The following is a 72,089-nucleotide window of genomic DNA, read 5'->3' as shown; positions in this document are numbered from 1 at the left end:
AAATGTTCTGAACAACCTTTACCAATTTACCTGCCTCCCCTTTTTTTGTTGGCAACAGCACCAAGAACATGGTCATATCTGAATGATCTAATTTCTGTAAAATCCAAGAAAATAGTGCAGGTATTTCCTTTTTTCAGTGTCTGTAAAAGTCCACTCAGCAGTTAGTCAAGCCTAGTACAAGTGCAGCCAAGAATTCAGCTCAGGACAGGCTTTGTCAACTGTGGGCAAAATGAGAAAACTACAGTGAAATATTTTGTCCTAGAACAGCCACATACACAAAAAAATTATTTGGTCTTCCTATTTCATCCATCTGGGGGATGCCATTACTTCTGAGTTATGCATAGTGGGGTGTAGAGTCTGACACTATTTAATTAAAACTGTCTCCCATCTATATAACACCTCCCCCAGAACATTAGTCTTTTTTTTTTTTTTTTTTTAGTGCCTTAGAGCAAGGCATTAGCTAGGTCCTAGCTTTTAGTTAGGTTTAATTTCTTTATTTTGAGATTTGATTGGGTGCTTAGTTCCTGGCAACAGACAAGCACTAGTGGGGTGGGAGTTAGAGGTTTTTGTGAACCCTGTATCCCATTTTAAAGATGGCCCCCTGGGAGAGTCAGTAAACTACATCGTCCCTGGGTCTCTCTCCATACCAGACACACATCTGAGGGGGCTGCTGGGAAAAGGTAAGCTTTATACATTTTATGTAAAAGACCTTGGGCCTGATTCAGACCCACTCGCGAGCGGCTGTCCGCTCGCAAGTGGGTCGATGTTATGGACTGAGCATGCGCACGACGGAGGGAGCTCCGTCGTGCGCATGCGCCAGACGTGACGAGCGAAGGAAAGTCCTTCGCTCGTTGTGTCTGATCAAAGGGGGCGTGCTGTCGATGTTGATTGACAGCACGCCCCCTTTGGTAGGCGTGCCGGGGGCGTGCCTCCCTGACGAGGGCGTTCCCACGGGAACGCCTCCCGTCAGAAGCCGGCCCACTGACATCACTAGTGATGTCAGTGGGAGTGATTTTGGCTCTGATAGAGCCAAAATCACTCCGGAGCTTGTGGTTGAAAACCTCAACCGCAGGCTCCGGCTCGCAATTTCGATGGTCGCGATGGTCTCAACCATCGCGGCCATCAAAATGCACGCTCGTATAGCCTGTGGGTGGTGACCCACAGCTATACGAGCGTCCAGAAGGACGCTCCATTTTCATGGAGGCCGGCCCTCATTCAGAGCGTGCGCTCTGCTCACAGCGTACGGCTCTGAATGAGGGCCCTTGTTGCCATATATACTGCTTCCTGGCACGCCACTTTTAAGCAGAGCGGCCAGGCATGTTATTACTGACGTGGCGCAGCGGTAGGGTCAGCTTGTCCCAAACCTCCCCAGGCTTCCACAGCACCCACCACTTTCAAAGACACCGACTGTTACTTCTGGAGGACTGCCGGCTGGGATTACAGAGCAGCAACATGCTGCTGGCTTTGTGGGAGACAGAGACTTAGTGAACGACCCCAGGATGTGGCGCTAGATGGCTAGGATAGTCAGGCATCCTGAATGAAGTAGGACGCTGACTGTGATCCTGGCCACACCTCCCACAAGTATTTGAGTATCAGCACCTCACGTAGCATCGGAGGCTCGCACAAACAGAGCTGCTGCAGTTCTGCTTGGAGTCAGATTACAGGGATGGCTGTATATTAACAGAAGAGCAGTTAGCTGGGATTATTACTTTTGGATATAAACCTGGTGATATATGTTGATCTTATAATATGGTTGTGTGTGTGTGTGTGTGTATATATATATATATATATATATATATATATATATGTATATAAACTATAAATATATATATATATATATATATATATATATATATATATAATATATTCACATGTACTGTTTCTCAGGAAACTAGGCAGTAACATACAGGGGTATACTAAAGATTTGTTTGCCCTTGGTTTATTTTTTTGCATGTAACAGGTGAATAAGGGTTTTATTTAGCCCCTTCCTTGTTTTGCTTTTTTCTATTCAAACAGTGTTACACTTTTTCCAGAGGAATTTAGGTAGCTATCTGTTGGTTAGACTTGTCTTTCTCTCTCATGATGAACAAGCCAGACAAGGGTTCCAAAAAAACATGGATCAGTCACGGTTTACACTTGTACAAAATGTGAGAAAAAAATGCCAAAAGTTATGACCCAGGGTCGTTCTGTGCTGGTTGTTCACAGAGAAATTCATTACCGGGAGGTTTGGCTGAATAGTAGGTGATGCCTGATTGGGCCAGGTCTATGATGATACCCTGTTCTCAATCTCCTACTTTGTCTGATCCCTCTGTAGAGCCCAGATGGGCCCAGGATATGGGACAATGTCTCGCTCAGATGGCAAAGCCCCTAAATAAAATGGTAACATCAGCAGGGGCCACAGCCGCTAACAGTTCGTCAGGCCATTCCTCAGTGGAGTTCATTGGGGAAGAGGCTTCAGCTACCTCTTCCCAGGAAGAAGGGGATTTGGATTATGACTGGGAAGATGCCTCAAACTGGGAGGGTGACTCCCATTCTGATTAAGGCGTTTCAATGTTGATAGATGCAGCCAGGGAGACTTTGCATCTACAGGAAACCGCTATTCCAGTAACTATTTCAATTTCTTTAAACTTAAGAACAAACGTGTCTGTTTTCCCAAAATTTTCACATTTTGAGGAAATATTAAGCCTGGTTAAAACCTGATCCCAAATTTCATATTCCAAAAAAATTTAAGTATCTTTGTAATTTTTTTGGAAGAGGGTACCAAGCTTTGGGAAATTACACCCGTGGTGGATGCACCTATTGCTAGGTTGGTCAGGAATACTGTTATTCCCACAACAGTCTGTAACTCCTAAAGATCCTGTGGAGAGGAACAATGAGGCTGTACTTAAATCTATATACACATAGTCTCGCTGTGCCCAATTCTGGCCAGCGCCTGGGTGTTAAAGGCTATCAACCCCTGGACCTGAACCAGACGATTACTGGTTTTCAATCGGGATTTGTTTGAAGCTAGTTCTTTAGCTGATCAGATTTTAGAAGCTATAACCTATGTGATGCTTTAATAGATACTATTCAGGTGCAGTCTCCTATTTCGGCTTTGGCCATTTCCGCCAGGGATTATGGCTTAAAACATGGAAGGCAGACTTAGTCCAAGCATGCCTTAGAGGCATTGCCTTTTGAAAGAGGTTTTGTGTTTGGTCCATTATTAACTAAAATGATTTCTCTGGTCACAGGAGGAAAAAGTCCTTACCTTCCTGTAACAACACCAAAACCAAAATACCCTAGGTTTCGTTCCTTTTGGACTCTAGGCAGGGGACGCTTTCAGGCATTCCAGGGTATACTGAGGGGTCCCCGTAGAGCAGGGGTGGGCAATAAGCACTCCTCCAGCTGTTGTTGAATTACTAATCACAGCATGCCTTCCAAATAGCAAAACTGTTGGAGGACATACTGGGATGTGTAGTTCTAAATCATCTGGGGGGGAGGGGGCGCTTATTGCCCACCCCTATCAAAGAGGGACTTTCAGGGGATGTGCTGTTCCCAGCACCAGCCGCCCTACTGCTAAGCCAGCAGGTCAATCTACATGACTGTCATGGGACTGGGACCCATCCTCTGGTGGGAGGCTGCTTACTCAAATTCCGGGAAACTTGGATTATTTTGGGTAAGTCAACTAGTAACCAGTTACATTTTTGATTTGGAAGGTCCTGTTCCAGAAATATTCTTTTCCACTCCTCTCCCTGTGGCTATTTGCAGAAAGGAAACTCTCATATAGGCAATTTCTTCTTCAGGGTCCATAGGGATCCACAGGGACAGCATGGGGATATTATGGTTGGAGAGATTCAGGCACCAAACTGTTAAAGCTTCAGCTCCCAGGATGCCTCGGGTCCTCCTCCATATATACCCCCGCCCCTAGCCACAGGTCTTCAGTTGTTTGTTTGGTGCAGCAGGATTAAGATGCACCTTTGAAACGGGCCTGCTCAGGCAGTCCCATGTTTGTTTTGAGTTGGTAGTACTACGCATCTGAATTAAGATGCATGTACAGCAACTCCATCTACCTCAGCTAGGACGCAACACCAGTAACAGTGCTGGTGATTCTGGCGGGTCTTGGCTGAGCTTGCTAGCAGCGATGCTGGGACCCGGACTGTAATCGGATGCATGTCAGGTAAGGCGATTCCTTGGTGCCGGGGAGACACCAGAAGCCGCTGCAATCAGGGCCCAGGAGTGTCCGCATCCTCACTAGACCACCGTGGCCTTATCAACTGATGCAGGGGATCGGCAGCAGATGCATATCTGCTGCAATAAGGCCACCATACCCGGCTGGTTGATGCAGCTTAGGGGAGGTAGGCGCTCCCCTGGCAGCTCCTCCCCCGACCCAGGCGCAGTCCCTACGAAGGATTTCGTGCATCCGGGTTTCTCTGCCTACCCTCCACATGTTTTTGAGATGCTTACGGCCTACCACCAGTATGCTGCTGTAGCTGTTGGTCTCAGGAGGGTTTGGGTCAGTCTCACTGTATACCTCTCCCTTAGTTAAGGTATATAGTGCTCTATATCCTACCATTCCTGGTGTTTGTGTAGTTCATTTAGAGTCGATTGTAATTATATTACATATGCATTGTATGTGACTGTTGCTAGCTGCTCTATTGACACTTTTTTTATTTCTATCTGTCAATTATAACTGTCACTGTTTTTTCTTTTTTCTCGCCATCCTCTTGGGGTGGAGGTTTTTCTTTGAGTACTTCACATTCATTAAGAGTTTGTGAAGACTGTCACATAACATTGCATTTATTACCTTTATTGAACATGTCAAAAGATAAAGGCAAACAAGAAGTGGAGTCCCTTCTGCCAGTTTCATGTAAATCATGTAGAGCCTTTTTTCCCTCAGGACTTAAAGGATGGTTTGTGTGTTGTCTGTTATAAACAGCCACCTCACCAGTCCAGTTTACCTATCCCTGGACAAGAGCCATCTTGGGTATACTTTTTGTCCCAGGTAATAAAGCATTTTGTGGATTGTATGACTGCTCCCACAATACCTCATTGGATGGGTTATCCACAGTATGCTATGTTTGTACCTCCAATGCATCCTTCCTGGAAGGATGTTTATGGCAATTCTAGTCAGAGGATGGCACCATCTAATGTTGAAAGCAGACTGGTAGTTACTGAGGTGCTTAAGCGCAAGTTAGCTTTTTATTAGTCTGCTCAACATATTGATTCAGATGCATCATCAGAGGAATCAGATGATGTGCAGGGTTCCTCTCCAGGGTTTAGCTCAGGGGAGGAGGACCATCCGTCCACAGTGGATATTCCTTCTTTGGTGAGGGCGGTTAAATCAATCCTAGATATTCATGATGATGAACCAGCTCATAGTAAGAAGGCTCCAGTGTTTAATCACCACCGAAAGGTGGCCAAAACGGAGTTTCCTGTATCTGAACAGCTCACTGTGCTTATAGATGAGGCATGGGGTAACCCGGACAAACTGTTTTGTGAATAAAAGAATAACATTGCTGTATCCTTTGTACTAAGTGGGAGGTACCTCCTACTGTGGATGCTCATGTAACGCATTTAATCAGAAATGCTACATTGCCTATTCCGTCAGCATATTCTCTGAAGGATTCCACAGATAGAAAAATGTTAGTATGTCTTAAGGCAATATTTTCATCATCTGGAGCGGTTACTCATCCAGCTATGACTGGAGCCTGTGTAGCCAAAGCTGTTGAAGAATGGATGAGGGCATTTAAGGATTCTCTATCAGATGCTACCAGAGAACAGATGATGTACAGTAGACTCCTGATTCAGACCCGCTCGCGAGCGCTGATGTCAGTGGGAGTGCTTTTAGATAGAGCCAAAAGCACTCCAGGGCTTGCGGCAGTGAGACTCTACCGCAAGGGTCTCGTCGCAAGCCCGATGGTCGCGATGGTCTTGACCATCACGACCATCATTTTGGCCGCTCGCTATAGCTGTGGGTGGTCACCCACAGCTATGCAAGCGGCCAGGAGGCCGTTCCAAAAAGGAGGAGGGATGGCCCTGATTCAGAGCGAGTGCTCTGTCAGAGCGTCCGGTTCTGAATCAGGGCCAATATCTCTCACATATGGGAAGCAGTTTCCTATCTGGGAGGAGCTGCAGTAGATGCTGGAATTGTAGCTTTTAAGGCATCAGCAGCTTCAATAGTGGCACGCAGGGCCCTTTGGTTAAGATCCTGGAAGGCTGATACAGGATCAAAGAAGGCACTGAAAGTCTTACCTTTTTATGGAAAGTTACTTTTTGGAGCAGAGTTGGATAAAATAATAGCTACTCTGGTGGCTTCAAAGTCAGCAGGTCTGCCATCTATGGCAATTATAAAAGTCTAGGCAGGTTTCTTTTCGTGCCTTCCGTCCTCAGGGATGAGCAAGGCAACAGTCTTCCTCTAAGCCGACTAGTTTCTGCAAGCTAAGGCGACAAACTAAGAGGTCTGGCCCGACAAGACATCCAGCTTCTAAACCGGATGACAAACCCTCAGCTTGATGGGGCGGGCCTCCTCCTGGGGGATTCCAGGGTGGGAGGCCAATTTCTTCAGTTTGCAGATTGACGTCAAACAGATGCCTGGGTCTGAGAAGTGGTCTCTCAGAGGTATGCCCTCAATTTCAGGAGGAATCCTCCCCAGAAGCTTTTTTTGCACAGCACCTCATCAGATGCAGTCAATGCCTTGGCCCTTCAGGAAGCCATTCACTCCCTGCTGCAGGCAGGGGTAATAATCCCGGTTCCTGTGTCACAACAGGGCAGGGGTTATTATTCCAATCTAGTACTGGTTCAGAAACCAAATGAGGCTCATCGTCCTACACTAAATCTAAAAACCCTCAACAGGTTTATCCTTGTACCCAAGTTTTGTTTGGAAACTCTTCAGTCAATTATTTTTGCAATGGAGGATGCATATCTTCATGTTCCTATTACACCATCCCACCAACAATTTTTATGGTTTGCTGTACTTCAGCAACATTACAAAATCGAGGCTCTACCTTTTGGCCTATCTATGGCTTCCTGGGTATTTTCCAAAATAATGGCAGTCATGATGGCCTATCTCAGGCGTCAGGGAGTCAGAAAACTGCCATATCTGGATGACCTTCTGATATTGTTGCAGACTCCGGTTGTTTTACAAAACCATCTTCAACTGACCATAGCCTGCCTACAAAAGCATGGCTGGATCATCAGTTGGAAGAAATAATCGCTTTCTCCAACACAGCAGATGGCACATCTGGGAGCTCTTCTGGATTCTCGGGCACAAATGGTGTTTCTGCCAGAGGACAAGAATGTGGCCCTTTCATTGTGAGTATGCAAGTTGCTACACAAGGGTATCCATTCTGTTAGCAATGCAGGTCCTGGGATCCATGGTATCCGCCTTCGACATGGTGGGGTGTGCTCAGCTTCATTCCAGTCCTCTGCAAAAATTGATTTTCTCTAAGTGGAATGGACAGTATCATCTAATAAGGTCCCAGAGGATCATTCTCACTCCAGAGGTTCATCACTCCCTCTTGTGGTGACTGAGAAAGTATCATCTGAACAAAGGGTGCCCATTCTGGATTCCAAATTGGGTGCTTCTCACCACAGACTCCAGTCTTCGTGGACGGGGGGGCGACAGTGACAGATCATCACACCTTTCAGGGAAGATGGACAAATGAGGAAAGTCATCTGCTAATAAACATTTTGGAACTGCGAGCAGTATACAAAGCACCTTTCACAGCACAGGACCTGCTCCAGGGCAAGCCAGTCCAGACCCAGTCTGACAACACGACTAAAGTGGCCTACCTTAATCATCAGGGAGGCATGAGAAGTTACGCAGCCATGAAAGAAGTGGCAAAGGTTCTGATTTGTGCAGAATGTAATCTTCCGGCCATCTCTGCAATATTCATACCAGGAGTACTCAATTGGGAAGTAGACTTCCTCAGTAATCAGGACATACACACCAGAGAGTGGGCTCTCCATCCAGGAGTGTTTCACATCCTGGTAAACAAATAAATCAGAAATAGATCTCATGGCATCACGTCACAACCACAAGGTCCCCAGGTTAAGGGTCCAGAGACCCATCAGCAACCTTTGTGGATGCACTGGCAGTAAAATGGAACTTCAAGCTGGCATATCTTTTTCCTCCGATCTCCCTCCTCCCAAGAGTTCTCAGGAAATTCAAGCAGGGAGGTGGAACAGTAATACTGGTGGCTCCGGCTTGGTGCAGGCACCATTGGTTCACAGACATACAGAATCTATCAGTAGACAGTAGACAGTCTGTATCCTCTTCCTTTATGCAGGGTCCCTGCCAGCATCCAGACTTACCTCATCTGGCTTTGAAGTGGCTCTTGAATCTTCCAACCTAAGAGCGAAAGGTTTTACCAGTTCTGTAATTCAAATGATGCACGAAAGCCTGCCTCTGCCCGCATCTATCACAGAGTTTGGCATTCTTTTGGTCAATGGTGTTCCCATAGGAAGTATTATCCTAAGGTGTTCAGGATTTCTAGGGTATTGGCTTTTCTACGTGTGGGTTTAGACCGTGGTCTCCGCCTGGCCACTTTAAGAGTGCAAGTTTTTGCACTGTCACTCTGGTTCCTAGGAAGATTGTCTCATTACCAGATGTCAGAATTTTTTTTTCAAGTTCTGTAAGTTCAGCCTCCTTTTGTTCCATCGGTAACACCGTGGGATTTGTCTCTGATTCTTAAAGGATACATGCTCCCTCATTTGAACCTCTGGGCCCTGTAGATTTGAAATGGTTGACTGCAAAGACACTTTTTTTTTCTCCTTGCTATCTCTTCTGCACGCAGAGTCTCTGATTTGGCAGCGATTTCTTGTCGCTCCCCATTTTTTATTTTTCACCAGGATAAAGCTGTTCTTCGTACAAGGGAGGGTTACCTTTCTAAGGTAATGTCTCATTTTCATGTGAATGAAGAATTTTGTAGTTCCAGCTTTTCAGGCTTCAGATCTTTCTGTAAGTGAATCCTCCCTGGATGTAGTTCATGCTCTCCGTATTTATGTGGAGTGTACAAACTCTGTTAGAAAATCAGATGCTCTTTTTGTATTATATGGTTTTCACAAACGAGGATGGCCTGCTAATAAGCAGACTCTGGCGAGATGGCTATGCATGACTATCTCTCAGGTGTACACACAGGCTGATCTCCCTGTCCCAACTACGGTGACTGCACATTCTACTTGGTCTGTAGGGCCATCATGGGCATTTAGTCTTGGTGCCTCTGCTGAACAATTGTGTAAGGCAACCATGTGGTCTTCTGTCCACATGCTTCTTAGGTTCTATGCCTTTGATAGTTTTTGCCTCTCGGGATACTTCCTTTGGGTGATGAGTTCTCCTTTCTGCTCAGGAGAATCCTCCATCCTAGCGGCATGGCTTTAGGTCAGGGTCCCTATGAGCTATTCTTATTGTTTCCATCTAGTCTCTCTTCACTTCCTTCCATATATATGGTCCGTTTGTACAATTTAATAATCTTCCATTCAGACTTGATTGTTGGGTAATGTTTAGATCTGCTTTGTGGATTAGCTTTAGTGTATGTGTATATATATATATATATATATATATATATATTTTTTTTTTTTTTTTTTTTTCTATTTTTATGTCTATTTATGTACTTTTATTCACATTATTTAACTAGAACTTTAGTTAGATTATCATTCTATTTTGGTTTCCTTCATATTTTTACATAAATGTGTATGTTATTTTTTATGATATTTTAGCCATCACAAAATATCTTTTAGTCTAGATTTAATCGCTGGGCATTGTCTATATGCACTTATATGTGTATTATAGAAACATATGTTTAACATTAATAGATCTAATCTTGTATCTGTATCTCTCTGCTCTGTATAAATGGCTTGAGAGGAATAAATAATTCCTTGTATTTATTGTCCTTGTGGCTTCCTCACTCTCTTACAAATACACTTTCTATATCATCTTTGCGATAATTTAAATATATATTTGGTTTGTATTAAATGAGTGTATTTGATTGGGTCCTGAATATTAATTCATAATTCTAAACTCTCTCACTATAGTATAACACGTCAAATTATTTAATTTACTATTTATTTTTCATCTGGATATATGCTTTTGGGAATTGACATATGTATACACATATTGTGTATATATATATTTTTATATTCTGTTATGTATTCCCTCTTACTTTAGTTTCTATTATCCATCATTTTTTGAATAATAAAATATAGTATGTGCTTGCTGCTGGAACTATTGATTCTAATGGTGGATTAGGAATTAGCTGCACCTGGTATGCTATTTTAAGCCTGGGAATTAATAAACTACCGACAGGTGTTTGAGCCCAACTACAGGCTATTTAAACCCCATTGTGGACATGGACAAGTTTTCCTGCCTTTTTGATAAAGCCGCTGCTAGCGGTGAAACGCGTTAATGGGAACACGACTGTTCAATTTTTGCACTCCCACATCTCTGGAGCTGTTTGCTGTCCCGTGGAGCCGCTCACACCGGCGCCACTACTCCACATTGTCGGTTAGCTGACACTCCTGATGTGACCCACTCGCCCTGTGCGGTGTAGGACTTCCTCTCTACAACACAGCATACTTTGGCTGTGAGGATGCAGCTCACACTGGTGCGGCACGGACATATCCACAGGAGGGGATGGGTCCTAGCATTGACCGCAGGGCTATTATAGAGCTGGTAGGAACAGTGTGCTGCCGGAGGATATATCCATTGCGGCAGGGACCGATCTGTCTACCTGAGGAAACGCTGTGGGTATGTGCAATATATGTGGACATTTCGTCACCTAACAATAGCCATCATTTGTCCTGCCTCATTCATCTAGCAAAGCCACCACTGCTTTAGTCAGAGTGTGGCTCATAAGCATTTAACAAATATCTTCTTTCTATGGACAAACATTATGGTCCTACTAGTGACTTTATTTTTATGTAGGAGGGACTATTCAGTCATTTTTATCCACGACATATTTGATATCTTTAATTGTATCCATTGGTATTGTTACATTGTTTATTTATGTTAGCAGTGTACCATGCTATTCCAGGCATTAACCTTTTAGTAATAGTATACTGGAGGTATATTATTGTGTATTACTGTTTATTAAATAGTGATTTATTAAACTTCTTTTGATTCCTTGAGTGTCTGTGCAGCGCTTTCCACCTATATTTATTCTAGGGTCCCTATGGACCCTGAAGAAGAAAATTAGAGATATGGTAGACTTACCTAGATAACTTTCTTTTGAGGTCCATAAGGTACACAGGGCACCCACCCTGATGCACCTGGCTGTATGGTTAATTTTTCTTTTGGTCACAGATTCCCTCATCTTGTATAGTGGTGTTTCTGGTGTCTGATTGCTCTTCCTTCTGCTCTTTCCTTCTCCTGCCTTGAGGCTTGTTAACAAAACTGAAGGCCTGTGGCTAGGGACGGGGTATATGTGAAAGAGACCCGAGGCATCCTGGGAGCTCAAGCTTTAACGGTTTGCTGCCTGGATCTCTTCAACCATAATATCCCCATGGTATCCCTGTAGATCCCTGTGGACCTTGAAGAAAAGGAGTTATCTAGATAAGTCTACCATAACTGTAATTTTCTGTGCTTTTCGATTCCAGAGTAATTATTCTGGTTCCGGAACTACAGCAAGGTCTGGGGTTCTACATCCCATTCTCAACCTCAGAGGGTTAAATGCTTATCTCCATTTGGAAAAATTCAAGATGGAGTCCATAAGGTCAGTTATTTGTTCCATGGAGGAAGAGGAGTTTATGGCCTCCATAGATATCAAGGTTGCCTTCCTTCATATTCCTATATGAAGAAGTTATCAACCTCTTCTGCAGTTTGCAGTGGGGCATCTGCATTTTCAGTTCCAGGCTCTGCCATTCGGTTTAGCCACCGCTCCAAGAGATATATTTACTAAAGAGAGAGTTTTTAGAAGTGGAGATGTTGCCCATAGCAACCAATCAGATTCTACTTAACATTTAACTAGAACCTTCTAGAAGATAATAGCTAGAATCTGATTGGTTGCTATGGGCAGCATCACCACTTCTAAAAACTCTCACTTTAGTAAATTTACCCCCAAGAGTCTTTACAAAGGTTATGGCAAACATGATCTCCGTACTCCAGAGTGGGGGGATAAATGTGTTGGCTTATCTGGATGATTTGTTGCTAAGGGCACCCTCAATTGTCCTATTGCAAAAACATCTTCAGATTAACTTTAGGCATGCTCCAGAGATTCGGCTGGATTATCAATTTTCCCAAATCAAATCTCAGAGGATGGTATTTTTGGGTCTTCTCTTCGACAGCTAGTGTCAATGTTTCTTCCTCAGGCAAAAATTTAGGATCTTTAATCCAAGATGAGGACCATTTTACAGATGTCTCATATCTTAGTCCTCTGGGCTATGCAGCTACTGGGACAAATGGTGGCTTCATTCAAAGTCATTCCTTTCACCAGATTTCATGCCCATCCACTGCAAAACCAATTGCTTTATTGATGGATGACGCCAGACCCTTGCTTAAACAGGCATATGTTCAGATTATCTCTGCAGACCAAACAGTCACTTCTTTGGTGGCAGCAGGCTGCAAAGCTAAACAGGGGTTGCCAATTGTCAGTAATAAACTGGATAATTGTCACCACAGAGGCCGGCCTAACAGAGTGAGGGGGGCGGTGGTTCTAGACTGGCACATACAGGGTCTTTGGTCCATCTAGCAAGCTTCTCTTTCCATAATTATACACTGGAATTAAGGGTGATTTGGTATACATTGGTTCAGGCTCAATTCCATCTAAGGAGCATACCAGTGCGAATCCAGTCAGACAATGCCACAGCAGTTGCATATATAAACAAGCAGGGTGGCACACGCAGCTGGCAAGCAACGAGGGAGGTTTCTTACATCCAGAGCAATTGTGATAGTATTAGGGGACCTGTGACCCCTGTGTGCATTTACAATGGGTGGTGTCAGGAGAGACGTGTATGGGAAAAGTAATATAATAATCGTTGTGAGTAGGGGTGTGCACCGGCCAATTTTCGTGTTTTGGATCTGGATTGGTTTTGCCAAAACCACCCTTCTGTGTTTTGGGTTCTGGGTTTTGAGTTTTGGATCTGTATTTTTATTAAAAAAAGCATAAAAACAACTAAAATCACAGAATTTGTTGGTTTTTCTGTTCCTATGCTATTATTAACCTCAATAACATTAATTTCCACTCATTTCCAGTCTGTTCTGAACACCTCACAATATTGTTTTTGGTCCACAAGGTTGCACCGAGGTAGCTGGATGACTATGCTAAGCGACACGAGTGGGTGGCACAAACACTTGGCCCATCTAGGAGTAACACTGCAGTGGCAGACAGGATGGCAGTTTGAAAAACTAGGCCCTAAACAGTACATAATGCAAAGGAAAAAAAAAGAGGTGCAAGATGGAATTGTCCTTGGGCCCTCCCACCCACCCTTATGTTGTATAAACAGGACATGCACACTTTAACAAACAAATCATTTCAGCACCAGGGTCTGCCACGTGACTGTGGCTGAAATGATTAGTTCATTTGGGCCCCCACAAAAGAAGCTGGCTATTAATCTGTCCCTATACAAACTGGCTCTATGGAGGCAAGATGTCGTCCTCATCCTCCTCATCCACCGATTCCTCACCCTCTTCAGTGTTGTGTACATCCTCATCCTCACAGAGTATTAATTTGTCCCCGCTGGAATCCACCACCACAGGTCCCTCTATATATTCTGGATGCTGGTCTCCCTGAAAGAGTTGATAAATCATTTTTATGAACATCATCTTCTCCACATTTTGTGGAAGCAACCTCCTACGCCTTTCGCTGACAAGGTTCCCGGCTGCACTCAACACTCTTTCGGAGTACACACTGGAGGGGGGGCAACTCAGTTAAAATAGAGCCAGTTTGTACAGGGTCCTCCAAATTGCCTCTTTTTCCTGCCAGTACAGGTACGGACTGTCTGACATCCCTACTTGGATGCTGTCACCAATGTTATCCTCCACCATTCTGTCGGTGACAGTATCATATGCAGTGACAGTAGACCTGTCAGAAATTGTTGGCACGTCCTTCAGTCAGGACCAGATGTCCAAACCGGCCCTTGACTTATGACACAGGCGCACGCTTGGCGCTGCTACTGTGTTGATGGACGTGCGGCTACAGCGCACACAAGTCACAAACACAGAAAAATTTTTTTTTTTTTTTTTGGAGCACTTTGGGGTTACACCACCCTTCAACAGATGAGACAGCTGGCCCTTGATTTATGACACAGGCGCATGCTTGACACTGCTACTTAGTTGATGCACGTGCGGCTACAGCGCACACAATTCACAACACAGAAAAGAAGAATTTTTTATTTTTGTTGGAGCGCACTTTAGGGGTTACACCACCCTTTAACAGTCTTATGGGACACAGGCGCATGCTTGGCGCTGCTCCTTTGTTGATGCACGTGCGGCTACTGCGCATACATTTCACACACAAACACAGAAAAAAAATTGTTTATTTTTTGTGGAGCGCACTTTGGGGGTTACACCACCCTTTAACGGACAGACACACACTTGGCGCTGCTACTTTGAGGATGCACGTACAGTGCACACAATTCACAAACACAGAAAAAAAATATTTTTTTGGAGTGCAGTTTGGGGGTTACATCACCCTTTAATGGACAAGCCAGCCGGCCCTTTATTTATGACACAGGCACATGCTTGGCGCTACTTTGTTGATGCACGTGCGGCTACTGCGCATACATTTCACAAACACCGAAAAAAAAATATATTTTTTGCACTTGGGGGGAGCACCCCTGATGGACAGAGCACCCCCCAGACAACACTACAGCACCCCTTTAGGACTGGGACACTGCACAACACAGCCCAGCCAACCCCTATGGACAACAAACTGCACAACACAGCCCAGCCAGCCCCTAAGGACAACAAATTGCACAACACAGCCCAGCCAGCCCCTATGGACTTTGGAGGAGTGGACACAGCCCCTATGGACAACAGCAGCACAGCACAACATAGCCAGCCCCTATGGACTTTGGAGGAGTGGAAACAGCCCCTATGGACAACAGCAGCACAGCACAGCACAAAACTACACTACACAGCCCAGCCAGCCCTAATACCTACATGGGTTCCTGACAGGCAAAGAAAAACTTGTGCTCACTTTGAACTCTCCATGTTGCAAAGATTTCCTGCCGATTTCCTCAGCTGATGTAGATTCTGTAAGCAGAGTAAAAGCTTGACTAAGACGCGTTCCAGTTGTTAATAAGAATTTGCATGCCCACAGGTGGATTTGATGGCACCAAACTGGAATGTAGTTAATTCACCGGCGCCCGGGATGCCAGCCGTCAAAATCCCAACCCGGGACTAAAGATAGGCATCGAAATCCTGACACCTATCTTTAGCCAGACAACAAAATCCTGACAGCCGTCATCCCGAACAAAGGTAAGTAATAAACGCTTAAAGCAGGAAAGCATGTCTTTTCTGTGGCTTATATAGAATTTGGAACAAGTTTATATCCTGGGTTGGAGATAAATTCAGTATAGATAATACATAGGTTAAAACATTACTAGAATTTCTGAATGATGGATTGGCCCTTGCAAAACTAAAAGTTCAAGTCTCCGCATGAACTACTTGCCTGGCATGGTCACTTCAGATGTGAACACACCAGGCTGGGCTTTCCCTGACATGGTTGCATCTGATGTGACCAGTCAGAAACGCCCATTAGGCAGCTGTCAGAAGATAAACTTCCAGCAGCTGTCATTCTTATAGGGACCTTCTTGCTCCTCTGCACCCATGGCTCAACCACTAGTGTGTCCCAATCACTACTGGCCACAATTCTCGGGCATTATATTTTTGGAATAAATATTAGCCCTTGTTTTACCAAGGTGCAAAGTTACTGTACTTCTTGTTTTGTGCATTACTCCCACTGCAGAATCAGGCCCAAAGTAAAAAAAAAAGAAAAAAATGGATTCAATATTAGATTATTTTAGGTGGTTAAGAGTCCGTCCTCAATTGAAATTGTTCAAAGCACTGTGTGACCTGCATTTGAATCTAGATGAACTGATGTCCTCCCTATTTGAAACATTGAAGGTTTCCCTTAAGTTTTTGACACTCAGTTGTGTTTCTTGTAACAATTACATTTGCCAAGAAAGTAAGCCAGCTGCAGGCAAAGGAACCTTTTCATAGCCTTTTTCCTGATGCATTGGAATTGAGGACTTGCCGCTTTCCTAGCCAATTTAGTTTCTTCGTTCCATGTTTACTTACAAATAACACTTTTTAGCTGCCATCCAAAGATTATAAAGAAAATCAATTACACATTTTGGAGCTTGGAAGGGTAAATAGCATCTTCTTGTCAAGAAGAGTGGAAATCACGATAGAATATCTTTTTGTCCTTACTACAGGGTGCAGAATGGGTCAAGTCCCAACTACTGTAAGCAGAATTCCCTCTTTGATCTATGTTTTAGGTTCAATAATAAGACACTTGAAAGACACATCGATGGGAGCAGCTACTAAATATGCTGCTCTGGATAGTGGGTGTGAAAGTTTAATGTTAACCCTGTCTCTACCTAGTGAGAATGAGGCTGCCATGGAGTACCTCAAAGAAATGGAATTACTGATCAGAAAAGTCTGATTTTTTTTTTCCCCAGGATTTTAAAATGGACAGCATTTGTCATATGAAAAGCCTGATTCAACTGTATACATGTTGTATATGATATATATATATATATATATATATATATATATATATATATATATTTTATTGAAACAAAGCCTTTAGCTTTTCCAAAGGACTTCTTGAACCAGTAGAATGTTTTATATAAAATACCTTGTTACAACTCCAGAAGAAAAGTATTCCTATATGGGGCACTCACAAACATGATATTAACAATTTGACACATCATTGTCAACTGATTGCATATACCACATGAAAATCAAATTAAAACATAACATTTATTGATTTATTAAACTTGTTGCCAGCGAAATATTTTTTTTCAAAATTTGTGACTGCGTAGAAGTGAAATAATTAGTTATGGTAGACTTACCTAGATAACTCCTTTTCTTTAAGGTCCATAGGGTCCACGGGGAATATTATGGTTGGGGACCAGATACCAAACAGTTAAAGCTTCAGCTCCCAAGATTCCTCAGGTCCTACTCCATATATACCCCGCCCCTAGCCATAGGACTTCAGTTTAGTTAATAAGTCTCAAGGCAGGAGAAGGAAGAGCAATCGTACACCAGAAACACACGCACAAAATTAGGGAATCTGTGACTGAAAGAAAAAATTACACATGCAGCAAGGGGCGACAGGGTGGGTGCCCTGTGGATCCTATGGACCTCGAAGAAAATGAGTTATCTAGGTAAGTCTACCATAACTTTAATTTTCTTCTTCAGAGTCCATAGGGATCCACAGGGATACCATGGGGATGTCTGAAAGCAGTTCTCCTAGGGTGGGGAATGCTCCTGAGCAGAAAGGCGAACTCGTCACCCAAAAGAAGCAAAAGTATCAAAGGCATAAAACCTAAAAAGTGTGGACAGAAGACCACATGGCTGCCTTACACAATTTTTCAGCAGAAGCACCACAACTAAATGCCCATGATGGCCCTACAGACCAAGTAGAATGTGCTGTCACCGTGGTTGGGACAGGGAGATCAGCCTGTGTGTACACCTGAGAGATAGTCATGCGTAGCCATCTCACCAGAGTCTGCTTATTAGCTGACCATCCTAGTTTGTGAAAACCATATAATACAAAAAGAGCATATGATTTTCTAACAGAGTTTGTGCACTCGACATAGATACAGAGAGCATGAACTACATTCAGTGAGGCTTCACCTACAGAAAGATCTGGAGCCTGAAAAGCTATAACTACAATTTCTTCACTTACATGAAAATGGGACTCTACCTTAGGAAGGTAACCCTCCCTTGTAAGAGGAAGAACAGCTTTATCCTGGTGAAAGATAAAAAATGGGGAGCGAAAAGCCAGTATCCTGGAAATCCTAATCACCTTAGGATCATACTTTCTGCGGGAAACACCACTGACCAAAAGAATGCCAAACTCTGCAATATATGTGGGCAGAGGCAGGATTCCATGCCCTAAGCATTGTTTGAATTACAAAATTGGAATAAACCTTTTGCTCTTAGGATGGAAGATTCAAGAGCCACACCATCAAACCAGACAAGGTAAGTCCAGATGCTGGCAGGGTCCCTGCATTTGCAGATCCTACCATAGAGGAAGAGGATACAGACTGCCTATTGATAGATTCTGTATGTCTGTGAACCAATGACATCTGGGCCAAGCCGGAGCCACCAGTACTACTTCCTGCTTGAATTTCCTGAGAACTCTTGGGAGGAGGGAGATCGGAGGAAAGGAATACGCCAGCTTAAAGTCCCATCTTCCTGCCAGTGCATCCGTGAAGGTTCTCTGGACCTGTACCTGGTGACCTTGTAATTGTGATGTGACATGAAATCTGATTTGTCCATCTTCCCTGCAAGGTGTGATAACCTGTCACTCCTCCCCATCCGCGAAGACTGGCTTCAGTGGTGAGCAGCACCCAATTTGGAATCCAGAATGGGTGCACTTTGTTCAGATGCTCCTTTCTCAGCCACCATAGGAGGGAGTGACGAACCTCTGGAGTAAGAAGGATCTTCTGGGACTTTATTCGATGATGCTATCCATTCAACTTGGAGAGAATCAATCTTTGCAGAGGCCTGGAATGGAATTGAGCATACCCCACCATGTTCAAGGTGTATACCATTGATCCTAGGACCTGCATTGCAAACAGAATGGATACCCTTCGCTTTTGAAACAGCTTGCATATTTGCAATGACAGGGCCACAATCTTGTCCTGTGGCAGAAACACAGTCTGTGCCAGAGAATTCAAAAGAGCTCCAAGATGTACCATCTGCTGTGTTGGAGAAAGTGATAATTTCTTCCAACTGATGATCCAGCTGTGCTTTTGTAAGCCGGCTATGGTCAAATGAAGATAGTTACAGTATGTAAAACCACCGGAGTCTGTGCCATTATCGGATGGTAGTCCAGATATGGCAGAGTTCTGACTCCTTGATGCCTGGGAGGCCGTCATGACTGCCATTATTTTGGTAAATACCTGGGGAGCCGTATATCAGTCAAAGGGTAGAGCCTGAAATTGGTAATGTTGCTTAAGGACAGCAAACCATAAAAATTGCTGGTGGAATGGTATAATAAGAACATGCAGATATGCATCTTCAATGTCCAGGGAAACCATGTAATCCCCTGGCTCCATTGCCAAAATAATTGATCAGAGAGTTTTCATATGAAAGGACAAAAAGGAGAGAAAGAAACTCTATTTTGTGAGCACTCTTAATAAATAAAGTAATGGAAATAATTAAAACATAACTTTTATTACGTTCAAAATAAAATATCTATGGCAAAGGACAAAAAACAAGACAAATAACATAAAACATGAATACACCCTCAATATAATCGATTAGAGAGATCTCTAGGAACAATGTAGTGACGAGTCATATCGCATAATAGGACCCCTATAAATCGATGAATAAGGGGATTGATTATTAGAAGTCAATGCTTCATAAGTGAAACGTAATCACATAGTTCAACACAAATATTGTATCATTTAACACATCATTCGATACAATCAATGTATCATTAAACAACGGCGAACATCTTAGGCATCAAAATTGTCACATAACAACTGAATAGCTCTGTTTGAATTCTCACCAGTCTGTCTGTTGGGCTACCTGGTTAGAATGAAATAACAGGACGGTAAGGGTAAAGATTGATCCACCTGTAATACTACTGCCCCTCACTTAGCAGAAGGCCATCAATGAGGGGTGAGGGATCATCTAGTGGCTGTTTGACCCTTAGAAACAACAGTGTAACCGTAACGTTACTCACTATTTCGCTTCTGCTGTTAAGGATCTTACAAAATGCATTGGACCCTTAATGAGAGAGTTACTCTAAATGAGATTGTCATCAGTTAATAGAGTAGATAGGAAGGAAGTGAGTAACTATTCATAGATATTTGTCACAAATATTAGACAGAAATATAAACTGGAGGTTTAGTCCTATGATATAATGTGTAAATGACTTAACTATAGTATTACGGATCATATGTTAACAGATAAATCTTTTAACAATAAAAACCCTTCATAAGAGAATGAACCCGGACTGTTTGATTCCTAGAAGAAGGTAGCCAATGCTTAAGAAATTTTTATAATCAAGTTAACAAACATTTGGTGCTTATAATGGACTTGGACTAAGTGAAAGAGATAAGACATATATGCTATTTTCTCGTATGCAGATGTATAATATACAAAAACACAGTAATAGAGGGGGTGGTATAGGCTACCTGTTGATTATAGAATGGGTTATAGTTTGTATCTTGGAATGATGTTTGACCTACAAGGGGTCGACTATAACAGCTGCTTCCTCCGTGAACAAGCCTTTCCGGCGAAACGCACATCGGCGGTAGGGTGTCTGCGTGGGCGCCACGCAGGACACCCCTTCTACCAGTCAGTATACGGTATTTCCATTTGTGTGCTGCTCCTTCCAGGCGACTGCATGTCCCATGTACTTGGACATAGTGAGTCGCTGTGCGGCGACCGCCCCGTTCAGGTATGGGGGATGTGATCGGCTGCCATAGCAGGAGGACACTTGTCTAGAGACTTGGACTAATTTTACCTTTATGAGATATAGCTCATGTACAGCTTTGATTATTACATATGCAGAGTGTGATATTAGTTAGGCAGTGGGTTTTTGCCTTCAATATAACCCGTTAACCATTTAGAGTTGATATGTTCTTTTACACTCTGCACTCATATGGGTATACATTGTAAATGAGATACCCCTATATCCACAATGTCAGTTAGAGGGTTTATATTTAAACAACTAAGATCACTACATGTAACTATGGGTATGGTGTTTATGCACAGTTCTTAATTGCTATATTTGCAGAGTGTTGTATCACTGAGGTAGAAGGTTGGATTCAAGCACTACCTTGTTAAATGTTCATATGAACAAATTCAGCCCATATACCTGTTATACTAAGTATTTCGATATATTGCAAGTGAAATACTCTATATTCAATATATCATTTCTATGTGTATTGTGGTCAATATTGCAGGACCTGTTGAGAATATTGAAGTTACTACTTATTTAATTTACCATATGTCAGGGTATTCAGTTACCAAGAAATCGTTTTAATGTGACATTTTTGTCCTATACATTGTGTCCTGTGTTTCTTTAAATTCATGTTATAGTCGACCCCTTGTAGGTCAAACATCGTTCCAAGATACAAACTATAACCCATTCTATAATCAACAGGTAGCCTATACCACCCCCTCTATTACTGTGTTTTTGTATATTATACATCTGCATACGAGAAAATAGTATATATGTCTTATCTCTTTCACTTAGTCCAAGTCCATTATAAGCACCAAATGTTTGTTAACTTGATTATAAAAATTTCTTAAGCATTGGCTACCTTCTTCTAGGAATCAAACAGTCCGGGTTCATTCTCTTATGAAGGGTTTTTATTGTTAAAAGATTTATCTGTTAACATATGATCCGTAATACTATAGTTAAGTCATTTACACATTATATCATAGGACTAAACCTCCAGTTTATATTTCTGTCTAATATTTGTGACAAATATCTATGAATAGTTACTCACTTCCTTCCTATCTACTCTATTAACTGATGACAATCTCATTTAGAGTAACTCTCTCATTAAGGGTCCAATGCATTTTGTAAGACCCTTAACAGCAGAAGCGAAATAGTGAGTAACGTTACGGTTACACTGTTGTTTCTAAGGGTCAAACAGCCACTAGATGATCCCTCACCCCTCATTGATGGCCTTCTGCTAAGTGAGGGGCAGTAGTATTACAGGTGGATCAATCTTTACCCTTACCGTCCTGTTATTTCATTCTAACCAGGTAGCCCAACAGACAGACTGGTGAGAATTCAAACAGAGCTATTCAGTTGTTATGTGACAATTTTGATGCCTAAGATGTTCGCCGTTGTTTAATGATACATTGATTGTATCGAATGATGTGTTAAGTGATACAATATTTGTGTTGAACTATGTGATTACGTTTCACTTATGAAGCATTGACTTCTAATAATTAATCCCCTTAATCATCGATTTATAGGGGTCCTATTATGCGATATGACTCGTCACTACATTGTTCCTAGAGATCTCTCTAATCGATTATATTGAGGGTGTATTCATGTTTTATGTTATTTGTCTTGTTTTTTGTCCTTTGCCATAGATATTTTATTTTGAACGTAATAAAAGTTATGTTTTAATTATTTCCATTACTTTATTTATTAAGAGTGCTCACAAAATAGAGTTTCTTTCTCTCCTTTTTGTCCAAACTAGTATTTACTCTAGTGAGCACCTCCACTACCCGATATGTGACTTTGATATTGGTAGGATACAGTGGTTATCTATCTGTATATATATATATTTCATCAATTCCTTGTCAGTGCGTTGATTTTTCCCCCCTTCCCCTTTTCCCCTTATTTTGACTAAGTTTTCATATGAAATTTGGGTACATGGATAAACCTGTTAAGGGCTTTTAGATTTAGTATAGGGCGATTAAGTCCCATTCGGCTTCTGAACCATAAATAGATTGTAATAATAACCCCTTCCCTGTTGTGACACAGGAACTGGGACTATTACCCCAGCAGGGAGTGAATGGCTTCCTGAAGGGCCAAAGCCTTAACCACATCAGCTGAAGGATCTGTGCAAAATAACTTCTGGGGAGGATGCCTCCTGAAAGTGTTGGCATACCCTTGAGAGACCACTTCTCTGACCCAGGCATCTGTTGCTTGACGCCAACAATCCGCAAACTGAAGAATTCATCCTCCTACCCTAGGATCTCCCAGGAGGAGGCCCGCCCCATCAGGCAGAGGGCTTCTCATCCGATTTAGAAGCTGGATGTCTTGCCCGGCCAGATCTCTTAGTTTGTCGCCTAGATATTTTGTGAAAACTAGATGTCTTAGAAGAAGGCTATTCCCTTGCTCGTCCCTGAGAATGGAAGGACCGAAAAGAAACCTGTCTAGGCTTTACAGTCACCGTAGATGACAGACCTGCTGACTTTGAAGCTGCCATAGTAGCTATTATTTTATCCAACTCTGCTCCAAAAGGTATTTTTACATAGAAAGCTATAACTTCCAGTGCCGCCTTTGATCCTGTATCAGCTTTCCAGAAACTTATCCAAAGAGCCCTGTGTGCCACTATTGAAGCTGCTGATGCTTTAGAAGCTAAAATTACAGCATCTACAGCAGCTCCTCCCAGATAGGAAGCCGCTTTCTGTATATGGGAGATATATATCATCTGCTCTCTGGTAGCATTTGGTAGAGCATTTTCCAATGCTCCCATCAATTCATCAACAGCTTTGGCTACCCAGGCTCCAGCCATAGCTGGACGAGTAACACCTCCAGATGATGAAAATATTGTTTTAAGACATGCTTCAATCTTTTTATCCATGGAATCCTTCAGGGAAGATGCCAACGGAATAGGCAATGTAGCATTTCTGATTAAATGCATCACATGAGCATCCACAGTAGGAGGTACATACAGTACTTACAGAAGCTGGGAAAGGATACAACAATGTTACTCTTATTCACATAAAAACATTTGTCCGGGTTACCCCATGCCTCATCCATTAAGCTCAAAGAGCTGTTGAGATGCAGGAAACTCTGTTATGACCACCTTTCAATGGCCTTCTTACTATGAGCTGGTTCATCATCCTGAATATCTAGGATTTAACTGCCTTCACCAAAGAAGGAACATCCACTGTAGACATATGGTCCTCCTCCCCCGAGCTAGACCCTGGAGAGGAACTTTGCACATCATCTTAATTATCTGATGATGCACCTTATCCATATGTTGAGCAGACTGATAAAAAGCTAACTTGCACTTAAGCACCTTAGTAGCTACCAGTCTGCTATCAACATTAGATGGTGCCATCCTCTGACTAGAATGGCCATCAACATCCTTCAAGGTATAATGCAAAGGAGGTGCAAACATAGCATGCTGTATACACCCCATCCAAGGAAGAATAGTGGGAGCAGCCATACGATCCACAAACTGCTTCATTACCTGAGTAAAAGAGGCTACCCAAGAAGGCTCTTGTCCAGGAACTGGACTGGTTAGGTGGCTCTGTATGACAGACAACACACAAACCATCCTTAATGTCCTGAGTGGAAAAATAAGCCATACATGATTTACATGAAACCAGCACAGAGGGCTCCCCTTCCTGTATCCCTTTATCTTTTGACATATTCAGTAAAGGCAATACTTTCAATGTTATGTGACAGCCTTCACAAAATCTAAATGAATGTGAAGTACTCAGAGAAAAACCTCCACTCCACAAGGATGGAGAGAAAAAACAGTGATAGTTATAAGTGACAGACAGAAATAAAAGACAGTGTCAATGCAGCAGTTAGCAAACGGTAACATACAATGCATATGTAATAAAATGTACAATCGACTCTAAATAAACTACACAAACACAAAGGATTAGTAGGATATAGAGCACTATATAACTTAACCAAGGGAGAGGTATACAGTGAGGGACTGGTGTGACTAAAAATATACAATTAGTACATAATAATATCCCCTTCTTTAGTTTAAAAACATGTTTTGTTTTCAATCTGATGCGATCATATGATCAGCTGCTATGGAACACTGAATAGGAGTTTCCCCTGATATCTAAATTTATGCGTATAAATTTTTTTTTTTTTTTATTCTAAAACTTGGGACGTGATGTTGCCCCTATAAAACTTTATCCAGCGTGGACAAGATGGCGCCGCAGATACGAATGCCATGTGGACCTGTTAAAGGGTGAGTTCACTTTAAACTTTAATGTTTTTGATTAAGGATGGGATATTAATATGTACTAATTGTATATTTTTAGTCACTCCACTTGATAAAGACGCCGGTGAGCGTCGAAACGCATAGTAAACTGGAGGAGTGACAGTGGGAATATTTCATACTCCTAAGGCCAGCTTGATATACCCCTTTTATATACCCCTTTATGAGCACCCGGGTTCCATACCACCTTAGGAGTGTATCATTCTGGCTTATACCTTCTGGTATGAATTTATCTCACTTTTTAAACTTGTATGTTCTAATACTATTAAAAAAGGTGATTTTTACACACATTTGGAGTTTCTCTTTTTGCATATGTCTGATGTGGAAAAAGAAACCTTTGAGTCTGCAACATACTTGATTGATGTAAGCTTCTAGTAAGCATCATTATATACAATTTTACTATATATATATATATATATATATATATATATATATATATATATATATATATATATTATGCACTAGGGTATATATGAAATTCTTCTACCCTTTGAAAGGGCACATCTTTTTGGGATTCTGTGGACTATTTCCGTAGTTCCCTATATGTTTATAGTTGTGTAACCATCATCTTATATCTGTTTTTTTACCATGAAATTCTGCATATGATACCATGAAAGAAAAGGACAGCTACTTTGGAAACATCACAGCTGCATTTATACTTTGGGACTATTCCTATATTTTGGATCTTCTGAGCGCTTATGAGGTTTTTTGTCTATATGTATCCATTTGTGATGTGGTGATTCACTGTTCAAAACCTCAGCTGCTTTGAAGTGTAGCGCCATCAATTCAAGTATCCTTTTTTTTTTCTGTATTATTTTTTTCTATACAGGGAGACTGACCCAAATCCTCCTGAGACCAACAGCTACAAGGTGCACTGAGCGTGGACCGTGAACATCTCATACACACGTGGAGGGTAGGCGGTGAAACCCTTCGTAGGGACTGCATCAGGGTCGGGAGAGGAGCTGCCGGGGGAGCGCCTACATCTCCTAAGCTGTGTTAACCAACCGGGTATGCTGGCCACGTTGCAGCAGAAGCATCTGCTGCCAATCCCCGGTGTCAGATGATAAGGCCCTGGTGGTGTAGGAAGGATGTGGACCATCGCGAGCTGTGATAGCAGCGGCTTCTGGTGCGTCGCTGACACCAGAAGTAAGGACTGCCGCGCGTGATACCCTGTAAGCGAGGAATCGCCTTACCTACCATCTCCGTGCATCTGGTTGCAGTCCAGGTCGCAGCATTGTAGCTAGGAAGCTTAGCTGCGACCCGCCAAAATCACCAGCCCAGTTACTGGTGTTGTGGCCCGGCAGAGGTAGATGGAGTCGCAGTACATGCGTCTTAATTCAGAAGCTTAGTACTGCCAACCCAAAAACATAAAATAAAGCATTAAATAAAAGCATAGGACTGCCTGAGCAGTCCCGTTACAAGGGTGCGTCTTGATCTTGCGGCTTCAAATGAACAACTGAAGTCCTATGGCTAGGAGCGAGGTATATATGGAGGAGGACCCTAGGCATCCTGGGAGCTGAAGCTTTAATTGTTTGGTGCCTGGTCTCCAACCATAATATTCCCCATGGTATCCCTGTGCATTCCTATGGACCCTGAAGAAGAAAAAACTGTTATGATGACCTTCCAAAATTTGTAACCCAAATTTATTCCTAGTGATTATTACCTTATTGTATTTGGATGTCCTAGATGACATACAAAGTGTATCTCAAGGAATCACACCCCATTAACCACAATCAAGGACTAACCCTATGCATACAATTCCAATTATTCCCCTGAATATCGTTACAACCTAGGGCGGCTTTATGGACCATCTAAATTTGGAGGAGTGTTATGTTAAGATTATTCAGGTAGTTACTCTAATATATCCTTAGTTTCATTTCACTCCTGGATTTATTTATCCCACACTCCTTATTGTCCTAAAATGTTTATGAATATCAAATTTCTCCACAACCTATTAGTTCACAAAAAAAAACTATTTGAATATTTCGCTGGCAACAATTTTAATCAATAAATGTTATGTTTTAATTTGATTTTCATATGTGATCAGTTAACACTGATGTGTCAAATTGTTATTATAATGCCCCATATAGGAATACTTTTCTCTGTAGTTGTTCTCATATATATCTATTCCTGGGTGTATCTCTCCGAGTCATTCTTAAAGCATTCACATATATAGGGAAGAACCACTTGTTATATTTGAGAGTCTGTGCGGGTATTGTGTATTTTTTGTTTTGTATTTTGAAATCTGTAGGCTGTTCCTTGACATTGCCATGTGTTTCTCACAATACATGGCTTCATACTGTAGATTTATCAATTACAGGCAACATGCGTTTCATGCTGTAAATCTTGTTAGAATTGTGAGTCTGCATGTCACATACAAATTGCTTTTATTGAAGCTTTCTACTTTTAGGTGAGTTTTGCTATAATCTTTATAGATCGGTGATATTTTGTCCTACACTTGCACCTGTTCTAACAAGTTGGACACACCTTATATGGTTTCAGCTAAAAGTAAATTATACAGTACAGACAAAACCCACTCATTCTGTCCCTGAGATTAATTACATCATAAAACACTAATAAATGTTGTAGATTGTGTTTTTTACTTAAATTCAACTGTGCATACAGTATTTTGTGGTTTAGTTTGCATCCATGCTATAATGGTTTAGATTTGTGCTCAAAAGAGAAACTAAACTAGAATTCTGTAAATGAGCAGTTTGATTCATTGTTCTTAAACATGATCACCAAATACTTATTTCTCAATGAGCTGCCATGTTGCTTGAACTCTTCCAGACCAGAGGTGTTTTATATATCTGTGATCAGACACATGCCTGTGATGCATTGGTTCATTTCTTTTTTTTTTTTATATATATATATAATTATATAATAGGATTACCTGAAAATGTCTCCATTATGACATTTAAAGTCTATCTGTTGTACAGGACTAGCGGATGTTGAATTACTTAAGCTGGGTACAGACTAGGCCTATGCCGGCACAATATTTTGGTTTGGGCTGAATCAGAACGACATCGGCTGGATTGACCACTGTGTATGGACTATCTGCGCGCTCTCTGGGTTGCATGCGATATCATCTGCCGTGCTGCACAGCCAGTCGTACGATATTGCATGTAGCGCTGTTGCAGGTAATGAAGAACTAAACGGGGGAGCATTCCTTCGTTTATCACATAGCTCAGTGAGTACCCGTGGTATGATATGTTGGCCCGTCAAGCTGACATATCGTCTGGGTACACATCGCCAAGTCTGTACCCAGCATAATCGTGACTTTGCAATAAGGGTCACCATAAAATGAGAAACATAAACTTGTAAATGGAATTACTTATATTTTTATGCAAATGTGATTGATTTGTACATGTCACAGGTTATTGAAGAGGGCAGTGCTTGATTAATGTTTCCTGGGATTAAAGGTGTGGTAAATGTGTTACGGTTTAGTTTAATTAAGAGGACTTGTGAACTGCACTATGAATAGTACGCATTTGGTCTTGTTCAGAATTATTTGCAATTTATGGGCCAGATTTAATTGGAGGGTAGAATTTTGCTGAACCTCCCAGTCTTCTAAATCTATAATACATAGACAACAGTAGCAGGATAATATAAGTAGTTCTATGTACACCATCTTGCATTTCGGAGAGAGTTTTCTTTATTAACTTCCCTTTTTAAGTAGGGCAGTTTAATCTTATAGAAAGTTATAATAAACCAATTAATGACAAACTACATACAGTATTTATTAGTTTGAAAAGGCTACTTTCAGTTAAGTCAGTAACCTATATTTATTCTCACGGCTTTACTACATGTCTTGATTATTTCAGCCAGCCACCAGGGATCTTGTCTTTTACCTGTCCGCTCACTTGGTCACATGTGTTTTGAGCAGCCTGACATCCTTGGTCAATCACTGTTGAATAAAAGCAAACTGGTTACATAGAATCCAAAATATTAATGGAAAAACTTATTTTATATGGTGCCATCCTATTATGCAGTACTATACAGAGAACTCCTTCATTAACATTAGTCCCTGAACCATTGGAACTTAAGTTCTGCAGAACAAAATATTTAAATTTATGACTTTTCAGGGTTCCACTATCTCAACTTGGAAAGAAATATCAGGCTTCAGATTTTTGTGGGAGGTACATATACACCATACTTGCCGACTTTCCGGCTTCCCCCTTCAGGAGGGAGTAGCCAGGTCAGCGCAACAGAGGGCATGAGGGCTGCTTTGGCGAGTGGTGCAGGGGGCATGGTGGGACAATTGCTTCGTCGTGGCTATACCCTTGCTATACATTGCCGAGATCACAGGTATTGTATAGTGAGGGCCGATGGCACAACTTGTGTTAGTATAGTTCATCTGAATTGACCCAAACCCAAAAATATAGATACTGAACCTATATTTGCAATGAGGTAGGAGGTGAGTATTTAAAAACAATATTCTGGTAAAAAGGTGTCATTTCATGCAGGGGCGTCCAAATGATTCTATGTTGGAGGGGGGGGGACATAAAATCGTTCCAGCCCCACCCTCCCCTCTCTTCCCTTCCCCCCAGCTCCAACGCCCAGTCTGCTGCTGCTGCCGCCGCTCCTTTGAAATGTTTGGGGGGAGGGGGTGAGTTGCCCTCTTGCCCCCCCCACTCCGATGCCCGTGATGTCATGAAACTTGCAATGCATGCTTGTTTTCTTATTTAAAAGGGGCATCCACAATGGTTACCTCTGCTTCTAAATCTAGCAATACAGTGTATGACTTCAGTGTGTGAGAGATAGTATCACAAACTGCCTTTTTGTTAGAACAACATGAAGATTTAGGAGCACTTTCATGTTAGTTAAAAAGATGATTCAACTAATATCTTCTCATTTAGGACCAAATGTAATAGGGTGAGAGTTTAGAAAATGGAGTTTAGCAGTAATCTCTGACATTGGTTGAGTTTTATCTTAAAAATGGGAAAACATCTGGATGAGCGTTTAAATCGTGAGTTTTTCGAGTCTGAAAAACATGCGAGTTTGCTCTGTTGATTTGTCCTTGGACTCTATTAAACTCTCACATTTACTAAACTCTCACCCTATTACATTTACTAAACTCTCACCCTATTACATTTACTAAACTCTCACACTATTACATTTACTAAACTCTCACCCTATTACATTTACTAAACTCTCACCCTATTACATTTACTAAACTCTCACCCGATTACATTTACTAAACTCTCACCCGATTACATTTACTAAACTCTCACCCGATTACATTTACTAAACTCTCACCCGATTACATTTACTAAACTCTCACCCGATTACATTTACTAAACTCTCACCCGATTACATTTGGCCCTTGGGATGTTTGGTATAAATAAACGTACCTTGTTGACCTGCTTGTTTGCCTTTATCAACACAGTCCTGGACTACTTGTTCTCCTTGCTTTACTGAGGGGAAAAAAGTTTTTTAGATTTCTATGTTGTATAATGCAGACAATTATTGAATCTACTAGGTAACAATGGTGCTTTACCCTGCAAACAATGTTAGCTCTACTCTCTGACCAGTGTCTCAAATCTGAGAAGACGCAGTGTATGAATAAGGGCTTAGGTTGTTTCAATGGTTCTTGCTTTATGAAAATGTGATGCCAGTAATAGCTGCATTTACACAATGTACTTCTAAACATAAAATAGTGAAGTACAATTATTGGCTATAAAACATCTGTTCCATTTAATTGTGGAAACTAATAGAGCTTGAATAGAGAATATGTCGAGGTACATTCATCGGTGTCCTCATTCACCTAGCATTTCCATGAGCCATATTGTGTGAGATGCTTGGCATGACTTTGATGCAAAATTTAGGAAACAGTACACATTGCTACCCATGGTGAAGTGTCCTAATCGCTTTGTATCACATTCAAATTTGCTCATAGTGTACCAGGGACACTATTAGCACATTGTGCAATTGGTAGAATACATGTATAAAGTCAGATTAAGCCTAATGATGAACAGTGGGAAGCATGGCGTGGCCATTTGTATCTGAATTCTCTTTTTTTAACCAGATTTGCAACATAGGGCCGTATTCAATTAGTTTTGCATCGGCGAGAAAGTTCCGCCTGCCTGACTTTTTGCCGCCTTCGCATGTTTTGGACGCAAAAACTTTTTGTGGGCCCTCCTGATTAACTCCGTATTCAATTGTCAAACAGCGAAAATGGGACCCTGTGAATGTGAACCAGGCGAAAAGTTCAGGTTGAATTGGGGGAATCACTCTGTACCCTAGAAAAAGATGAGCTGACTTCGGAAATCATTATGGTAGTTTAGTATTAGCCCTAATTGAACTAGTTAGGGTACTAAGTAGTGGTAATTGCTTGTTATTAGTGTCCTTGCAAAAGTGGCGAAGAATGGCATAAAGCAGTGTTTTTGGAGCAAATAAGTAGTCCCATTAAATTTTGGGTGCTTGAAAATGGGTACTAGCATATTTTAATGACTCTAAAGTGAAGTTTTAGAAAAAATTAAATTCCTCCATCATACAAGCACCTGCAATCCCAAAAACACTTGGCCCCTTCTTAGAGCACCCCCAGAAGCTTATTTTGCTAGTTTTTGAAGTCCCCCCCCCCACTTTTTTCATTTTCGCCCCAAATTTCTAATGCGTTTTTTTCGGGGTGTTCCTGGAATTTATTTCTTTTTTTTGGAAGAATTGTCCTTTGGGGGTGTGTACCAAGGGTTCTGAGTGGTTTCCCAACATCTGCATCCCAAAATATAGATTTTACACTTTTCTCCTACTATTCTGTGGAGAAAAAGTATCGCCTCTCTCAGTGCATTGACTTTTTGCATAGGCGAAAACAGACTGGAATTGAATACGAAGATACATTTTCAGGCGAAATGTTCACCAAAAAACGTGCGAAAAAGGCTTTTCACTCCGAATTGAATACGACCCATAGTCCCATATAGGAGTAAATGGAATGCCAGCCCCAGTTGTCAGGGCACCCTTACTTACCTGTACTTTTGTGGCATTAGTGATGTGACTAAGATGTATATTTTAAAAAAATATATATATGCTTGGAGCACCATGGACTTTGTGATTTTTAGATTATTACCAAGTATAATAGATGTGTGTGTGTGTGTGTGTATATATATATATATATATATATATATATATTATATAATATATACATATACAAGTCACAATAAGTTCTCAGACATGACTATTATACCTTTTAGGCTACTTATAACACAAATGTGTGCAGCTTGCAGACTCTAATGTGGCAACCATTACTAACAGTAACAGGATCATGTGTTACAGGAATGGTTAGGTCTAGACTGTACAGGGCTGATGGCCCTGTGACATCACACCCACGTGACTCGGCCTGAAAGGGGGAGGGGTGGGGATGATAACGGGGGACCAAAACTGTCCCCTTGCGGGCTCGCTACGCTCGCCACGCTTCGGGCACGGTGGCTCGCTGCGCTCGCCACAAATATATATTCCCCCTCTATGCCCTAGTGGATGGTAACGCAGGAGCGGTCCAACCTCCTGCAGCGGTCACGTGGTGTCTACGTCACAGAGGTCCTTTCTACAACTTGGAAATAGCAGCAACCTTACAGGAATGGCAACATCCAAAGGTTTAAAGCTGAAGGCATCTACTTTTGACAAGGTCAACAAATGATGATTAGTAGGAGCCCTTTAAATCTTGTCTATTTTTGTATGCAGTGGAGTCCTGAAAACCTGCAATTTCTATTGATACAGGTCCACATTCTAATTTAGGCTCATATAGGACTATTTTCACCTACTAAGGTGCGTTTACATTGCATGTGAATGGACTACTGTGCTGGAATAAATCATGTTTCAATGTGGAATGGATTATTTCCCCATTTGTCTAAATATAAGATGAACATTGTGTGTATATAGTCAGTATTTGAAAATATTGACTGTATCTGGGTACATTTTCTGATTGTAGGTTATAATGTTACTATATAGTAAACAGTTTGTATAAGCACTGTTAGTGCATTTCTTACCTGTTTCCTGGGCAGTCTGCTGGGCTTTTTGCTGTGCTTGGTTTAGAAATCCAGACATGATTCAGGAGTGTGGTTTCTGGCAGTAAGAAGCAGAGTTTCCCTGTATTCTGGTATGTTCCTGCTGCAGTGTGCGCTCCTTTATAACTGTAAGGACTCCTCCCAATAACAGCTAAGTACAACAATTCACATAGTCATTTCAGACGAGCATTGCTCATACAGCAGGCATTTTATAATTGGTGATTACATTTAGAAGTAATATATGCTGTGTTGCTTCAGTACCTCCCCAGGCAATTTATTTGATCATTTTGTACTTTCCACATCCAACTTCAAAGTAGTTACAAGTGCCACAGCTACCACTCATTATTATTCCCAGATGGCTTTACTTTTTCTTTATGTTCTGGAGCTCCATTTGGGTTTTACAAGAGTTACCCAATCTGTCATGCTGCAAGACATTATTACATGTATATAAATATAATATATATATTGTTTTGGCTAATGCTCCCTCTTAGTGGGTGGACTGCTCAAAAGCTAAACAAAGTTCCACTCCAATAGAAACTTATTTTTGTAAATAACCTGCCACAATGCCTTACAGTGCATCTTGTTTCCGGCATAGTTTGTCATTAGACCCTCCCCGCCCCCATACAAACGCCCTGGCTGTGGAAACAATTGGGATAATTGCTGACCTAGTAATATACTAACACGTGTTGCATAAGTAAAGAAATCCAGAAATAAGGACCTGTTGAAATGCTTAACAGAAAAACAGAAAGGGAAGTATCCCCTAGATACACTAAATTGTACCTGCAACAATACTTGAAAACTATATGGTAATAGAGATTCAGAGATATTTGTTGCATGCATTTGTAAATACATGGTAAGTGCCAGGCCACTTCACGGCTTCTCTGATACTGGCAGTCCCTACTCTGCATGATAACAGGACCCACTCTGGGCCATATATTTATATGTTGTAAGGCCTCATGATATAGGCACATACAGAAATACATCGAAATTGAGAGCCAGCTTATCTGGGAGTCACCCTTGGGAACTCAAACTAGCACTACAAGAGCCGGCATGCCCTCCAAATGCTGGTTCATTCATGCCTCTCAAAACAACAAACATAAAATGGAAGCTGCTCAAATCAATTTGGCAATACTCTTCAGGTGCACATTTGACCCCTACCCTTCATGCACCTGAAGAGTATTGCCAAATTGATTTTAGCAGCTTCCATTTATGCTTAATGTTGAAATGCTTGTCTGGACTGGTGTTGAGAACCATTGGTCTAGTACTTGACTGTGCACTGCTATATTTCTATGTAATCCTTCACAAAATGGGAAATCGCTGATTGTTAATCAATGCATGGTGTAACAGGTTTTTAACCTCATGGCAGACTCAGGGGTCTATTTACTAAGCAGTGTTAGGAGACAGAGTGAAAATTGATAAGGAAGTGATAAGGTGCCAGCCAATCAGCTCCCAACTGTAATTTTTCAAACACAGCCTGTGAGATGACAGTTGGAAGCTGATTGGCTGGCACTTATCACAGACTTATCACTTTTCACTCTGTCACTTATCAATGCTTAGTACATAGACCCCCTAGAGCGGTATCCAATTAGCTCCAAACATTGTTTGGGCGCTAATTGACCCCTGCGATCGGTGAAAAATGGTAATAGAATAGTTCTCCCGAAAATCCATAAGTGCCGCGATAAGCTCACAGACTCTGTGTTTTCGGCTTTTTTGTAGGTGAAAAAATGGCAATTATCGTGGATTCTTTTTTGGGACAACACAGGTCCCGAAAAAAAACCAAAAACGATAAGTGCCCGCGTCAGGCAAATTGGATAGCGCCGGGTGAGGTAATTAGCTGCGAAAATGGACCAAAGCTGTTGTTTGAACAAATAGTTTAGCTCAAACATTTAACAAACTTGTCTGAACAACCATTTTCATCTGTTTTCTGGCATTTAGGAGCAAATTGTTGATCATCAGTTACTCCCATACGTTACCAGATTTTCATTCCATCCAATCAACAAGTTGGATGGTTCGATGTAAGTTGGTCTAGTGTGTGGCCAGCTTTAGTGTGCCTTGAGGACTGAGGTTTTGTATCACTGGCTTAAACCCAATAGGCAACATTGTATGTCACGTGCATGTATGTTTGAGTGGCACAAAGGATTTAGTGACAGTCGTGAGAGTGTGGAAGATGAAGAACATCCCAGAAGGCCTTGCACATCAAAAACAAATGAAAATGTAGAAAATTGTTTGAATTGACTATCGACTCAGCATCTGAATGATAAATCAACATTACTACAAAAATATTCTAGCCACTTTGCGGGAATGAATCAGAAGAAAGAGGCCAGAGTTGTGGAAAAATGAGCCCACAGATGCTGGGCAGCTTTATTTTTATACTGCAATTTAGATTATAAATCTGCCCCCCTGCAGTGCAGCATGGTTTTACCAGGATGCACAGTCATACTGCTTTTATACCTAAATTCCGGGTCTGACCCGGAAGTTGGAACAGGGTTCCAAACCGGATCAGACCCGGAATTTAGCTGACACAACGACTACTGAAGCCAGCCAGGATGTGGCGCGCCAAGTCATCGTGACCCGGATCGTGCCATTTACCCTGCAGGGTTTCACGAGTCATTGCCATGTTAAACCCTGCAAGATACCTGGGTTGGATTGCCGGGTCACTCCACCCAGGAATCCAACCCTGTCCCCTTTTACACCAAGAAGATACCCCCTGCAATAACCCTGGTTTTAGCTCTGGTGTAAAAGGGGTATAAGAAGTAAATGTGCACAACAAATCCATTCCTAAAGGCGCAGAGGCAGCACGACCACGTGACCAGTGAGCAGTATGTGTATTGAAAGTATTTTTATGTCACAATGAGGATGAAATGTTTCTTGCAATTAATGTGGGCTCTTAAAATCATAAAGAAAATCTACCTATCCAATTACAATTATAATGCAGTTCACTCCCAGAGAGCTGTTTTATTTATTATTGTCATTATAGTATTATTTTATGCTAAATCGCTGGTTGTTGCCGGCATAATTACTGCACGATTAATAAGTGATTGAAGATAACGTTGTCATAATAGTTCAATTGCTCATTTTTCACATGTAGTGGATACGCGCCATTAGACGCTCTGCCATGGGTAGCGATTCCCAGACTCTTGTACTTTTTTCTGAATATTACATGCTATTCCCAGCGTAGCTGCATCCGTACTCGCTTAGGATTACTGATTTTGTTACAAAGGAATTGGTATAAAGTGCAGATTAAGCATAATGATACATGACACAACCTGGATAAAAAGGGCGAAAGTCTGAGGATAACGTTTGAGTCGCACAAAAGAGCTGCATGCAATGTGGACACCAGTATCCAAGGTACCTGTGCAATGTTCTTTTGTCACATTAGTGATGTGAATAAGACACATGGGGGCATATTCAATTAGCCGCGGGGTTTCCCCCGTGACGAATCGCCGGCAAAAATCCCCATAGCGCTGGGAAAAGCTATTCAATTAAAAAGCCTTTTTCCCGCGATGAAAAATCGGGACTCGATTTGGTGGTTTTTACGCGGATATTTCCTCGCACCTCCATGAGCTGCGAGGGAAAGTCCGACTGCAGGGACTCGCATGCATGGTCTCGAGGACTCACGCTTGAGGAATCCCTGCGGCTAATTGAATATGCTCCATATGATTCAAATGTGTGTGGTAGGATGTATGGCTCAGCCTAGTCGCAAAGTCAGTGTTACACCAAATGGGGCAATTTCAGGATAGTTGGACATATCTGCATTTTTTTAAATAAATATTTATTATGTTGTTGAGAAAATTACTGTAGCATTGTACTACTCCTACATGAACAGGTTTATCAACAATATATGATGAGAAGTTAATAAAATATATTAAGTTCACTATTTTTTTTATATATATATACCTCCAAATTTAAATTCCAGATCTGTTCTCAGCTCTCATTCAGGCCTAACCTGTAACCTAAGATGAAGCTTTAGGCATATTTACTAAAGTGAGAGTTTTAAGAAGTGGAGATGTTGCCCATAACAACCAATCGGATTCTAGCTATTATCTTCTAGAAGGTGCTAGGTAAATAAGTAGAATCTGATTGGTTGCTACGGGCACCAACACCATTTCTAAAAGCCGGCACTTTAGTAAAGATACCCCTAAGACTTTCCTACAATAATTCTGCCCATACTCCAAAAGTTCCAAAACTATAAGCCCTCTCACAGACATATTGGAATCACTTGAAATGGTTTTTTTTTTTTTTTTGCCATCAGGAAAACTTGATGCATTTTAATTTTAGGATACAGTCAAGGGAATCGGTATGTAATGCCGGCAGCTGTTTAGCCGCCGGATCAAATAACGACAGCGGCAGGTAAGTAGTCTAATCCTTCCATCTCCCTACCCTAACCCTCCCTTAGGGGTGCCTAACCCTAACCTCCCCCCCTAGTGCCTAACCCTAACCTCCCCCCATTAGTGCCTAAACCTAACCCTCCCAGGGGGGTGCCTAACCCTAACAACCCCTAGTGGTGCCTATCCCTAACCCCCTGCTTTTCCTACCCTAACCCTACCCCTCCCAGGATGGTGCCTAACCCTAAGTCCCCCCGGGGGTCCCTAACGCTATCCCTCCCCCCCCCTGCAGCTACACGCTAAGACACACGGCTTACCTTCGTTCTGCGTTCGGTAAGTTGGGTGTCGGGATTTAGTAGTGGGGCTAATGATAGGCATCTGGATTTCGACGCCTATCTTTAGTCCCATGTCGGGATGTGGCTGTCAGGATATCGGTATCCTAACTACATCCTGTCACATGGGCCCTTTAGTGTCTTAAAACGTCCATCGGCGCATTCCCATTCCTCCATTCACATGTACAAAATGTTAAGTTGAAGAAATTATATTTAAAAATGTTCTATGTTTGTATTCTTCTCCGAGTAAATGTTTGCAAATTAAGTTACTTAAAGCTGCCACCAACAGTTTGACTTTGGTTTTATTTAAATATAAACCTCAAAATGTATGTATCCTTGTATCTGTTCTTCCTACCTTGTAACAAATCTAATGTTAGAAAAACCCGGGAGGCACAGAATGTTTTCAGCATGAGACAAATTGTTCAGTGACAAAAGTAACTTTTTTTTTTTTTTTTTTTAAAGTTCATGACATCTTGTGGACAAAGCATGAATTGCAATTGCCATTTAGGCATTTAGGGGTCAATTCAATTAAGTGTGAGTTTGGTCCTGCGAAGCATTCTCAAGGCGAACTAGCCCCCGCAAATTGCATTTGCAATTCAATAATTGCATTGCTTTTTCTAAGAAAATTCGCATTATTTTGGGCACACACCCCTGAGCAGTTGAAACGGTAGGGAAAATCTTTATTTTTGGGTAAAAATGTCGGGACACAGTGGAGAACCTCTAGTACACCCTCTCAATGAATAATCCTGCGCTTGAAGTGGTTTAAATAGTATATTTTGGTTAATAGAGACATGTCAGTTTTCAGGTGAATTTCTGTAATCAGTTCAAATATGGAGGTGTAAATGATGAGGGACAGGTATATGGAAGTGTAAATGATGAGGGACAGGCATGTGGAGCTGTAAATTATGTGGGACAGGTATGTGGAGGTGTAAATGATGTGGGACAGGTATGTGGAGGTGTAAATGATGAGGGACAGGCATGTGGAGGTGTAATTGATGAGGGACAGGTATGTGGAGGTGTAAATGATGTAGGACAGGTATGTTGAGGTGTAAATGATGGGGATAGGTATATGGAGGTGTTAATGATGTGGGACAGGTATGTGGAGGTGTAAATGATGTGGGACAGGTATGTGGAGGTGTAAATGATGTGGGACAGGTATGTTGAGGTGTAAATAATGGGGGACAGGTATATGGAGGTAAATGATGTAGGACAGGTATATGGAGGTGTAAATGATGTGGGACAGGTATGTGGAGGTGTAAATGGTGTGGGACAGGTATGTGGAGGTGTAAATGATGTGGGACAGGTATATGGAGGTGTAAATGATGTAGGACAGGTATGTGGAGGTGTAAATGATGTGGGACAGGTATGTGGAGGTGTAAATGATGGGGGATAGGTATATGGAGGTGTAAATGATGTGGGACAGGTATGTGGAGGTGTAAATGATGTGAGACAGGTACGGGCAGGTGTAAATGAAGTGGGACAGGTATGGGGAGGTGTATTTGATGGAAAGGGGTTTTGAACTTGCAGATAAGAGGTAAAAGTATTTATTGCAATTTTTTACAAACTTGTTTAAAAAATTAAAAACACTGAAAAACACTTAATTTGATGAAAAACACTTGCTCATAATCAATTTTCAAACATTAATACGTACAAATACATTTGACACCTTTTTACAACCTCCAGTACTTTCCTTATGGCCACTAACAGCCTTCTATATGGTCCTGCTATCTCATATGCCACTTTTTTGGGGTCCATGTTGCTAGTACCACGAACTGGCATTTCTAATTGAATCTCACATTTCTCAAGTGTGCGCACTTACGCGATGTATGTAAGTTTCATGATACAAATTCACTTTTGCAAACTCGCTCCTAATTGAACTGACCACTAAGTGTCCATACAATAAAGCAGGATGATTTTTGTTCAGTTCAAGTGGGTGGGTCGGTGGGTGTGATGATGCGATTAGATTATTGTGGCCCCAACCCCAATTACACAATGCCATGATTACCAGCACTGTAAAGCAGGAGGTGGGGCCACAATGATGTGATTCTGTGCAAATTGCGTCCCCGGCCACCAGGACCACGCACTTCACTCTGCAAGAGGGAGGGTGGGGACTGGCTCCAGAAGACTTGCCCCCTCTTATGGGTGGCCTAGAGTGCCACCTGATTGTCTGGAGCCTCCCAGCTGTTCCAAGAGAGTAGATAAGTTTGCCTTTAGTAGATACATAGGGAAATTAAATTTTGGAAAAAATATCATAACTCTTTTACGTTCAAATATGTCAACCAGAAAACCTGTCACTTATACATGAAACATTTGTCTGAACAAACAGGGATTGAGTCAGAGTTGGGAGCAATAACCTATGTGGCACTGCAGGTGGGGCAGATTTCTGTAGTGCACACAAGATGGCTGCCTCTCCTGGTACTTTGTATCCACCCATAGTGGTGCATCTAAGTGCTGCCTCCTTTATAATACAAAATGTGCACAGAGATTTAAATTTGAGAGGGGTGTGTCCTAGCTCAAATGCAAAAGCAGCCAATATTTACCCTGCATGCAAAAAAAAATAACCACCCACCCCCCATATATTTCTACCCCTTGCATTGCAAGAGGGTTTGCCCAGATGCAAAGCTAGTCTATTTTTATGCTTTGCTCTCATTTCTGAATCAGCTAATTTTTGCTTATATAAACCTGTTTCAGATGTACTAAGAATTCATAGTAATGCATGCTCTGTGAGGTCCTGATAGGTTTTTCAGGATTTTATTAAATCAACAAGTTTCTTTACTTTGTGATTCAGTGACTGCTAAATTAGAATTCAGCCCCTGGCCTGTTTTTAGAATACTGAGAAAGTTGTTTTTATTATTACACTAATTTAGATGTCAGTTTGGACACTCCCCTCCCAAATCTAATTCTGAACACTTTAAAACTGCCCCACCTGCAATGCAACATGGTTTTACCAAGATGCACAATTACTTTCTCTTTCTTACTTTATTCCCAATTGCGAATCAGCCCTTGTCACTTAAATTAGTGCTAATCATGTGGAAATTGTTTTTTTTTCCCTACATGATTGTTGGGACCTTTATAATAAGCCCCTTAATATCTGCAGATTGTGACAAAGCATCTGTAATTCATGCTGGTCCATCTAAACTACAAACACTGAAAACAGAAAAAAAAATGTTGCACTTTTTTGGTAAAAAATAAAAGTTGTTCTGCATTTTATGCTTCAAATGCTGAATGCTCTATACCAGGGGAAGGCAATGTGTGGCACTCCAGCTGCTGTTGAACTATACATACGAACATGCCCTGTTGTAGTTTTGCTGTTAGATCCTGCTAAAACTCCGGCAAAGCATGCTGGAATGTGTAGTTTCATAGCAGATGGAGTGCCACAGGTTGTCTACTCCTGCTGTATACCTTCCTCTTGGGATTGATATGTCTTATTACTCAGCAACATTCATTATACCAATCTGCCCAATGTCTCAGCAGGACCATGCATTGCAGAGCTCGTTGAGTAACATATAAAACAGAAAGAGTTTCATAAACACAGTAGTAGATGAAACACGTTGCTGTCCGCTATACTACATCACAAGACGTTTGTGTCCAGCTGCTGCCTGCCTAATGACCTATCGACCGGTGTGGATATATGGTCACCCCTATGATATAGGGAGAACTCTTGTCTATCATCAGACAACTATCACTTATCCTGCTTTCTAACATGCTTTTTTTTTCTGGGACACAGTTCTTAATATTTTAACAAGACTTTTAATGTTTATGTGTGATAAACCCACAAGCTATCAATTTATTGCTCTGGATATGTATTCTTTATGTCAAATTTAAAATTTTCTGTTTCAAGCTGATAATTAGTGTATTACCTATATCAACATTGTGACTGCTGAATATATTGTGTCTAACCAATTTTGAAACATGAGTGAAACTGATTGCTACTATTAAATTAGAGATTATATTTTTACAGTACTTTTGATATATATTTGTTCATTTACTAGCGTAGTTTTCTTCTTTTTTCTACTATTGCCATTGGGTTTGCAGTTTCCCCCTTTATTAACACTGCAGCAGGTACTTTTTCCATATGTGTGACTCAGGCGCTGACAAACCTTTATTCTTTTCTATTATTATTATTAGACAGAGTTATATCATTGCACTGAAATACAACATATAGCATATCTCTGGATAACGTCCTGTTCAGAGCTGCACCATGCCTCAGGAAAAATCGGTCTGATGAGTAAGTACAATGTTGAGGGAAGTAAGGAGGATTTAAGCAATGTATTTACTAATGCTCGGGACAAGACATGTACCAGCCAATATACTAATGTCACTAGAAGGTGGACAACCCCTTACTTTCAGATGACTTTATTAGTAAAGAATGCCATTCCACTTAAAAAGAACAGATTATCACTGTAATTGCACAACACTTTATTACAGTTTAAGTCATTGTGGTATAATGAGGTTGGGGAGGTTGGCAAAAACATACATTTCTTTAAGGGGAAAATATTATTGACACATTATTCTATGCAATAAATCCAACACTGGCACTTTCTGAACCAATCTTCACTTCTTCTTGAAACCACCTTTGACTTGTCCGATTGCCTTCTCTCCAGCATCTTTAGCAACCTGGCAACCTTTGTCTACAGCTGGAGTGGGAAAGAATAGACAGTATTGGTAAATGTAATATGACTAATAATGATATACACTGGAAATGGTTTGTTTGCAGCATTGCTTCACCGCACCAACTGCTTCAATGAGCAAGTAGGTAGTGGTGGTGGTGGCATGGTCCACTCCAGGGACTGTAAGCATGGCATTTGGATTTGACATAGCCAAGTACCACACTCCCAGTGTAACACCATATTTGCCAATTCTGGCAAGTTCCTTTCTGGGAGTTCTCTGAAGAATGGACAAAATGATTTGCATCATAGTGGCCCTGTCCCCATTCATAGCGAAATGCGTCATCATGCCCCATTGGCCTGCCCACTTTCACTGGTAAGCGTGTCATTTTATTTTTCTGAGAGACACTCTCCCTAATTCAAGAGTCTCCCGGAGGTTCCTTAGGCTATGTTTATTGACTATTCTTATCAGGAAACATGGAATTTCTGCATATTGCATGTGGGTTTTCATGTAAATTGCATTTGTACAGTACAGGAATGAAATTGACTAAATGTTTGCTAAAATACACTAAGCCTGCCTTCCTAAAAATACTGCTGTGGTTCTTTTTTGTAAGAGAAATGTACATCATAAGTTCAACACTGTCATTTTAGTATTTAATACATTGCATCAGCAAAGTAGAAACTAGAAATAGACTCTTGTACACCAAGAACATTTACATTTTGTATTATTCCCTCTAATGTACAATTACTTCCATTCTGTTGCCATCAAAAAACATGATGTTCAAGGCATCTTTACCAGGTTACCCCATAATATATTTATGGCTGCTCTCCATATAAGAATATGATGTGTAGATTATTATTTAGCCTGTGTAGTGAGCAAACAGGGACAGATGCATTTCTTCTCAGAAGTACAGTATACAGTTTTTGTTAGGTGACAATGCATGTGTAAATAAGGAGGTACCAGTGTATGATTTTAGATTGAAGGTGTGATTCAAATATGGTCTATTTACTAAGCCTTGGATCGAGATAAAGTGAATAGAGATAAAGTACCAGCCAATCAGCTCCTAACTGCCATGTCACAGGCTGTATTTTAAAAATGACAGTTAGTAAATAGACCCCACAGTACCAGCTCCTAACTGTCATTTTTCAAACACCGCCTGTGACATGGCAGTTAGGAGCTGATTGGCTGGTACTTATCTCTGTTCTCTTTATCTCAATCCAAGGCTTAGTAACTAGACCCCTATGTGTTTTATGAGCCTGTCAGTGAGGTGTAGCCATGTCCCAGAGATGGTGTGGCCATGCCCCTTTCTGGTACAGGTGCTTGGCCAATCTCTTGGCGGCCCTGGTTGTATGATAACACTAAAGATTATGTGTAGATGTTATTTTTCTGTGGGGTAGTATATGGCAATATAGTGTAGGTTGCTGAATTGTGTGGAGTTCAGTATTGTACAGGTCACAGCCAGAGGTAACTACAGTGGGTGCAGGGGGCGCAGTTGCTATCGGACCTGGAGTCATAGTGGGTCTGCTTCTCTTGTATCCAGCTCCCATAGACCTCAGTGTTGAACGGTGCGGTAAGAACAGGTGACACCACATTAAATACAGAAATTAACAGCAGACTTGGTGCAAAGAGCACAAGGTGAAGAAAAAGCTGCCATGGTTGAGGAGCATGGGAAGCAGAAGACTGCCATTGTGAACTGGGGGCACTGTGTGACATAATATGAACTGGTGGTACTGTGTGCAATAATGTGAACCAGGGCCACCATAGTGCCTAATGGGGTGGAATTAAATTGTTTTTTTACATGCCCGTTAGTAATGGGCACCCTGACAGAGCAATTCCGTTGTTGCACCAAGTGGGTGCGAGTGCCCAGACTTCTACTTGCACACTCCTGATATGGAAATAAAGAAATAAAATGACTGGCGCTATAAACAATTTATAATAAAATAATAAAGGTGATATGAAGCGGAAGTCTAATAAAACATATTTATGCACATTTATTAACAATTATACATATGAATAACATATTCAATAAAGGAAAATTATAAAAAAATGAAAAAAATAAATAATCGATATAAAATCACTAATTATGGAGCATTGATGGTGAGTCAAACGATTAATCTTAATCTATGGACATCCTCGGTATAAGTCTTGAAATAGTATCCAGATGATAAAGTCAGGAGACAATGTTATGAGGGTTCAATTGACCACAAATATTTACCAGCTTAAGGTCCTTCGGTATAGCAGTCCAATTAGCAGATAACTGCAAGATTGATATCGATGGTGTTGTTGGTGAGACTGGTTTTTAATAGTCAGTCCACAAGGATGGTCCCTCAGGATTCAGTCTGCTTAGCAGAGCACCGTGCTGCTGGTCATAGGTGAAAATGTAGAAACAATGGTCTCCTTTAGGTGAAAATACAACCTGGTGTGTTCACAAGGCTCCTCAGATCCACAGGGGGATAGTACCAACGTCCATAGAGAGATTAGATGATTGCTTAAGCAGACAGAATCCTGAGGGACCATCCTTGTGGACTGACGATTAAATACCAGTCTCACCAACAACACCATCGATATCAATCTTACAGTTATCTGCTAATTGGACTGCTATCCCGAAGGACCTTAAGCTGGTAAATATTTGTGGTCAATTGAACCCTCATAACATTGTCTCCTGACTTTATCATCTGGATACTATTTCAAGACTTATACCGAGGATGTCCATAGATTAAGATTAATCGTTTGACTCACCATCGATGCTCCATAATTAGTGATTTTATATTGATTATTTATTTTTTTCATTTTTTTATAATTTTCCTTTATTGAATATGTTATTCATATGTCTAATTGTTAATAAATGTGCATAAATATGTTTTATTAGACTTCCGCTTCATATCACCTTTATTATTTTATTATAAATTGTTTATAGCGCCAGTCATTTTATTTCTTTATTTCCATATTGGTGTGGAGGCTGACCACCTCTGTCTGGCAGCCATAGTGACAGCGCACCGGAATACTTTGCTACTTTACTTGCACACTCCTGAGGCTGTGAGAAGTCCAGCTTTTGAGTGCCCACTCTAACCAGGACTTTAGATGAGTTTACATGGCTAAACCTGATAAATTTGGGCACAACAAGTAATGGGGACCCGCGGCTCTCACGCCCGATCGGAACAACAATTGAATTGTTCCGTTGGAATGCCCATTACATATATACATGCAAGAACCAATTAAATTCCCCCAAATGTGTACTGACATCACAGTGTTGCATTATGTAAATTGGGGGCAGTACTATGGGGCCCTTTCAAACTACTGATATAGTGACCACAAAGTTCTAGTTGTGCCCCTGGTCACATCATACTGTATGTTGTAGCATAGTGTGCATTGTAAAGGGGCAATTTAGTTTACAGTGTTGCATAGAATGGATGCCCACTTTGTATTGGACTCAGTTTGTGGCATAGTGTCAGTATTGTACAGTGTGGCAGTGTTATAAAGAATTTTGCATTGTATAAAGTGTCATCATTAGGTGACATAAAAGTTGCCATATGGGCTGTAACAAAGTACTATACTGTATGACTCATCAGTGAGAAAAAGGTCCTATTGCTGGCATAAACAAGTATTTTCTCTGGCAGTAGGGCTTATTATCGAATAAGCTCCTCTCCAATCTGTACTTAACGCTGCAGCTAGACTTATGTTCCTCTCCCACAGCTCCACATCTGCCTCCCCTCTCTGAAAAGTCCTTTACTGGCTCCCCTTCCCCTACAGAATCCTTTTCAAATGCATAACTACCATGTACAAGGCCCTCTCCAACTCCACAACTCCCTACATCTCCAACCTCACCTCCTTACACACTCCCTCCCACCGCCTCTGGTCAGCCAAAGAACTCCAGCTTTCCTCCTCTCTGGTTACCACATCTTACTCCAGAATTCAAGATTTTTCCCGAGCTGCCCCCACCATTGGAACGATCTCCCTCGTTCCATCAGACTATCCACCAGCTTGCATTATTTCAAGCGGGTGCTAAAAACCCACCTGTTCATAAAATCATGTCCATCCTCCACTTAACCATGTCACCACGTAGTCTACTTCTTAACTTCCCTTATACTGGCTCACTCCTCATGCAGGGCCGGCTCTACCATTAGGCAGCTGCCTAGGGCACCAGGATCTGGGGGGCGCTACTGAGTCTGCCTATCACAAAATTAAGGCTGTCTTTGGAAGAGGCATCCTTCTTGTACTTAATGTAGGTGGCGGCTGTGGAACTTTTAAAACATCATTACACACTTTCACCAGTGGGTATTAAAGTGTTTTTTGGGGCAGTAGGCTGACATTTTGCCTAGGGTGCTGAGAAACCTTGCACCGGCCCTGTGCTCATGTCTTCTGTTTGTCTCCCTCCTCCCTCCTGTTCTCATCACCCACTCATCTTGCAAACCTGCTACACATCCACTTTGGGCTCTCTGTCCCTGGACCCCAATCATCTGTTTTTTGTTTTTTCAGGTGAACTAGACCTGTCATTTCCAAGCATGCTGACAGCTACAGGTTTCAGCTGAAGCTATATTTTTCAATTACACACATTGTATCAGTGACTGTAGAGATTTGTAGTGCTATAAGAACTGTACTATTTTACCCTGTATGGTCTTATTGTTTTGCTCAATGTATGGCGCTGTGGAACATTTGTGTAATAATAATTATAATAACCGTCATCAATCTAAATCAAAGGAGTAACTCCCCGGCAATAACCCACTCACTATAAGCAAGTTTAAATGGGGAAGCTTACCTAACAAGCAGTGCTGTTGGGATACCTGTTCTGTAATCTCAGTATGGTGTTAACAGAACCAAAAAATTAAAATTGAGCTTTAGTCGGATATTAACCTTTGATTTTTTTTTTCCCCACATCATCTCAAATCCGACTCCCGTGTGCGCACAACAGCAGAGACTGCAGATTATCTCTTACTGCTCCAGGCCAATATATGTCTCAGTGATTTGTCATTCAGAAATACTGACAATGTGATGAGAAATTACTCTTTCAGCTGCGATTAGGAGTGTAATAATAAGCATATTCACCTAAGCAAACATGGTATGTTTTCCTTACCTTCTCCAGCAATTTTTTGTCCTTCTTGCACACACTGGTTTGCAGCGTCCTGTACGGTTTCTTTTCCTTGTTGTACTGCAGTGATGATAGTGGAAATGATGACCATTAGAAAAGGGCAGTGTTACACAAATGAACTGTTGCCTTGGTGTGAGTTAGCTCATTGCACATTTTGCTCAAATACCAAAAAATATCTGAAATAATTTCTTAGGCAAAAATATAATTCCACCAGCACCACTACCATCACCAAATATATCACGTGAGTTGTATTCTGCTGTTGTGGGACCTTAATAAGAAGCCATAAGCTATATAAGTATTTTGATGGAAAAAATGTGATCAGTAAGCAAATATAAAGTAGAAAGTTGAAAGCAAGATGAAGCCAGAACAAATGTCCCAATATAAAATATCTGTTTACAGTGTAACATCTAGTAGTAAAGGGGATGTAGTCAATATCCTGACCACGGGAATTCAGGTGCTCGTAATGCCAGCGCCGAAATCCTGACACCTGTCAGAATCCTGGGCACCAGCATCCCGTACCCATCCCCTAGGAATGTTGTCAATTTAGAGAAGGTCACATCTTTAGAGTTGTCTCCTAGGAGGTTTATTGTTTGGCTCCTGAAAACCTGTGAAATAAGTGCTAATAATAATCTTCACTACTTGTAAAAAAACAAAAAAAACACATCATTGCAAGCAGGGCCATAGGGAGGGTTGTGCAAGCTGTGCTATTGCCCAGGAAGAAGGGCACTGGAGGTTGCACTATTGCCACACCAAGTCCCCTGCATCTGGCTAGCAGGGTGCCTGGAACGGCACTCTGCAGCCAGTAGCACTACTTTAGGGCTGCCTGTGTCGTCCTGCCGACCTTCTACTGTCTGCCTCACTCCCTCCCATGATGACAGGGGTTTGTGGATGGCACAGGGTGGCAGGAAGCCCTGCTCCACTGCTGATTGCAGGGCCCCATAGGAACATTTGATGGAAGTGCCGGGCGATATCGGTCCATCCTCCTGAGTCACCCAACTGCTAACTGAGCCCTGTTCTGTTCTTTTGAGCATGTGTGGTGACTGCTCTCAGAAGAATGGGAACCTCTATTGGGTGGAATAGCATTGCTGGGTCTCTCTAACCTCTGGGCCTTCTAGCAGTCTCACCCTCCACCCGCAGTTGTGGCAGTTCCACCAGTGGAGAGATTCCTGAAGGAATATTTCTCTTAAACTCTAATATTTATAATGACCAAAATAATAAATCTAGCTAGTCTACCAGAATTTAGTGATGTATTTAATTCAAAGTGTGTATGTATCTTCTCTCCATCGCGTGTGATTAAACCAAAAGACAGACAATTTTATGCAAAATTACTTAGTTTTTCTTTTTTGTTGCTTTATAACAGAGCCATAACTACAGTATGGCACTCTTCATGGCTGCTGGTTGAGGGGGAGCCAGTTGCCGCCCTACACAAGGGAGGGCTCTCTGCAAATTACCTCAGTTTTGCCTTTGGCATGAGTTCCTGGCTTTGGGCTCCATTAGATGTTATGACCCAGAAGTTAGATATGTGTAACAGCATGATGTTGCAATGTAGCTGAGCAAGTCCTTCACTTTGCCAAGGGGCCCAGACCCATAGATATGCTACTGCTTTATAATTTGGATGCAAAAATCTATAATTATTAATAAAATGTAGTGTAAATCCTTGCACAGTGCTACCGATTTGGTATGGTGGTAGTATATTATTATTTGGTAATAATAAAACAGCCTAAGATAATGGGTATTAGGGACATGATCTATTTACATAAACCTAATTACTGCTGATCTAGTGAGGAAGCAAAAAAAAAAATAGAATACTAGAAATCAAAAGCAAATAAACCAATGAAAAGGAAACTTTTAGTCATCTATAGTTCTTTGTCTAACCAGTCATTGTCAGTGAAGCACAGACAGGTGGAATCATGGCCATGTTTACAGACATTATAGCTGGGTGTGGTAAATGGGCCTGTATATGGGTTTGTGCATGAATGACATGGGTGGAAGGACAGAGAGCTGCAGGCATCCCTGATCCTGGCATAGGTGTGGTTCTATCTGCATTACAGGTAATCATCTGAATCCTTAGGGCACACCCTAAGCAGACACATACATCTCACTGACATACTCAAAAATATTGACATGACTGTCAGCATAAATTATGTTGTACCACAAGCATCTGAAAAGGTCATAGCAATTTTCCAGGCCAAATGTTTTTTTTTTTTTTTTTTTCTACAAAACTGCTAGTTTCCCATGTACCTCAGTATGATAATTTATGTACTGTTGTTCTACCTGTCAGTAAAGATGTAGGCCTACAGTACATTGTTTAGGAGGACAGCATGCAGGTTTCCTGAGACCACCATTGACAATGTTTGGCAACATAATTTTTTTTAAGTTGCACCCACTGATCATGTGTTTTTACCATATGTGAGTAAAAATGCAAAGTATTGCAATAGACTAGATTATTTCCTTTACATCTGTATACAAATATATTATTTTACATTAAGAAGTATTTTTTCCAAAAAGCTTTTGGTATCAAATAAAAATATAGCACTAAATAGCATTTTTATTTCTTCAATGAAGTTGTAATTTTTTGATACGGGAAACTTTTCCAGAGCCCACCGTAAATGAGTTATGCAACTAATTTCTGCCATGTACCAGAAGTGTTTTAATCAGATGCAATCTATTCTCCACTGTATTTGTCTTGAATATTCTGCCAAATTGTACAGAATAAAAGGGCTAGTTAATTGGTCTGTGGACATGCAGTGATGTATTGAGGGGGATGATGTAATTATTTAAATAATGGGCAAATGCAGGATTGCTAGAGGGGGGTTTCAAATTCTTGATTGTAGAGTGAGTGTGGCCAGCCCATGAAGGGGGCATAATTAGCATTTATAAAGCTGTAAGCTGCCTCATAGAAAGTGCAGTGTGTGCAATTATTTAGATATCTACAGGCCCATCAATGTACTAAGCCTAGGAGAGAGATAAAGTATCCAATCCGCTCATAACTGTCATGTTACAGGCTCAGAGCTGGATTATAGGGGGGCGGACGGGGCAGTCGTACAGGGGCCCCCACACATTAGGGCCCCCACATTGTGGCAAACGTACCCTTTCTACCTGGCTCCAAGTCCCGACATCAGTGACAGCACAGTCACTGATAGACCGTGGCTGATGATAGAAGCCCCGCCCTCTCACTAACATACTGCTGCAATTCGCGGGTGTATGGTTCGGGAGCGAAGTCTAATGCAATGAATTGCCCGCCACCATCAGAAGCCTGCCTGATGCGGCAAGTCTGCAAAAACAAGTTAGTGTGTGTGTGGCTGTGTGCTCTCTGTCCCTTCCTCTCTCTCACCCTCCCTCTCCGTCATGACCACTCTATCTCCCTTTCTCTCTCTCCCCTCCCTCCTTCTCTCCCCTTTTTTTTTCTCTCTCCCTCTATTTTGCTATCCCCCTCTCTCTCCATATCTCACTCCTTCCTCGCTCTCCCTTTCTCCCCCCATCTCTTTCTGTCTCCCTCCTTGGGCGCAATGCATGAGGAAACGCATTCGGGATATGATGCACCCCGACGCTTTTCACATACATTGCTGGCGTTAGCTACACCGGTATGCATGACGAACACCACAAAGGACCACCCTCTCGGTGAGAGCGGCCCTTTCCGCTGGAGGGACTTCCGGGTCTATGACTCAGAAGCCCCTCCGGCGTCCTTCTGCGCATGCGCAGGAGGACAGACGCATCGCATGGGGTTCTGGGAGGGATCAGATTGGATCCCTCTCACATCACTCTCCCGATAGAAGCCGATAGGCTTCTATAGGGTAACCCCATCTTTGCATTGCACTCCAGGGCTTGGTGCATATGAGAAATGCGGTCAAACCCACATTTTGGGGGTTTGACCGCATTTCTACCTTTTATGCATCCTGCCCCTTGTCTCTCCCACAGCCTCCCCCCCCCTCTCCTCCCTAATGCCCCACTCAAAATCCTGCATTTGCCCCTGGCAGTGTACTAGATCATGTCAGCTATGATGCCGGCAGTCGGTTCCCAGCAGTGTCGTGGACATGATGTAGTATGCTGCGGCCTTGCAGGTCAGTGGAGAGACCAGATAAAAGGTAATGGGCATAGAAGTCACTGCGTGAGGCCGTGGCAATTTTATTGATGGAGCCCCCACAAGCCTTAATCCAGCCTTGTACAGGCTGTGTTTGAAAAATCACAGTTAGGAGCCTATTGGTTGGTACTCCCTCCACTTTATTTCTCTCCAACCAGATCGTAGACTTCAAATCATGGAATGATCAGCATAGTTCCCAGACTCTGCTATAGAAATAACTGTTAATAAATTAGATAAAGAATTTGGGCAAAAGTGTCACCTGCAACTTTAAAACCAATTGCTCTATCAGGTTAGTAAATACAGAAATGTGCACATTTGCACTAAAACACATTTGACAGAGCACTTTCCATGTACAGTCAGGTGCATAAATATTGGGACATTGACAGAATTTTCATATTTTGGCCTCTATTCACCACCACAATGGCTTTGAAATGAAACAAACAAGATGTGCTTTAACTGCACACTTTCAGATTTAATTTGAGGGTAATTACATCCAAATCAGGTGAACGGTGTAGGAATTACAATGGTTTCTATATGTGCCTCCCACTTTTTAAGGGGCCAAAAGTAATGGGACTATCAACTCAAAAGCTATTTCATGGACAGGTGTGGGCTATTCCCTCGTTATTTAATTATCACTTAAGCAGGTAAAAGGTCTGGAGTTGATTCTAGGTGTGACATTTGCATTTGGAATCTCTTGCTGTCGACTCTCAATATGAGATCCAAAGAGCTGTCACTATCAGTGAAGCAAGCCATCATTAGGCTGAAAAATCAAAACAAACCCATCAGAGAGATAGCAAAAACATTAGGTGTGGCCAAATCAACTGTTTGGAACATTCTTAAAAAGAAATAACGCATCGGAGAGCTCAGCAACACCAAAAGACCCGGAAGACCACGGAAAACAACTGTGGTGGATGACAGAAGAATTATTTCCCTGGTGAAGAAAAACCCCTTCACAACAGTTGGCCTAATCAAGAACACTCTCCAGGTGTCAAAGTCAACAATCAAGAGAAGACTTCACAAGAGTGAATATAGAGGGTTCACCACAAGATGTAAACCATTGGTGACCCTCAAAAACAGGAAGACCAGATTAGAGTTTGCCAAACAACATCTAAAAAAGCCATTACAGTTCTGGAACAACATCCTATGGACAGATGAGACAAAGATCAACTTGTACCAGAGTGATGGGAAGAGAAGAGTATGGAGAAGGAAAGGAACTGCTCATGATCCAAAACATACCACCTCTTCAGTGAAGCATGGTGGTGGTAGTGTCATGGCATGGGCATGTATGGCTGCCAATGGAACTGGTTCCCTTGTATTTATTGATGATATGACTGCTGACAAAAGCAGCAGAATGAATTCTGAAGTGTTTCGGGCAGTATTATATGCTCATATTCAGTCAAATGCTTCAGAACTCATTGGACGGCGCTTCACAGTGCAGATGGACAATGACCCGAAGCATACTGCAAAAGTAACCAAAGAGTTTTGTAAGGCTAAAAAGTGGAATGTTATGCAATGGCCAAGTCAATCCCCTGACCTGAATCTGATTGAGCATGCATTTCACTTGATGAAGACAAAACTGAAGGGAAAATGCCCCAAGAACAAGCAGGAACTGAAGACATTTGCAGTAGAGGCCTGGCAGAGCATCACCAGGGATGAAACCCAGCGTCTGGTGATGTCTATGCGTTCCAGACTTCAGGCTGTAATTGCCTGCAAAGGGATTTGCAACAAAGTATTAAAAAGTTAAATTTAGATTTAGGATTGTTTAGTTTGTCCCATTACTTTTGGCCCCTTAAAAAGTGGGAGGCACATATAGAAACCGTTATAATTCCTACACCGTTCACCTGATTTGGATGTAATTACCCTCAAATTAAATCTGAAAGTCTGCAGTTAAAGCACATCTTATTGTTTCATTTCAAAGCCACTGTGGTGGTGAATAGAGTCCAAAACATGAAAATTCTGTCAATGTCCCAATATTTATGCACCTGACTGTATGTATGTGTGTATGTATGTGTGTATATAAATATATATATGTATAGGTTATTTTGACAGCTAGAAAGATAACAAAGACTCTATATAAGTGGTTTAATGGCCTTATTAAATGCAAGAGACCTTTTACTAGTTACAATTAAGCTAACTGTATATCTTTGCATTCCAGAAACACTTTATTTAGAGATTATTGTATCAGTCACCCTTCTTTATGGTTGGAAAGTTTTTATAGTAAAAAGTTTTTAATGAATATGGTCAATGTTCTTGTTCCTATGAATATACTGTTGGACAGCACTGCCCATTTTATAAGTGAGGTGCAGTAACATGTTTGTTGTAAGACTTCAGGGTCTATTTATGAGCATAAAACCATGTAGTTATCGAGACTATTGTAGAAATGCCTGATGCAGGAGATACCAGAGCTATAGCCTGAGTCAGGGACTGAAAACAGCAGTTCCCGTAATTATCAATGGGGAATGCAATCTGGCCCAATTTATCAAGCCGCGAAAGCCATTATATACTATGGGCTGTTATCAGAGCCATATATAAATGACAGCACAAAATGATTTCTTATAACTGCAATGGTAACAATTTAGACATTTTGGGGCCAAAAAGCAAAGCTAGATATATAGACCCCCTGGTATTATTGTTGTGTTATACTGTGTATTTGTATCATACACATTGTGGGCCTGATTCAGAGTTGGATGCAGTTACAGCCAAAACTGCATCTTTTTATGCAACAGAGAGTGCGTCTTTATGCCATCGGTCGCAACATCGAAGATTGCACCCACCCTGTGGCAAGTGCAATTTTGCCCTCTGAACATGGCTTTGGACTGTCCGCGTCTGGCTAGCCAATACCCTGAAACACCCAATGATATTGAATCACTCTTCATGCAATTTTGATCTGCTCCTTAGAGCGATAACCATTGGGATGCTTGCGCAGTGCGACTTGGACGCAGACTGAAAACATCGGCCGCTTGCATGCAGCATCGACATTATATGCACAACTTAATTAGGCCCTGTATGATTTGCTCAATTTATTAATAGCCCTAACATCTTGCAATAACCAAAGACTGAAGTTTTGCCAACATTGATAGTTTATGTAGTGTATGAACTAAGCATAATTGCATTAACAGATCAGCAAATGACTATGATTGAGTTAAAAAAAATCATTGCATTAAATGGATGACAATGCATTTATTATCATTAGCTGAGGATGATGTCTGAATAGATCAGTAATCGGGAATGGGGTGAAATGTGAAATCTGAAGAGGTCGCACTTAAGTTCTTCAAAATGAGTGTATTCAAATCATGTAACAAAGATCTTGTGATGTTACAGTGTGCGAAGAAATTGTTCATTCTATATCTGATCACTTTTATAATAATGTTGACATTATAATAGAAGATAGGAAAAATGGGGGGGGATTTCTAGGGTTGCACATCCTAATTTAGACATAATAAGAGGTGTGTGTGCCAGAATTGAAAATACATTTAATGGTATAAAGAGAATCGTCTCTTCTAGAATGTGACAAATGGTTGCATATAAGGACCAAAAGTCACATTACTATGACTTTTTTCATATTTGCAAATTGTTAGTAAATAACCCAGAATGCCATGCAAGAATAAACAACATGTTTTTCATGTCAGTTAATTTCATTTTTAAATTAGAATAGTGAAATTGCTTGACAAAGGGAAATAAAAAAATATTCCGAGAACACTACAATCAAAAACGTTAGGCAGAGAGGTGCAGTTTTTTTTTTGTGACAAGAAAGTTAACATCATTGCAACATTTATTTTTTATACAGTAAGGTTCTACATACTTTTATGTATACTTTATAATGGTCCTCAATGGTTTTCAATTTGTATAAGGAGTTCTGTGCTATGCAGCTATCCTCTTATTATAAACTAAAGGAACATTTCTTACCTATGTCATCTGTATTTATACCAAGTCCAGTCCCTTTCTGTAGAAAAGACATATTGAAGCTGAATCACGTGAAATTGACACCTCAGGAAAACAGAACCAGTCACAAGATAAACAATGCTGTTTAGAAGAGACACTGATGATGAGGCTTTATGTGTGGTGAGATGCCCCTCCTTTGCCCTCCGGCAAAATGTCCCCATTGGTCATCATTTTAACACACCATAGCATCTGTGTGGTTGTCATAATTAGATTATCAACAAGTGGCGGAATTAATTTTTGAGCAGCATTGTTTTCTATTCCCTCCAGGCTGGGTGGAGAATTCATGCTGGAAAATTCCAGCCTGGTAGCACAGACATTGCCTCTAGCACAATTTTTTTTTTTGCATAATTTAGTTTTCATTTGGTGCAACAGTCAAATACATTGAACATTGCCCATCCTTTCATTTTTCTCTACTTCATTCTCATGTTGTTCATAAAATGCACTTACAGCATTATCCCCACATGCAATTACAATGTCATCAAAGACTGGAGCAGATCAAACATATATTCAGCTCTCACCAGCAGTGCATGTGTTTTAGATATCCTTATTGGTTTCTGCAATAAATTGTGTTTCAGTGGTCTAAATACACAGGTTTTCAAACTCGGTCCTCAGGACCCCAAACAGTGCATGTTTTCCAGGTCTCCTCTCAGAATCACAAGTGAAATAATTAGCTCCACCTATGTAACTTTTAAAATGTGTCAGTGAGTAATGAATACACCTGTGCACCTACTACGTGACTTGGAAAACATGAACTGTGTGGGGCCCTGAGGTCCGAGTTTGAGAACCTCTGGTCTAATACATCCTTCTGTCCTGTGATGAGCGGTAGTAATATTATGATTTGGAATTTGAACATACTCTTAGGTTAGTTGCTGGTTGACAAAAACTACACTCTAATGTGAATGCTGGTTCATGTGATAGGGAATATAGCTCAACTGTAAGCTCCACTGGGGCAAGAAGTGATGTGAATGACTGAAGTTTTCTCTGTAAAGTGCTGTGTGTGTGCTATATAAATTATTATTATTATTATTATTTTTATTATTATTATTATGTGTGTGCTATACAAATTAATTATTATTATCATCATCATCATCAGTGGCGGGTTTTGCCTAAGGACTGCGAGGCTGCAGCCTCCCCAGTAAAATCTGCCACCTCAGTGTAGTCAGTGCAGTCTGTGACTGCACTCTCTACACTGTGACTGGCAGTAGCCTCCTATTGGAAGCGCCATTTGCCAGTCAGATACACAACAGGCAGTCTCAGGGCAGGTGTCTCCTCCCCCTGGGACTGCCAGTCTGGACTGCTATTGCAGAGAAAGGCTTCCAGGAGGAAGCCGCTACTGTCTTTCAGCCAGCCCTACCTGGCTCCTAGGGGCTGCAGACGATGCAGCCCCTTGGAAGCCGGTGAAAATGCACATGTGCCGGTCCCGGCATCTGTCACATCAATTTTGCAGGCACTGGGACCCGGCCAGTAGTTACGCCAGCGGTGCGTCCCCCTCAGGGTGAGTCTACTTGGCGGCGGCTACCCTCCTCCAAGAGGATTGGAGCACCCGCTAATTATTATTATTAGTTATTTATATTGTGCCAGCATATTCTGTTACACTTTACAATCGGAAACAAAATATTAATAAGACAAGACTGGGTAATAACAGAAAGACAAAGAGGTAAGAGGGCCCTGCTCACAAGTTTACAATCTATAGGGATTTAGGAATTTGATACATGAGGATAATGGCTACATATTGCAAGTGGTCCAGCTAGAATGCAGAGGCTCTTAGTGGGCTACATGATACAGTCAAACAGCAAATTTGTCATGTGATCATTGGGATGTGTGAGTGTAGAAAGAAAACATATGTAAAGTGATGCGTGAACAGTATAAAAAGGAGCTAGTTGGATAGAAAAGCTTATGGAGGTTACCTGGATGGTTCTGGAATTTGATAAGCTTGCCTGAAGATATAAGTTTTCAGGGGATGATTTGTAGACTAGAAGAAAGTCATGTTTATGTTTGTGTGTGTGTGTGTGTGTAGAGGGGGGCACTCCATAGAGTGGGTGCAGCCCAAGAAAAGTCCTGTAATTGTGAATGGGAGCAGCTAATGAGTGTGGATGAGAGTCCCCGATCTTGTGCAGAGTGGAGGAGTCGATCTGTGAGATATTTTTAAATAATGGGCTGTATTCATTAGGCAGGTGATAAATTGTGCAAAATCTCTATTTTTGCCTAAAAAATGTGCGGACTTGGTTCAGAACCATTTGGATTCCTCTCCCCCCCAATGACTAATAAAAGTCCAATAAAAACTTAGCTTAATTCCCCCTAATAATGACATGTCATTTTTGGGGTGAAAATTGAAAAAGTGATGGAAAATGGGTTTAAAGTATTGGGTCACGTACTTTGGGGGGCTGTAAGAATGGTGCAGGTTGTTTTTAGTATTGCAGGGGGCAGCAGCAGGGGTATTTTTAACATTTATTAAAACGGCACTTTATAGACACAAATATACTAGCACCCATTTTACTGTACTACCAAATTAACTACAGCAATTATTTTTTTTAAAAAGAAACAGCTGTATATCATGTATCAACACTTATGCAAATATGCATATAACAGCTATTTGACTCACTTTAAGAAGCCAAAATACTTTTTATTAAGGCTATTAAAACACTTCTATTTTGCTTTCCAGGGTCAGTTAGGCTTTTATGGGGTACAGACTGATTTCCCTAAAATGTACTGTACATTTCGCCATGAACAGTATTCGCGCGTATGCGTTTTCGCGTGTTTTGCAAATGGATAGGGCGAAAAGCGGGAGTGTACATTGAGAAAGTAGGAGAACAGATTGCATCAAAACTGGCGATTGTGCAGATAACTTTGCCATGCGATCGCTTTTCGCCGACCGCGACTTTTCATACCTAGTTGCATATGGCCCTATATTGGATATGATAAGATACAGACTGCCAATATAGGGACTAACAGAGTGGATATTTTCACCTATGATAGGCTATTTTATTTAGCTGTAACAGAGCAATAACTTCCCTATGACCCATTCTGCACATCAGCTAGTCCTGCTAACCAGCTCATGCATGTGCAAACCTAAAGTCTGACTCAGCAAAGCCGTAAGTTAACCCTTTTGCTTCTGGGCTAGTATCACAGGCTGATTATCACTAGTGATATTTTCCTTTTTATATAGCTGGGACAGCTTCCACAGTGATACTGGCCGGGAGCAGTATGAGTTAATTATATAATATAGTTGTAATATAATATACAACTGTGCTGGCTCTGTAGGTCTACGAATGTGTGAGGTGGCAAGACAGCAGTAGGACTTTACATACATTGATAATGTGCCCCAAAATGTCTGATAAAACCGCTCAATCATCCCTCATGAAGCACAGAACTTAATTTCTCTATACTCTCCATTTCTCTATATATTTATGTTCTAGTAAGCAGTAGCTGCCATAGTGCCTGTGTCTCTCCTAATTTTCAGATGTACAGTATGCTCTTGCAGATGCAATCAAGGCCTATTTTGAGACCAGGGGTAAATTTACTAATGTACAGGTTTTTAGAAGTGGAGATGTTGCCCATAGCAACCAATCAGATTCTACTTATCTTCTAGATTATAGAATGTGCTAGATAAATGGTAAGTAGAATCTGATTGGTTGCTATGGGCAACATCTCCACTTCTAAAAACCAGCACTTTAGTAAATATACCCCAGGTGTCCTCTGACAAAGCAACTCTTGGCCATGAGTACCATCATTTAGTTATGAAAGCATTTGCTTAATGTTTCACACTGCAAAACACTTGAACTGCTAAAATTCTTGCCCGAGAATACTTTGTGATTTTGAAAATGACATAGGCAATACATATATATTATACATTTCCAAGCATCTGAAATATAAAGTACCTCCTGTATTATATTTCACAATCCACATCACATAATGCAGAAATAGAGCTGTCTTTTGGCTCGCACATACCATCAGTACTATAAATCCTGCTTGTTTTGTTTTTAAATTGCCAGCATGAGTCATCATTCAAATATGGAATAAGTGGTATCAGCATTCTCCAGATACTGACTTTATTTATCACAGTTTATACCTTAAAAATATTTGAAGTAAACGCCCTGCTCTGCTGCCCATTAATTTGTGTGAAAAACTTTGTATCCTTTCATTTAAAGAGCAACACACACATATTTTCATACTGGCCAATATTACAAATGACCAAAGAGTAATAACTTATTTTTAATCCTTTAAAGGGGGGTATCCACTTGTAGATATACAAACGACAGCACAATTACGACATTGCAATCGTGCTCTCGGTTCTATAGCTAGTGATGTGCTAGGACTGAACGTTCACTCGTTCAGTCCAGGCACATCCCTCATCCCCGCACATGCTGAACCTGAGGAGATCGTCAGGTTGACCTGCATGTATGGGCGATGTTGGATGTCAGAAGCGACCAGCGGGTACGCGCATCGCTGGTCGCTCCTGAACAAAACATGCCCAATGCAATGCGCGATTTGCAAGCGATTGCATGATAACGATGTCATTATCGTGCAATCGCTTGGCTAAATCGCTAATTGGATACCCCCCATAAGTTACAAAAAAGCACAGCTTGCTTTACACAGCTAAAAGTAGCCATTTGAAGAGTGTATTTATACAAATGTATAGAGCATACAACACATAAGAAAAATGGGGCAGGGGAAATTACAATGTATAAGAATGGCAGGTGAAGTGACTGAAGTACAATTCATAAAGACTTTTGGTGGTCTCTTTACAATCCCCATGTGTTAAGAGCCACTATGTATCACAGCGATACATAATGTTTTATGTTGCAATTTACAGTATGGGGCTACTAAGCAGTGATTTTCTACCCCTTACTGACACCCTAATGCTGCCAGCGATGAGTTCAGATAATGGGGCATATGTATCAAGCTGATTTTTACATAAAATGATGCAGAAACTGCTAGAGATTTCAGTGAAATTTCCTGCATTGTGCTATTAGTACATAGGAACAAAACATAAAATTATGCAAAGTGCTACTTAGCGCTGCAGATTGCAGCCCCCATAATTATCAATGGGAACTACAATCTGTCACCTATGTTCTAAACTCCAAAAAGCTAAGCATTTCGGAGTTAAGCACCCGGTAGATGATGTAAACTACTGTTTGTCTATGGGGGCTCCAGGGGAAGGAGAGAGATCTTTCCATCTCTCCCCTGCAGCCTCCAGCCGGCCCGGGAAAATTACGCTGTGAAGTCTTTCACTAACTCGCAGGGACAGATCCCAGTAGCACATAGCTGGGATATTTTTATTAAAAATGAAAATATCCCAAGTGAGTTGGACTATTAATAATCACGGCAGTACCGCGATTATTAATACATAGACCCCAATATGCGGAATCACAGTGAACCATAACCAGGAGGGGAATAACATGATAGCGTTAACTTTCCACAGCGTGATAAATATAACCGACACCATAGTTCTTTTGGCAGGTTTATTAACATTTCCATAGAGACAATGATCTACTTCATACGTATGACAATAATGTTACCAACCTCATTCCATGCCCCTGATGCATGCAAGTTTTATGCAACAAATGCTCTTTTGCTCTAGGTACCGGCTGTGCTCACAAACCCTGATAGTTTGTATGTAGAGATCTCCACTTATGTTACAATACACAAATGTCTTTTATAAATGTTTGCTTGTGCCCAGTTGCTTTGTAGTCTTGGATGGCATTTAAAAATCTTTTGGTTTTCTCTTCATCTGTTTTTACATGTTTCTAGTATTTCTTCTATTTTGTGCCATGCATGACAATCTAGCTCTGTAATCCAGCCTGATCGTCACAATTAGTGCAATTGGTACAACAGTTGCACAGACAACAGGTGTGTTCCCATAGCTGTAATTTCAAACTGCAGATCAGTATAGCTGCCTTCAGCACACCCAGATCACTGAGAGCACTATTCCTTAACTTCCCGAACATAATTCTTCTTCAATTATTCAGCACCTGATCTATGGAGACAGTGTATGTGTGGGTGTGCTGATCTACAATCTATGGGCCTAATTCAGATTTGGGAATAAAGTAAAGAAAGAGCAAGTGGTACCCTTTTTATACCAGAGCTAAAACCCGGGTTATTGCAGGGTTCACCCGGGTAGCTCCTGTATGTAAAAGGGGACAGGGTTGGATTTCCGGGTCTAACACGTGAAACCCTGCAGTGTAAACGACACAATCAGAGTGTGTAAAATCCTGGTAAAACCATGCTGCACTGCAGGGGGGGGGGGGGAATTTATAATGTGCAGAGAGATTTAGATTAAGATGGGGTGTGTCCAAACTAAAATCTAAATTGCAGTATAAAAATAAAGCTGCCCAGCATCTATGGGCTCTGGGGCGTATCTATAGTGAGGGCAGGGTGTGCAGTGCACACGGACCCCTGGGTCCAGGGGGGCCCACACCAAACACCTATATTTTTTAATACTTATCTGTCCGAAGTCCAGTGTCGGGTGTCACAGCCCTACAAAAAACACCTGGAAAATGGCCGCCACTGCCATTTTTCCAGCGTTTTGCGCATGCGCATTGGGGAAATTGCCGTGAAGATGGTGACCTGCACATGAACAGTAGACTCTGGACACAGATTAGTGCCCAGAGTCTACTGCTGAGGTCACTCTGCCACTGGGAACAGACGAGGGAGCCGCGGATGCACACGGGTCCCGTCCTCTCTTAATACGCCCCTGTGTGGGCTGCATGCAAAAGCAGCTAGTATTTATCCTGCATGAAAAAAATAAATAAATATGTATTTGTACCCCTTGTCAAAGTCAAATTATTGGATATGATTGCTTACAATTATCATCTGACGATATAGTCGTCTATAGTTCGATGTGTTACCAGGACGCTACTTTGCGTTGTGCAATCCAATGCGCACAAATGCGAATCCATCACACACATACACTGATACACATAACTCACACATATATATATACACATATATATATATATATATATATATATATACACACATAGACGCTCGTATGTATATTCACATACGTACACATAGATGCTCATATGTGTATTCACATACATACATATTCGCTATTTCAATATACAGACGCACATATGCGAACACATACATATAAAATGGTTCCCACACATTATAGTTAATAACCAGAGTTATTAAAGGTATTGTTAGCTAATAATTAAGGTATAATATGTACTTAAATGAGATCTAAGGTTCAGAATACAGTGGACATGCCATGTTTGGTATCATACTAAATCCCTGTTTATTTGCAGACATCCATTTCTATCGGCAAAGAAATTGCATCATGCGTCCGCTGGTTATGGATGATAGGGAGTTATTGCATAGAATGTTTTTACTTGTATGCAGTGTTGTAGCCAGTATTAACCAGTTATTTGGCGGGAAGCTACACAATGTGACTGTTGGAAGAACGAGCCATACCCCTGATGACACCATATGAACTGACCAATGACCAGATTGACCAGAAGCAAGAACCAATGAGAACCTGTCAATTTGTCCCTTTGTTCACTCTGAAACCTGTAAGGTATATAGGCTGTGTCCTGACCTCAGTGTACAGACATCTTCTTGCGACCACAGACTTCTGGATTGTTGACTGTATACTGGGACCAGTGCGCACGCGTATGTATCAGATGTTACTATTTTCATTGCTTTTTACTCTAATTGTTAAATCTTACATCGTGTTATCCCTTTTACATAAATAACTTTTTGTGCTTTGCAACCACACGATTGGACTGGAAAGCAATTCTTTCTTAAGCGACTAGCAGCGCTAAACAGCGACTAGCGACTGTTAGTAATCAATACCCTTGCATTGCACAGTTACTTGCTCTATCTTATCTGAATCAGGCCCTACAGAATGTCCATTTTTTTGGTGTTCATTGCAAGGCTAAGCACTCCTTTGCCCTCCTATACAAGTCATCATTTGAAGAGCTTAGTAAAAAAATCCAAACCCTAAAGGACCAGTTAATTTAGCTGCAAGATCCATGCCCTCTGCTCACGGGTTAACATTACAGGCATTTTAATGGAAATTTTCATGAAGTGCACTCCTAACTTCCTTGCACGTCATTTAGACATGAATACTTGCGAATGTTGCTCATTAATATTGCAATGTGCAACCTATGTGAAGTACATTAAATAGTGGGGAAATCACCTTGCACCTCCCCAAAAAAGTGGCAAATCAGATAGCAGGACAGCTGTTAGTAGCCATAAGCAAAGTATTGGAGGCAGTTAGATAGTATGAAATGGTTGATTTTTTTAAACTTTATAAATGATAGAAAATGTAAGTGCATTTAAGCAAATAATAGTGTCTAAAGTAATTTGGGGTACATTAAAAGTGTCTCATATACAAGTCGGTAAAAAATAGGAAAAAACACTTGCAACTCATATCTGCAAGTTTAAAACCCCTCTTTCCCTTCAATACAACACATCAATAAACATGTCCCACATAATTTAACCTTAAGGTGCGTACACACGCAACGATTTTGTAAATGAACGATTTCAAGGGAAAAATGAACGAAAATAGTTTACTAAAATCGTTCATTTACTAAATGTAATGAACGGTTTTTTAGAACTACAAACGATTTTTGCATATTCCCTTAATGAAAATCGTTGCATTGGTCAGTCTGGCTAAACTACAAACGTGAACGCGCATGAACGATAACCGTTCATCATTTTAACTCAGAAAATGACCTATTTTTTCAACGATTGAACGATAAACGATATAGTTAACGATAATCGTTCAAAAAATCATTGTGTGTATGTATGCACCTTTACTTTTGACCTAGTTTGAAGCTGTGAACTAAAATCCGTGTTAACAACCATTGAGACCCATGATAACTTATAGCAGATTTTAATTTAATAGCAAAAAGTTGTTGGTGTTTTTTTTTACCCGCATTATACCATTTTCTGAATAAACAAACAACTTACATAAAAAATTGTTAACATACATACCATCATGTGACTGAAACTACAGTCCTAATGTAAATCAGAAGAGGCACAGCACAGTACTCAGGTAATAGGGCACGTGATGAATAAATACGCTTCGCTTTTAGGTCCACTGGTCAAGTGTGTCTAAAGCCAATGTTGCCTATAAAAAGACATAGTATAGTATAAAATGTAAAATGCAATTAAGTTGCAGAATGCAAAATGTGAGCAAATTGTTCTGATGTTAGTGTCTGTCTGTATCTCCCACTTATGCACACCCATTCATTTTTAAGATATACCCCTGATGAAGTCCCGCCTTAGGGACGAAATGCATTGGGTTTCATCTGTTTCTGTGATTTTATCATTGATGTAAGCTAATCCATATGGAATTCACCATTTTTTATAAAATAAATATTATTTCATTATAATACTGTTGTGGCAGCGTTTTATTCATACTGATAGTGGCCTATTGGCCCTCTCTGTTTGGGTGTATTTTTTGGTGTGAGGGTATCTTTCAGCCACATTTGGAGGAAGGAACGTATATCCTGGCTAAACTGAGATTTCATCATATTTAAAGACCGACAGAATTTTTATCTCCAAAACGTCTGGGGAAAAAGAGAAGAATCCACTGTTTCCCTTTGTGTATAAGGACTGTTCATTGGAGCACTATGATTGCCATTTCTATTGTCTACATTATATTTTAAGTGTACAGTTTGTTGCTATCATCGACTGTTTTACAATATATACATATCTTTATTGTCTAAATAAGAGCCCCTTCTCTTCCTTTTTTTGGTGTTTATCTATAGTATATCTGTCTAACAGAGATATAAAGAGAAAGGTGAAGCTACGTAATTTCTGATCCTGGATTTTCTCATATCTCTTTCACTAAAGAATTAGCGCAATAGAAGTACAGTTTGTTTATATGTATGTATGTGTATGTATATATATATATATATATATATATATTAGGGATGAGCGGGTTCGGTTCCCTGAGAACCGAACCCACCCAAACTTCGGGGATCCGGGGCGATCCGAGCCCAAGCTCGGATCTCCCTGTCTGCCCCGGATCCCTCTCCCGAGGCAAAACCTCGAGATCTGCTGTCGGATCTCGAGGTTTTGCCTCGAGCGGCCATTTTAAAAAAAATGCCTTTGCCTTTAATGGGCAAAGTGCTGATTGGCTGACAGAGCCGTCTGTCACGGCTCTCAGCCAATCAGCATTATGGTGCTCATTTGCATGTAGCACGGACTTGTGAGATCCGTGCTACATGCATCTGTGTGATTGACAGTGACACAGAGCACAGATGGGTCAGTGAGACCCGTCTGTGCTGCTGTGTATTTCAATGACACAGATGCACGCACGGACCAGGAGATCCGTGCTACTTGCATCTGTGTCATTGACACAGAGCACTAACGGGTCCGTGAGACCCGTCTGTGCTGCTGTGGTAAAAAAAAAAAAAAAAAAACCTGTGTAAAAAGAGAAAAAAATGGCGTGCCCCCCCCCAAAAAAAGAGCAACCAGCCCGGGCATTAGTGACCCAGTGCTGGGTGTGCTTAAATACAGGGGACAAACGACATAGGGGTCCCCTGTACTTAAACACAACCAGCACCGGGCTAGTCAGAACCAGAGCTGGTTGCCAAAATACGGGGGACAAACGACGTAGGGGTCCCCCGTATTCTGCGCAACCAGCTCTGGGCTCTGATCCGGTCCTGGTTCTGGAAATACAGGGGAAAAAAATGAGTAGGGTTCCCCTGTATGTTCCAGAACCAGCACTGGACTTTTTCTAGCGGGGGGCTGATGCCACAGCCAGGGGAGCCCTTTCACCGGGCCCCCCCAGCCGCAGCATCAGCCCTGACCGCTAGTCAGCCCAGGCCGGGGATCCCTGGAGAGCTGGGGACCCCCCCAATAAAGGGGTCACCCTCTCCAGGGCTCCCCAGGCCCATGCTGATAGCCCGGGGCTATCCCCGCCACCCCTGGTGGCGGTGGGTGGCGGGTTGATTGTGTGGTGTGGTGTAAATAAAGAATATCAAACATTGTCTTTACAAGTAGAACTGCAAGTCCCAGCAAGCCTGCCCCGCATGCTGGTACTTGGAGAACCACAAGTACCAGCATGCAGGGCATTAAGGGCCCACTAGTACCTGTAGTTCACCTGTAAAAAAATGTTTAAAAAAAACACAGGACACACACACCGTGACAGTATAAGTTTATTAAACATACATACACACACACACACACACACATGTACACATACTCACCTATGTAACCCTGTAGCATCGGTCCACTTGTCCGGTAAAGTATCCATAGGGGACCTGTGAAAAAAAACATACTCACCATCTCCTATGCGAGGTTCTGTCCTCTTCGTTCCAAAGTAGGCATCCCCGGACTTGGCAAAAAAAAAAAAACGAAAACGCGATCCACGAACTTAGTACCGTTCTATAGAACGGTACTTCCCGAATGAGAGCTTAGCGGCGGGGTATCACCATGGAAACCCCGCTGCTAAGCGTTCATTGGCTGAGAGAGGCCATCTCCCGTCTCTCTCAGCCAATGAACGGCTCCCTCCATTGTAGTCAATGCTGGGAGCCGCAAGGTTATTAAAGTTTACCCTGCGGTTCCCACCATTGACTACAATGGAGGGAGCCGTTCATTGGCTGAGAGACGGGAGATGACCTCTCTCAGCCAATGAACGCTTAGCAGCGGGGTTTCCATGGTGATACCCCGCCGCTAAGCTCTCATTCGGGAAGTACCGTTCTATAGAACGGTACTAAGTTCGTGGATCGCGTTTTCGTTTTTTTTTTTTTGCCAAGTCCGGGGATGCCTACTTTGGAACGAAGAGGACAGAACCTCGCATAGGAGATGGTGAGTATGTTTTTTTTCACAGGTCCCCTAGGGATACTTTACCGGACAAGTGGACCGATGCTACAGGTTACATAGGTGAGTATGTGTACATGTGTGTGTGTGTGTGTGTATGTATGTTTAATAAACTTATACTGTCACGGTGTGTGTGTCCTGTGTTTTTTTAAACATTTTTTTTACAGGTGAACTACAGGTACTAGTGGGCCCTTAATGCCCTGCATGCTGGTACTTGTGGTTCTCCAAGTACCAGCATGCGGGGCAGGCTAGCTGGGACTTGCAGTTCTACTTGTAAAGACAATGTTTGATATTCTTTATTTACACCACACCACACAATCAACCCGCCACCCACCGCCACCAGGGGTGGCGGGGATAGCCCCGGGCTATCAGCCTGGGCCTGGGGTGCCCTGGAGAGGGTGACCCCTTTATTGGGGGGGTCCCCAGCTCTCCAGGGATCCCCGGCCTGGGCTGACTAGCGGTCAGGGTTGATGCTGCGGCTGGGGGGCCCGGTGAAAGGGCTCCCCTGGCTGTGGCATCAGCCCCCCGCTAGAAAAAGTCCAGTGCTGGTTCTGGAACATACAGGGGAACCCTACTCATTTTTTGTCCCCTATATTTCCAGAACCAGGACCGGATCAGAGCCCAGAGCTGGTTGCGCAGAATACAGGGGACCCCTACGTCGTTTGTCCCCCGTATTTTGGCAACCAGCGCTGGTTCTGACTAGCCCGATGCTGGTTGTGCTTAAGTACAGGGGACCCCTACGTCGTTTGTCCCCTGTATTTAAGCACACCCAGCACTGGGTTACTAATGCCCGGGGCTGGTTGCTCTTTTTTGGGGGGGTGCACGCCATTTTTTTCTTTTTTTACACAGGTTTTTTTTTTTTTTTTTACCACAGCAGCACAGACGGGTCTCACGGACCTGTCATTGCTCTGTGCCAATCACACAGATGCATGTAGCACGGATCTCCCGGGTTCGTGCTACATGCAAATGGGCACCATAACGCTGATTGGCTTCCTGTCTGCCACTGCAGTGCCACTCCTAGATGGGCCACGTGTTTGTGCCGCCCCCTTGTGTCGCTTAGCATAGTCATCCAGCTTCCTCGGTACAACCTTTTGGCCTAAAAACAATATTGTGAGGTGTGAGGTGTTCAGAATAGAGTGGAAATGAGTGGAAATTAATGTTATTGGGGTTATTAATAGCGTAGGAACAAAAAAAGGCCCATTTATGTGATTTTAGCGTTTTTTTTTTATTTTTTAAGAAAAAATCCAGATCCAAAACACAAAACCCAGAACCCAAAACACGGAAGGGTGGTTTTGGCAAAACCAATCCAGATCCAAAACACGAAGAAAGATCCAGATCCAAAACCAAAACACAAAACACGAAAAGTGTCCGGTGCACACCCCTAATATATATATACATACACACACACATACATACAGTCCGTCCGAGATAGCACAGCAGCATGACCAAAATGGTGCACGGTCCATAAGCAAAAGTACAGCAACACTCACCTCATCCCTTACAGACAAATGGCAGTATTCAATTAGAAACGAAAAAGGTATTGCGGATGATGCAATTTTGCCAGGCGGAAACTTATCGGAGTGTTCAATTGCAAAGACTTTTCGCGTACATGGAAAGTCAATGCAATGTAATAGGTGGAAAAGTTTCACCTAAGAATAGCCAAAAAAGTGCTGAATTGCGGTTTTTGGGTGCAAAGGTGCTGAAAGCCAAACCATAACTGTGTAAATAATGAAAAAAATAAAGTGAGGGACACTTCAAAAAATGTCTTCGAAAATGGATGCGAAAAAGTTCAAAGTTGGGGTACAAACCTAAAAAGTAGCAAAATATTCTTTTGGGGGGTCTGCAAGTATGGGGGAGGTGTTTTTTTTATTGCAGGTGCATGTTGAAGGTGAGTTTTTCACATATTTTAAAACGACAATTTAACGATTTTTAATTATACTTTCATCCATTTTAAAGTACCCCAAATTTAATAGGACTACTTATTTTCCCCCCAAAAATATGCTAAATGCTATTCTTCACTTGTGCAAATACGCTAATTGGAAGCAATTGACATCACTTAAGTACCCCATATAGCTTCAGTTGGGCTAATCAGGGACATCAATATTGATCCCCAATGTTGGTACTTCTTTTGGGGGGCGTCAGGCTGATTTCCCCATTTTGTGACAGCACTTTCCACCTGTTTATGTATCGGCGGGTTGCGATTTTGCGTCCTTTGGAATTGAATACGGGGAATCGCGGTGGATGCGTGCGATAAGTTTCCGCACCTAAAACACGCGATGCAGGCGAAAAGTTCGGCAAGCGCAAAAGTATCACGGGTGTGAAACTATTTAAATACGGACCAAAGTGTACGACCAGCACTCACAGTTTCAGGAGATAGTGGAAAGCTTTATTCAGTATAACAACATGATACAGGCTATGACAGGGGGAAGATGCCCATCAGCCGTTTCATCTGATCACCGTCAGTCTTCCTCAGGCGCCTCAGGAAGACTGTTGGTGATCATTTCAAATGACTGTTGTGCTGGTTGTACTTGTCTGTAAGGGATAAAATAAATATATATATATATATATATCAATACTCACATTATGTCCAAATTGGAGTGGCACTCTCCCTACGGGGTTCCAATCACTCTGGTGCACTCCGGAAAAAATTCATCACTATAGCAGCACAAGCAAGCAGCGGCACTCATAGACTTGTTTGAAAATGTTAACAATGTGTATTTAGGAATACATATAAATAATGTGACATTATTTAAATGTATTCCTAAATACACGTTGTTAACATTTTCAAACAAGTCTCTGAGTGCCGCTGCTTGCTTGTGCTGCTATAGTGTATATATATATGTATTAGGGGTGAGCGGGTTCGGATTTCTGAAATCCGAGCCCCCCCCGATCCGAGGCCGATCCGAGTCAGGCTCGACTTTTCCCGCCTGACTCGGATCTGAAATCGAGGCAAAACGTCATCATCCCGCCTTCCGGGTCTCGCGGGTTTTGGATCCTATATAAGGTACCCGCGTCAGCGCCATTTTCTCACTCGGCTGTGGACAGTGAAGAGGGAGGGTGGGAGTTAGGGCTGGCTGGGCTGTGTAGTGTAGTGTAGTGTAGTGCAGTGTAGTGTTGTGCTGCGCTGTGCTGCTGTTGTCCATAGGCGCTGTGTCCACTACTTCAAGGTCCATAGGGGCTGGCTGGACTGTGTTGTGCAGTCAGTTGTCCATAGGGGCTGTGTCCACTCCAAAGTCCTGTGCAGTGTCCCACTTCTAAAGGGGTGCTGTAGTGTTGTCCAGGGGGTGCTCTGTCCATCAGGGGTGCTCCCCCAAGTGCTAAAAAAAATATATTTTTTTGTGTTTGTGAATTGTGTGCGCAGTAGCCGCACGTGCATCAACAAAGGAGCTGCGCCAAGTGTGCGCCGGTGTCCCATACGTAAAGGACCGGCTGGCTTGTCCGTTAAAGGGTGCTGTAACCCCCAAAGTACACTCCAAACAAAATAAAAAAATATTTTCTGTGTTTGTGAATTGTGTGGGCTGTAGCTGCACGTGCATCAACAAAGGAGCAGCGCCAAGCGTGCGCCTGTGTCCCATAAGTAAAGGGCCGGCTGGCTCATTTCTTAAAGGGTGGTGAACCCACAAAGTGTACTAGTCTCCAACAAAAATAAAAAAAAATTTCTGTGTTTGTGTGCGCTTTAGCCGCACGTATATATCAATATAACATAAATGGAGGACCAAACTTTCTCCGATAAAAATAAAATAGGGAAAGATCAAGAACCACTTCCTCCTAGTGCTGAAGCTGCTGCCACTAGTCATGACATAGACGATAACATGCCATCAACGTAGTCTTCCAAGGCCGATGCCCAATGTCATAGTAGAGGGCACATACAATCCCAAATGACAAAGTTCAGGAAAATGACCTTAAAAAAAACGTTTAAATCATCTGAAGAGAAACGTAAACTTGCCAATATGCCATTTACGACACGGAGTGGCAAGGAACGGCTAAGGTCTTTCCCTATGTTCATGACTAGTGGTTCAGCTTCACATGACGATGGAAGCCCTCCTCCCACTAAAAAAAATCAAACGAGTTAAGCTGGCAAAAGCACAGCGAAGAACTGTGCATTCTAAGAAGATATCACAAATCCCCAAGGAGAGTCCAAGTGTAGTGGCTGTTGCGATGCCTGACCTTACCAGCATTGGACGGGAAGAGGTGGCTCTTTCCACCATTTGCACGCCCTCTGCAAGTGCTGAACGGAGCACCCACAGTCCACTTGCTGATATGCAAATTGAAGATTTCACTGTTGAAGTACACCAGGATGAGGATACTGGTGTAGCTGTCGCTGAGGAGGAAGTTGGCGAGGAGGATTCTGATGGTGATGTTGTTTGTTTAAATCAGGCTCCAGGGGAGACAGTTGTTGTCCGTGGGATGAAAAAGCCCATCACGGTCATGCCTGGGCAGAAGACCAAACATTCCACCTCTTTGGTCTGGCAATATTTCTATCCAAATCCAGACAACAACTGTCTTGCCATATGTACCATATGTAAACGTGAAATAAGTAGGGGTAGGGACGTTAACCACCTAGGAACATCCTCCCTTATAAGTCACCTGCAGCGCGTTCATAAAAAGTTACTGTCAAGTTCAGAAACTTTGGCTGAGACCGTAAGCAGTCCAGGGACACCTAAATCCCTTTGTCCTGTTGTATCCAAGCGCCTGCAAACCACACCGTCAACTCCCTCCTGGTCAATTTCCTCCTTAGTCAGGATCAGAAATTGTCCTGCAGGCCATGTCACTGGCATGACTGACTCTCCTATCTGGGATTCCTCCGGAGGATCCTGCATTGCTACGCCTAATGCTGCTGCTGGGAGTCGTTCATCATCCCAGAGAGGAAGTAGGAACACCACTACTTTTACTAAACAATTGACCCTCCAACAGTCGTTAGCGAGGCAGATGAAGTACGACAGCAGTCATCCTGAAGCAAAACGTATAACTGAGGCCTTGACTGCTATGTTGGTGTTAGACGTGCGTCCGTTATCCGCCATTAGAGCAGTGGGATTTAGACAATTGATGGAGGTAGTGTGTCCCCGGTTCCAAATCCCGTCTAGATTCCACTTCACTAGGCAGGCGATA

General features: G+C 41.8%; 2 long non-coding RNA genes across 2 annotated transcripts; both read right to left on the bottom strand.

Moving 5' to 3' along the window:
- Nucleotides 1–28,566: 28,566 nt before the first annotated feature.
- LOC148443203 (uncharacterized) lies at nucleotides 28,567–32,950 on the bottom strand. The gene is made up of 3 exons (XR_015875713.1): nucleotides 32,808–32,950; nucleotides 30,183–30,245; nucleotides 28,567–28,735 (listed from the first exon to the last, which is right to left on the bottom strand). It is a non-coding gene; the product is annotated as an uncharacterized LOC148443203 (long non-coding RNA).
- An 8,927-nt stretch (nucleotides 32,951–41,877) lies between these two features.
- On the bottom strand, nucleotides 41,878–55,295 carry LOC148443202 (uncharacterized). Its single transcript, XR_015875711.1, has 3 exons — nucleotides 55,164–55,295; nucleotides 47,162–47,236; nucleotides 41,878–42,119 (listed from the first exon to the last, which is right to left on the bottom strand). It is a non-coding gene; the product is annotated as an uncharacterized LOC148443202 (long non-coding RNA).
- Between the last annotated feature and the right edge of the window lie 16,794 nt (nucleotides 55,296–72,089).

The sequence above is a fragment of the Taudactylus pleione genome, unplaced genomic scaffold (assembly GCF_031769625.1).
Source record: "Taudactylus pleione unplaced genomic scaffold, aTauple2 ptg001314l, whole genome shotgun sequence".
NCBI classification, from domain to species: domain Eukaryota; kingdom Metazoa; phylum Chordata; class Amphibia; order Anura; family Myobatrachidae; genus Taudactylus; species Taudactylus pleione.
The sequence above is the reverse complement of the archived record's forward strand: the minus strand, read 5'-3'. Positions and strand labels throughout refer to the sequence as shown.